General features: G+C 43.2%; 1 pseudogene; it reads left to right on the plus strand.

The window, feature by feature from the left end:
* Positions 1 to 14419: 14419 nt before the first annotated feature.
* Positions 14420 to 46263, plus strand: LOC122790627 (annotated as a pseudogene).
* The last annotated feature ends 25826 nt before the right edge of the window (positions 46264 to 72089 follow it).

Genomic DNA, 72089 nt, shown 5'->3' on the forward strand with positions numbered 1-72089 from the left:
AGGATCAGTAGACATTTTTTCATAACTTCCACTTTGGCCCAGAAGAGGAGGGAGTTGATTTTAGCTCTCACTTTGTCTATGTAGGAATGCAAGTTCAGTGACTGATCCAGCCACAGCTTGTCAGAGATTTGTGATGTGTGGCTAAACTTAAAAAGGGCCTTGTGGTAGTTTGAATAGTACACACCTATGAAGCCACAGTTCTAGGTATCTGAAGGTAGAGGATGTCTCTATGGAATGGTTGAGTAGGTCAGAGGACTCCCTGTTAAAATGTTGGCACTCGAAATGCCAACAGCCAGCAAGCTGAAAAAAAAAGGACCGAAAACAGAATAAGAGTGAATCTCAAAAATTGCCCTTCTCCTTTAAACTTCTTTTTTCAGGGGGTGGGGCAAGCCCACCTGCACTCCTCTCGAACTTATATATACCAACTCCAAAATCACCATACCTCAATGAAAAGGGAATATTTCTACAAATACATATACTAAGTCCAAGATGCTAAGTCCGTTCTTTCGGCCATTCAGTCTCCATATTTTGGGTCTTGGTCTAGCGGGTACCAACATTTCAAATGGTTGCAAGGTCAGAGATAGTTATTCAGTCAGGAGCTCGGTAAATTTTTTGCTTGGTTCCAAAAAGTATAGCTTTTGTAATGGTGGGGTTGCAAAGTAGTTTATGGTTTATGAGTCATCTGCGGAGCTAAATTCTAGTAGTTTGAAGCTGCTACAGAGTGGAGGGATAGCAGAAGATTACCTACCTCACGCTTTAATTAGATCACAGGCGGTTATTGGCTAATGGCCCTGGGGCCCTTACAAGCCTAGCCAAGAGTTTATCCTCAAAAAAGAAACTTCAGTCAGCACTTGTCACCCCTGTCAGTGAGGGGCACAGGTGGAAACCCTGGGACAAATTTGTGGTTTCCCATCCACTCATCAAGGTTGCGCTTGAAGATGGTCAGCAAGGTACTCTGATTTGTATGGGAAGTCTATTCCAGAGATGGGGCAGTCTCTGGGAGACAAACCTGCATCTCCAGCAGGTTTTGTTGTTGTCACATATTAGATTCAGGCCTTTTGAGTGAGTAATGCGTGAGGAGTTAGACTTATGAATATGGAGCATCTGTATTAAGGCAGGGTCCGAGATTGCCTTGTAGGCGAGACACAGATCACCTTTGAGCAATCTGTATGACACCGAGTAGAGTGATGGCAATTTGTGTCTGTCCACATAGGACAGGTGTTGGAGGCCATGGATTCTCTTTATGAGGTTTTTCTGTGGCCTTTCTAGTTGGTGCAGATGTTTGGAGAGGTACATACCAAACGGAGCGTTATACTCAATTACTGGTCTAATGAGGGAGGAGTACAGAGAGGTAATAACCTCCTTTTTTCTTAATGCAATCGCTTTATGTATGAGATAAACCAAGTAAAAGGCTTTTCTGACCACTGCCGCCACATGTTGGTTGAATGTGAGATTGTTCTCAACCCGAGTACCCAGGTCTCTCACCACAGGCTGTGTGTTTAGGGGGTTGCTGTTAATAAGGTAATCAGTAGGGGCCATGTTTCTGCCGAATGGTATGATGAGACAATCTGATATTGTTAATCCTCGTTCATTCCTTACACATGGGTATCGGTTCCGACCTCGGAACCGAGCCGGCCATTTTCCAAGCTCGCATCAGCTTCAAACTCTCGAGCTAAACTCTTACCCACAATCCCCCTCTCCCTGTTACCTCAGATTTCGTTTGCCATGTTGCCATTCGGTCATGCCAAGCTGCTTCTCTTGAGCTAAGTACAGTTATTTATTAGTCTTTCATATTACTTTTCTGTCAGAAAAGTTTCTATTTCATTGTCTCTTACCCTATTGCATCTAGCAACCACATTTTCTTCAGGTTTTTCTTCTCTTTTCTTTACCTTTTTACCGTGAGGTATTCTCCCCTTACCATCATTGGTAATGTTTCCCTTTTTCTCATATCAGTGCAGACACCCGTAGTCCAGTCTGTCTCGGCACAGTTGTTCTCGGTGCGGACAGGTGAGATGGGCACCAAATTTGCCTCTTCTGTGGACATGCCTGTTTCTCCCTTAGTCTCCGTGAGGTCCACTAGAAGCCTTTCCGAACACAATGTGTTGCATCTTGTGGATCAGGTGCTCTTAGCCAGAGGTATCCCACCCCCCAGGAACTATCCTTCCTTGGGAGGTGATCACTCATCTCCAAAGACCCCTTCTTATCCTTCTCCTCCATTTCCTTTGAAGTCCATGGATATAGCACAGTCTTCCCCTTCTGCAGTTCCCTTTATGGATCTCACTAAGGAACCGCAGTTGCCTCCATGGCAGGAAAGTTTTGCTACGACCCAGGATGTCAGTTGTGACACGCATAGTTTGCTGCTCTACAGCCATCCAGGGACTCCGAGTCAGCAGGCTGAGCCACTTAGGGGAGGGGTGTACCCTGTCCTAGACATTCACTCCTCTTTGGGTGGACCAGCCTTCCAACTGATGGAGAAGGCTTTCGCTGCTGCTGGAGATACTGGACTGTCTATCCCTCCACCCTCTTCTGGTACACTGATTTCATAAGTCGCACCGAGCGGACACCAGGTGCAAAAGCCTCAGGATATATTCCCACAGGAAACCCCTTTTCTGCTGTCTTCCCCAGCTTTTCTCCCACTGAGGAAGTCCACCGGAAAAGTTTGTGTAAGAGGAAGCACATGGACTCTACAGAGGAGTCTCTCACTGAAGACACAGATTTTGATGAGGGGGAAGGATCCCCTCGATCACCCTCTGAGGTATCCTTTGGGGAAATCCTCGAAATGCTGAAACAGAGAGGTGACTGGCAGTCCCCTAATCCGTCCACTAAGGAATCTGTGTTCCTGCAGGCCTTTCGCGCCTGGCCCTCTACCTCCTGCGTTACTCCATCTGCCGATGAACTTGTCCAGCTTATCGTGCAGCGTGCTTGGAAGGCTCCTGACACAGTCAAAGCTATTCTCCGGAGGCCAGATAAGATTTTGTCCCCTCCTGCTACGGATACCCATTGGTCAAAAGATCTTCCTGTGGATGCTTTGGTGGTGGCAGCCGCAACAAAAAAGGATCTGGCAGAAGAAGAAAGCCAAACTGTCCATCCACCTAACAGAGAGTCCCAGGCCCTGGACAGGATAGGGAAGTGCACCTTTGCATCAGCGACCTTTACTATCAGGTCCCTGAATTATATGGCACACTTTACCAGGCTTCAACGGGATCTGATTTCTGAGCTCTCTGAAACCTTGGCTGGTGCCGTGTCTGATGAGGTCCGTGACAAAGTGGCCTCTCAGCTGGCCACCACTGAGTCAATATCTAACTCCTCTATGCAACTGATATCTCACGCATCAGAAGGAGCAGTTACAGTAATGGGTTCAGCTGCGGTCTTGAGACGACACGCCTGGATGCGCTTGTGCAATTTCACGGAACCCTTTAAGGCTTCCTTTCTTAATGCTCCCATTCAGGCCTCCTCATTGTTTAGATGCAAAATTAAAAGCACACTGGCCAGATGTGAACAGGACGGTAAGACCTTTCTGCTGTGTCTGTTATTCTTCCCCTCAACATGCTTTCTCCAGAAACCAAAAGAGTGGGAAGATATGGTTCAAGAAATCTCAGGGTCCTTTCTGTGACACACAGGCCACATTCTCCCTTAGAGGCAGAGGGGGAAACTCACAGGGAAGACGCTCCTTTTGGGGCAGAGGGGGTCCATGTAACCAGGGTTCCAGGGATTCTTTCCCTGGCCAATCCTACCAGCGCTCCTGAAGAGCGGCCCAACTCCTTTCCTCTGGAGGTAGTTGGGGGATGTTTCACCTTGTACCCTTCTGCCTGGCTAACTATCACCACCGATTCTTAGGTACAAAGGATTATAACCAGAGGTTAACATATCCCCTTCAATCTTTGTTCTGTTCCTTCAAAAAAACTTCCCGATGTTCCACTCATTCAAAGGGAAGAAGCAGCACTAGAGACAGAAAAGCTGATAAGAAAGAGAGTCATCCAAATAGTCCCTCCAGACCAGATAGGATCCGGATTCTACTCAAGACTATTTTTGGTGCCAAAGAAAACCAGGGACTGGAGACCAATTTCGGATCTCAGTGTATTGAACAAGATTGTGAGAGTACAAAAATTCTGGACGGTCACAATACAGTCTATCCTCCCGCTTTTGGAAAAAGACTATTGGATGTGCTCGATAGATCTTCAAGATGTGTGCTACCACATAAAAGTGGACAGGCCATCAAGAAGATTTCTGTGCTTCCGTGTGGTAGCCAGTCACTACCAGTTCAGAGTACTGCCTTTCAGGCTCTCTACAGCCCCCAGAGTGTTCACAAAGTGCATGACAGTTGTCACAGCTCACTTGCGACTTCAAGGATTCCAGGTGTTTCCATACCTAGATGACTGGCCCCCACCAGACATCTACTGGAAAAATCCCTGGCATACTCTTTCCTTGCTGCACAAAGGCTACGCATAACCATAAACTGGCAAAAATCCAATCTCACCCCATCTCAGTTGACAGAATTCATAGGGGTTATCTTGGACATAAAGAACTGCAGAGCTGCTATTCCAGAGCACAGAATTTTAAGGATAAAGCAACAACTGATTCCAATCCTTTCAAGGCAGAAATCCACGGCTCACTCGGTTCTACAGCTGCTGGGTTCCATGGCAGCCTCCATCACCACTGTCCCCCTGGCCAGGTTTCACATGAGGCTTCTACAATGGCTACTGCTCGCCCAATGGTATCCCTTTCAGCATCCTCTTTCAGCCATGATTCGAGTAACCCACAGGTGCAAACAGGATTTAAATTGGTGGATGACACACAATCTGTCGCAATGGTCTCGCCCCTTCTCCCCCCAACAACCCAAGGCCACAGTGACCACGGACGACTCCCTGATGGGGTGGGGGGCTATGTCACGGACAGACAGTCCAAGGCACTTGGTCTGAACTGGAGGCTCATCTGCATATAAATGTTCTAGAGCTGAGGGTGGTGCTTCTGGCATGGCAAGCATTCCATCCCCTGCTGCCGCCTGGGACAATTGCGATTCAATCAGACAACATGGCAGTGGTCTGGTACATCAACAAGCAAGGTGGAACCAAATCTTACGCCCTTTGTCGAGAGGCCATGAGGATATGGCAATGGGCGATGGCTACCAACGGTTTTCTTCTAGCAATGCACATTCCCGGGATTTCCAACGTGATAGCAGACAGACTCAGCAGGTGCATTCTTCAACCTCATGATCCCCTTGATAGCGGCGGAGATCTTCCACCACTGGGGCCGTCCTTGCTGCAACCTCTTTGTATCCCCAACCAACTACAAATGCAGCAACTACTTCACCCGGATTCCCCCTCCGGGACAGTCACCCAGGGGCACTCTTGTCCACAATAGGTCCTCGGGTCTTCTTTATGCATTAAAAAATGAAAACACAACGACCAACCAAGTATTCCGAAACATTTTAATCCACACACTACGCAATTTCACCATCAAAACATGGCATCATCAGAGTGAATGGAATGAAATTGTTCCCTTGCTTTTATACATAATGTTAAAACAATACTCCAACTGGCCAACACCATAATTACCTTGTTCTTAAAGAAGCATGTGTCAAACAATTATATACAGCTCATGCCTTAATACAAACGATGTTAGTGAAACATATATATTTATAGGAAATACATACATATAAAAGTATATATATATATATATATATATATATATATATATATATATATATATATATATGTGTGTGCATATCATATTACAACATTTTATAAAACTGAATGCTAAAAATATACATTTTTTACCTATCTATATAACATTTGCCTTTTGTTTCAGTATTGGTTTTAAGGAGATGTGTTTAAGCAAGGTGGCATAAAGGCTTTTAACAAAATCTGCCATTTATATTCCAAAAGTTCCACCTTTAATTTTTCATCTCCTCCTCTTTCACTGAACAACACCCTATCTATAACAAAAAATACAAATCTCCTAAAATGAATACACTTTGTACTGTGTGCATATAAGGCATTGTGTATATCATGACTCTTGATAGCCCTAAGGTGTTCACCTGTCCTGTCTTTTAGTCTCCTAATAGTCTTACCTAACGTAGTAGGCACTACAATTGGTACACATGGCCAAATAAACCACCTTTGTTGTATTACAATTAACTCTACCTGGACAGGAAATAGTTCTGTTATACCCTTGTATACTAACATAAGGGCCATCGTTGATATACCTACACATCCGACAAGTACCACATCTACTCATTTTGAGACAATGTTTTTGGTATTATGCTGTTCTAAAAATTCTTTTATATTCCTTCCCCTTGAATAAACTATTCTAGGAAAGTACCAGGAAGATTTTTTGATTCACCACTGAAACAAAAATTCCATACTGTACGAACAACATTCTCTATTTCTTTTACCTGGCTATTGTAAGTTAATACTAAAGTTCTAGAGTTAGTTGAATCTTGTTTAGATATCATTGTATTATTGATATTCTTTGCCCCTAAAATAGGGGAAAATAAAGCATTTCTTTTATTTAAAACTTCCTTACGTATTTTGGTTAACAATTTCAGAGGATAACCTCTTTCCAAAAACATCCCAATCAAGGTGTATAGTTCTTCTTCCAAAATTTTGTCATTTATAATTCTGGACAACCTTACCATTTGTCCCTTTACAATACTCCTACATGGATGCAAGGGGTGACAACTACTGTAATGCAATAGTGAATTACTGTGTGTTTCTTTCCTGTATATTTTGCTTGTTATACCATCTAAACCCTTTACAAGAGTTATATCCAAGAAATCTATTTGCTTATCACTCCTTTTACTAGTGAATTTAAGAAAAGTAGTTGTATTTAAATACTCTACAAAACTTTTTGCTTCTTGTTCTTTACCTTTCCACAAAATCAGGACATCATCTAAGAACCGATTGTATAATAGTATTTTGTCTTTATATATAGAATTCAAAACACATTGTTCCTCCCAATGAAGTAAAACTAAATTTGCAAAACTGGGGGCACACTTTGCCCCCATTGCCACGCCTGAAATTTGATGGAAAATCTCACATTCAAATGTCAAATAATTATTCTTAAGTAATGTTTCCATACAGGACACAACAAAGTTCACATTGTCATTACTCAAACATTTACTTTTAACCAAACTTTCAGTAAAATAATCTATACCTTCCTCGTGGGGTATTACTGTGAACAGATTTATCACATCCACAGTTAAGAAGGACCATTCAATGTCCGTACCTTGGAAGTTGTTAAACCTTTGCAAACAATGCCAGGAATCTTTTAATATGTGTTGAGCCCCTTTTACAACCTGCTGTGTTTTCCTATCAACATAAGCTGCCAATGGTTCCGTTTTAGAACCCTTTGATGAAACTATGGCTCTAAACGGTGGACTGTATAAATCTTTATGTGTCTTTGGGATTCCAAACACAACTGGAGTAACTGGGTAATCAACTTTCAAGTAGTTGTAATCAGTTTTCAAGTGCCAAGGGCTACAGCCACAACCACAGCTTTCTTACGAGGAGTGGCAACCAAGGACATTATTGAGGCGGCTACTTGGACCTCCGTGCATACATTTGCCAAGCATTACAATTTACCTCTATACTCTAGATCCCGAGCAGGGTTTGCCACTGCTGTACTGCAAGGGATCCTAACTACACCATAATTCTTCTTCCTCCTCCCCTAGTTTGGCTATGGTATTCTACCCATTTGTTATGACTGCAGATGCATCCTTGAAGGACATAGTACAGTTTTGTACCTACCATAAATGTAGATGTCCGAACAGGATAGCATCTGCAGTCAGGATACCCACCCTCCTTCCCTCTGTGGTACTCCTAGGGTATTTACCTTCCTAATAGCTAGCTGGGGGGGAGTCTCTTATGGTGTATTTGTTTGTATATATGTACATACATGCTTATTTTTTGTGTTTGCCTTCTACTATTTTGGAAACATTGGCATTTATCCAAAATTTAGCTTTCCAAGAGGGCAATTGGCATCTGGGGCAAGAAACACTGAGGAAAATGGCGTCGGCTGATGCCTTCATACCCGAAGACCAGCAGAGATGACGTCGGGTGAAGTGCGACATCAGCCGAAGCCGGACCCAGACTTTGGAATCCGGCCGACCGAAGGGCTGCCTGACGACAGGACAACCCATTTGTTATGACTGCAGATGCATCCTTGAAGGACATCCACTTGTTACCATATCATTTGCTGAAATATTATTTGTCTCAGTGGAATCATTAAAAATATCGCCAAATTTAACTGTCTAGCATACAATCTAATGTTAGAATATGTTTTCACAACATTGACTTTATGTTCAGGTACAAAGGAAAAACCTTTGCTCAAAACATCATGATGGTGTTCATTTATATTAATGGCACTGTAATTATATACATTAAACCCAGATTTTTTATATATTTTAACCAAAGGTAATGCATTCACTTGTGTACATACAGAGTCATTGGTACTGTCCAACAAACTTTCATCATTGTTATTCGACACACTGTTGTAACTAAATATAGATGTACCCAAAATTGCATCTTCATATAATATCTCTTCCTGTTGTAGTTGTTGTTGGTCCACTGTCTCCTCATTGGATATCTGTTCGTCGTTTGTGGTAAATGTTCGTGTTGCCGCCCAGAATGGCAATGGTTCCATTCCACACCATCCCTCTTGTTTTGTAAACGTTCTGACCTCCTTAATTGTGGAGACCGGTCTAAAAAATCATTCTGACCTACATCATTGTCCGTTGTTGTTTCATGATATTCACTGTGTACATCTACATTAATATTTTCACTGTTGCTAACCCTATCTCTCCTCTGTTTGCTGTTATTACCCGGGGGATAGGCCACATTACTTTTATAATTGTACATATCTCTTGATAGTTTTCTAACATTGATTTTAACACTTTTCTCAACATATTGTTTCAAATTAGACAAAACAGACTGATGGTTCTTAATATACTGTGAAAAAAGTAAATTGTTCACAATGTTTTCGTTTAAAGATACAACCTCTTTTTCAAGTGCCACAACTTACTTTGATTGTTTTTAACAATGATGTCCATCATTTGTAAACCAGATTTGTTGAACAAGTCCACTAACTCCTTGTACACCTGTGAACCAACATCAATCCCATTCGGTAATTTCCATATCCTGAGTCCCTTCGGCACCTGCTTGAGTGCCATAGATTTGTTAAGAAATGCATTATTAAGCTGTAGGCCTCTGTATTTTCAACACACTCCCTCGAACTGTTCAATTTGCTTCTTCAAGGACAAGGTAATTCTTCCCTCCTCATTCGGGGCCGAGAAGTCCACTTCTGGTAGGTTTAGCCATTGTTGTATATCCCTTTCTTTTGGTCGACCACCTCAGACTTCATTAAAATTTAGTTAACCATCTCCAACTGAGTTGTTCACTGCCTCGAGGGCTGGTGGTGAATGCAAAGTGAACAATTCAGCTTGTGAATCAGTTAACGTCGCATGCAGATTACGTAAAACATTAGAACTAGTCAGCAATGCCGTCAACTGCTTAACGGAAGAGGTCAATTCGACCACAGCTGCTTCCATACTGAACGGAAAGCTGTGTAAAATTCAATATAAAACTACTACTTTATAAAAAACAACACTAATAGCCATTTCAGGAATCCTCTTAGATCGAAACACAACAACAAATAACGTAAAAAATACCCAATGGATATTGTACTTATAAAATGAAAACACAATGACCAAGTATTCTGAAACGTTTTAATCCACACACTAAGCGTTTTCACCATCAAAACATGGCATCAACAGAATGAATGGAATCAAATTGTTCCCTTGCTTTTATACATAATGTTAAAACAATACTCCAATTGGCCAACACCATAATTACCTTGTTCTTAAAGAAGCATTTGTCAAACAATTACATACAGCTCGTGCCTTAATACAATGTTTGTGAAACATGTATTTATAGGAAATGCATACATAGAAAAAGATATATATATATATATATATATATATATATATATATATGTGTGTGTGTGTGTGTGCATATCATATAACAACATTTTATAAAATTTATGCTAAAAATATACACTTTTTACCTATCTATATAACATTTGCCTTTTGTTTCAGTATTGGTTTTAAGGAGATGTGTTCGTTTAAGCCAGGTGGCATAAAGGCTTTTAACAAAATCTGCCATTTATATTCCAAAAGTTCCACCTTTAATTTTTCATCTCCTCCTCTTTCACTGAACAACACCCTATCTATAACAAAAAATACAAATCTCCTAAAATTAATACACTTTGTACTGCGTGCATATGTTATATCGATAGGTAAAAAATGTATATTTTTAGCATACAATTTTATAAAATGTTATTATATGATATGCACATATATATATATATATATATATATATATATATATATATATATATTTTTTTTTTTATATGTATGTATTCCTATAAATACATATGTTTCACAAACATTGTTTGTATTAAGGAACGAGCTGTATGTAATTGTTTGACACATGCTTCTTTAAGAACAAGGTAATTATGGTGTTGGCCAATTGGAGTATTGTTTTAACATTTTGTATAAAAGCAAGGGAACAATTTGATTCCATTCACTCTGATGATGCCGTGTTTTGATGGTGAAAGCGCTTAGTGTGTGGATTAAAACGTTTCGGAATACTTGGTTGGTCGTTGTGTTTTCATTTTATAAGTACAATATCCATTGGGTATTTTTTATGTTACTTCTTTACGTATTCCCACCCTTTCCCCTCATTCCTCAGTTTCTGAAGAAAGCCCGTCAGTTGAAGAGCGAGGTGATCCTCATAGCACCATATTGGCCTTGACAGATTTGGTTCCCCTTCCTTTGGCCTCACCTACTAGATCAACCATGGATTCTCCATCCAACCCCGGAGTTGATCTCACATCCACAGAACCTGAATCATCCCAATTTGAACAGCCTGAAGCTCACGGCTTGGCTACTCCAATTCCCCTGATTGCCAGGCAGAATGATCTTTCTTTACCAGTATGTGACATTCTCATTGCATCGCATAAGTTTTCCACTAGAATTACTTATCTGAGCAAGTGGAAAAGATTTACCTGTTGGCTGAAAGATAAACAAGTAGATCCCTTCTCAGCACCAGTGTCGGTAATACAGGACTATCTGGCCGACCTTTTCCAATCGGGTCTGTTGGCCTCTACCATCAGAGTTCATTTGGCTGCAATTTCTAATTTTCATGAGAGTGTCCAAGATTCCTCTTATGTCCCACAGATTTTGTGCAAGACCTTCATAAAAGGTGTGAATCATCTGAAGCCACCTTTTAGAGAACCTATTTAACCATGGGATTTATCATTAGTTCTACAAGCTCTGACAATGCCACCTTTCAAACCAGCCTCTTCTTGCGACCTCAAGCATTTGTCATGGAAAACCTTGTTTTTGGTCGCCATTACTTCTGCCAGACGTATTTCTGAGCTATCAAGAGTCCATACTAGATTTTTCATAAAGATAGTGTGTCTCTGAGAACTAAGCCATCACGTCTGCCAAAAGTGATCACTGAAATGTCCATTAATCAAACCATTGAATTGCCAGTTTTCTTTCCCAATCATTCAAACAGAGGAGAGTATTGCCTATATACCCTAGATATCCACAGGCATATCTGTTTTTACTTAAACAGGACTAAGTCCTTTCGTAAATCTGACCAGTCATTTTTGGCTTTTTCTGGACCTAGATTAGGATCTGCTGTAGCTAAGGTCACATTAGCTAGATGGTTGAAGGACTGTGTGAACTTTATTTATATACAACGTAATATCTCATTGCCTACTACCATGAAAGCTCATTCAACAAGGTTGGTGGCAACTTCTGCTGCCTTCCATGCCAGAGCTTCTTTACATGACATCTATGCAGCTGCAACTTGGGCTACGCCTCATACTTTCATCAATCATTACAAATTGGATTTGGCCTCCAGGGGAAGAGCATATTTCGGTTCTATGGTGCTCAGGAATGTCCTTCCATGAGAGACACCCAGGAATAGAGGTAGCTGGGGACTCTGTGCCATGCATAAGGAATGAACGAGGATTAATAATATCAGATAAAGAAGTTATGTCTTACCATAACGTTCCATTTGTATTGCTGATCCTCGTTCAGTCATTACAACCCTCCCTCTTTCCCCCTCCTGTAGTTTCTAGTGGATCTCACCATCCGGATCTCTTAAGTTATTTGACCAGAGGTAGCTTCTACCTTCTCTGACTTGCAAACTCAATCTGAGGTAACAGGGAGAGGGGGATTGTGGTTAACAGTTTAGCTCGAGAGTTTGAAGCTGACGCAAGCTTGGAAAATGGCCGGCCGAGGTCAGAACCGATACCCATGTGTAATGACTGAACGAGGATCAACAATACAGATGAAACGTTATGGTAAGACATAACTTCTTTTTTTTTTGCGTTTAGCATGAGGCCATGACTTTGGCACCAGTCATTAGTTGCTGTGAAACCAACTTGCAGTATGTTAATATCATTTATGGAGTCAATAACAGGACGTAACTTACAGTCCACAAACTTGGTCAGCAACAGGCCTTTTGTCTTTGCCTGGACCTCTGAGAAGTAGATGCCAAACAATAGGGGTCCCAGGACAGATCTCTGGGGAACTCCATTAGTGAAAAGTCTGCTATCAAAGGTGGAGGTGCCTATTTTGACATTGAGGATCCTGTCGGTGAGCCAGGCCACCCACCTGAGACAGGGATTTATGCCAAGTTGTGTTAGCTTTTTGATGAAGCCTGAGTGGGGGCTGTGTCAAAGCCCTTGGCCAAGTCAAGGTAAGCTGTATGTACTGACTTTCCCTCATCCTGGGCCTTGGTGATAGTTTCAAAGAAGTCAACCAGGTTCAACAGGCAAGATCTCCCCTTGATGAATCCCAACTGGGTGGGGTCAAGTGCTTGGAGATTTCCTATGTCCTTGTTTATGAGATCCATAATAATATACTCCATTGCTTTACAGATCAGACTTGTTAAGCTAATGGGGTGATAGTTTCCAGGGTCAGTAGTGGCACCACCTTTGTGCAAGGGGATGACAATGGCAGTTCTCCACTCTGCTGGACTGAAGTCTGTACTTGGGCTTTGGTTGAATAGGGTGCTCAATGGCAAAGCCAGTTCTTGTTGGAGATGGTGCAGAAAACAGCCTGGGATACTATCAGGTCCTATGGAAGCGGTGTTCTTTTGGAGATGATAGATTCTCCACTTCTTCTTGAAAAAAAATGGCAATTAAAAAGAGGGCAAGATTTTGATCATGAAGGAGAGGACCTACTTCCTCTCAAGGCACCCAAAGTCCAGACTCTGAAAGGCATGGAGAAGGCTTGAAAAAATTTACAGAATGCATCAGATAAGCCCAATCTAAGAGTATGACTTCAACCACATCATTCTGGAAGGCACATATTCAAGCCTTCAACAATAGCAACAGCATTCATACAATGCAAATTAGAGGGCTACTTACAACCCCACCTAAACAGCTGTAGACAGTGTCTGGTAGACATTTCTCTTTACAGAGACTCCAGATCATCAAGCTTTTCCACTGCTGACTTCACAAAGAAGGAATGGAACTTGGACAGCTAATATGCAAAGCTGAGGGCCCCAACTCCCATTTTGCAGAAGATTACACCCTCTTTTGGGATCTGTTCAAAGCTCTAGAGTCATCATCAGGCAGCAGATGGGAATGGACTGTGGTGTTTGGACCATTTGGTGGCTCACAGAAAACAGATGTCAGCTCATGCTTGGACAATAAATCAATCTAGCCAGCTTGGCTTCTATGCCAGACACAGATCTTCCTGGGGACATAACAGACTCTGCGTGGTGTATCTTGCTTCCAAGAAAACATGCGTAAAGTTTCACTTCAAGAGGAATGATCACATGATGATCAGGGCCAACAGTTCCTTACCATGGAGGCACATAGGGAAGGGGAGGGAAATGAGACTAATATATGTCAGATTTTATGAGTCATAAAGAAGCCAAAATGAGAGTATCCCAGGAATAGTTGAAAGAAGAGAATGATTCATTATTATGCATCTTATCAGAAACTGCACTGCCAAGACCCAAATGACTTTTGATAAGAAAGACGCAATGTGCATCCATTAACAATCACAAAAATATGGTACATGGGCCCACTTGAGCATAAACACACAAGTCTCAGGCACACTGAGGCATATATACACCCAAGCACACACTAGAGGTGACATGCAATGGGAGATGTTTGCGCTATGCCAGATCATGGCATCACAGCAAAATCTATATGGGTGAAATCCTGCATCCATGACTTAAGCCCCAACTAGTATCAAATAAGCCTGATTTCTTGATCCTGGGCCATAAACCCACGCAGGACAATGTGATGACCTGCCCTCATTTGGGACTGACCAACTATGATGGGCATAGAGAAAGTTCCAGGTAAGGGGTTAAAAACAAAATCAGCTAAGATGGCACCTGATCCACAAGCAGGTAACTCCAGGGACTGCTCCATGAGATCAAGCCAGCTGGACAAAGACCCAAGTAAGTGAGTTGGAAACTTGTGGAACAAGTACATCAGGATATACCCCAAACATGCAGCCAGCTGCAGACTTCACACAGGTGTTTGTGATCTGTCACAATGGTGGACTGGAATGTGATCACATCTCTGATAACCAGGGATAATTTCTATCCCTACCATAAAGCGGCCATGTAGGATGCTGTTGGATAGTCCTCAAAACTAATTTCTTATTAAATTCTAGCCCTTCCCCTGAAAAAAATTATCTTCTTCCATCAATCTTGTAAGAGCTGCCATCTCCATCTGGTACAGGATTCCGAAGCATCTCATAAAAAAAAAAAATCAAGAAGTTACAAGAAAAGGTCCGGTGAATGGAGAAACCTTTAATAATGACAGAACTGAGATGTGCACTATAAGGCTGAAAGAAGTGGTAGGCACAGGGGGCAATAACACACAGGTAACATTATAATAATGACATCTGTCATTAAGGGTTTGAGTTCACGTTCTGACTTCAGTACCTTCACAGAAAAAAAAAATGTTAAATTGCGACTGGTGCACAGGATGAATTCAGTCACAGGACCAATCAAGGAGGGTCCATGATGCAGGATTAGCATTTACTGAAATTACAGCATTTGAAATAGTAAACTAAATTTAGAAATAGGACAGTAGAGCTCCCTTGTTTCTAATAATAATGTCACCAAGAGTTTAGCCAAACATGATATTAAGATGCATATTTGTCATTTACTTAAATTCCATTGTTAACATGCATTAATCAATGGATAAAAAGTTTCATAATTTGCTGCTGTGAACATCAGAAGGCTGAAGGCCTTATCTCCTCAGGTGGCACCGAAATTCATTTGCACGTCTGTGGTGGCTTAGAAGAATGTTAAAGATCCTGTGTTATTTGGTGAAAACAGTAAGGGTTTTAATAACCATATCTAGCAGCCAAATGTGAGGTTTCACTTTCAGTAGACATTTTTGTTTCATAACTTCCACTACAAATTATATTCATATTTACATTTTTGACTGATTCTCTATATCTCAACATTATAATATCTTTCTTCCACAAATTTCTTAATTCATTAAACTGGTTTACTATTGTTTCTTCGAACGGAAAAACATTTTCCGTTCAGAAAAATGAATAGTAATACCGAAAAAAAAAAAAAGAATGATGACAATGTCAAACCATATGCTCAACACATTTGACTCGACATTGTTGTCGAAATCACCACGTGATAGTCATATAGGAGCTGATGTCCCCACATCCCCCTACTTATATATATTCTAACTCTGAAACTGCACTACAGTGGGGATGTGGATGAATTTCCACTCCCCACTGTACCGAGATCTCCATGCAGATAGTCGACTTACACTTATCCAAATGCAGTAGTGCATTCGCATAAGTGTAGTCGACTATCTGGTTCACAAATGTTGGTGTGCTTGACATTCTGATGTTCGGCACATTGCAGCCGACAGAATGTTGTTTGCACAATCGTATGTAAACCCATTAAACTAATGTCTTTCGGCTTTTCCCGGTTAGGGGTCGCCACAGCGGAACTCTGGTCTGCTAATGATTGGCAGTGGATTTTTACAGTGTCAAGGTGCCAGCTCAAAGCACAACCTTCAAAGAAGGCACACCCATTCACACACGCACCTACCTGCATGCCTTTAAACGTCACTCGACCGTAGGGAGGATTTCTTAATTCATTACAATGTAAAAATACATGCTCAATGGTTACTGTACTTCCTATCTTCTCTCCAACTGCATTCTTTCTTCAGTCTTCTTATAATTAATTTCAGCATTTACAGATGATTTTACATGAAATAACATCCATAGAAAAATCTCATGATCAAGATTCTCTTGGTATCTCTCTATACCTTGCTTAACTAGCCTTTCTTTTTTCAAATATAATTTTCCATTTGTATAAAACTTTCCATTATTTCACTATACAATTATTTTCTCTTCTTTTACTTAAGACCTTTCCATTTGGGTCTTCCAGCTTTTGATTTTTATAACATATTAGTTCTTCTTTACTACATCAATTTATTATTACTTTTTTTAGTGCCTCCTATTGGTCACTAAATTTTGTTATACAACGTAACTTAACAAAACTCACTTCTTATATTATTAGTATGTAATATCAAAATAAGCATAATACACAACTAACTTAGGTCCCTCTAATTCCTGTTTCTTCGACAAAGTTTTCTCCCAGTATATTGCTCTTTTTAAACTTGTTCCCATTTTTCTATATCCTGTAATGCTATCTCATTTTCTAAATCTGTTGCTTGATCCTGTGAGAGTTTCTGTTTCTTAATCAATTTATCTGTAAACATTTCCCACATATCATTTTACTACATTCGTTTAACTATATCCCCCTCTTTTCTTGTATTAACTACTATCTACTCCCCTTTCTTGAAGTTATAACTTAAAGATAGCATCTAATCTCTTATCTCCCAACCACAAACTTCCTTCCCCTAATACAGTCACTAATTCTCTCATTTCTCTAATAATCCTCGTCTTCAATTGTATTTTTCTTCCATGCTCATTCATCTAATTCACTAAATGCACTGGCTTGCACGGTTCTGGCTAAAATGTTACTAATAAATAATTAAATCATATAATTACAATGCAAGCTGCACAGCAGTTGAAAATTATTTGCATAAATTAATATACAAATTAGAATGCAAGCACATATTTCACGTTGCATGAACATTTATATTGTGTTTGTCTATTTTTCTGTGTGATAACTGTTTTACATTTTCTGATAAAATAGTACTACTGCATATGGTATTATCAACAGCCTATCAGCTGTTTAAGACATTTCTGTACAGAGCAGTACCATTACATATCTGTGTTGTCTGTTCACTGTGATTATATGACATCAGCTATTAATGTAACATTTGACATGTAATGAAAAATTATTCTGACTGTAATGCCTGTACTGTTCATGACCGAAAAGGATCATCTTATGTAAAAGTCAAATAAATGGAAATCAGTGAATTATTCATTATACTGCACTGTTCTTACTCCCCTACCTTTCTTACATCTGAATGTTGTATTTTATGTACATTTTCCTCTTTTATAACCCACAAATGAGCACAACTTTCATAAAGTATTCCCACATTATGAATTTTCCACAGTGCTATTGCTATAAAACTCATTTCACCACTCTCATTGCCTCAGCACTCATCCAGATTCCAGTAGTTTAGGTAATGCCCCTCTCCATTTCTCTTACAAGACTAAAGAAATAAATTCCTGCCTGTATCATTTGTAAACGTCTCTTACTATCCCTCGTGTGCTTCTTTAATATTCCCTGGTAACCCACATCACAATTACAATCATCCACATACTCTGTTTTTATCAATAAATAAAGCATTATTTTTTCAAATGATCTTATTTTTGTACAAGTGTATGCAATGGACAATCTCTAATGCTTTCCTCATCAAACACGTACCATATTTACTCTCTTTATTTCACTTACCACACTGTTCAGTATATTTTTACCTTTTTCTCTTTCTTGATTAAGATGGTTCCACAGCAGGGCTAGCCACCTGGTACTGTGAAAATTGACTCTGTGTGATGGTCACTGTTAACATGCCACCCAGACCCTTGCTACAAAAAAAGGAAAAAATTGGGCTGATGTTGATGGCTATTCTGGATCATCATCACTTCAGCCTTGCTTACACCTTACTTGTCCATTTCAACATTTCTTTCTCACTCTTTCATTAAAAAAGTTATATTTTTGTATTTTAATGTACTATATCATTATAACTCAGTTTTATACCATTAACACTTTATTATCCTAATCCTATTTTCAGATTCATACGTTTTCCTAGTCCTCCCATTTTCTTTTTTCTTAATAAATCCTTGCCCTAATGAATTAATTTCAACTGCAACTGAGCCTCCCTTATCTGATGCTTCCCTTTCATTCTGCTCCAATTATTCAAATGTTTCTGATGTTCTAGTCTGTCTTTTTCACCCTAATCTTTTTGTTTTCATCACTGTTTTATCCTCACTCTCACTGCCCTCTATTTTTCCATCTCTACATCTGTACACTGACTGAAGTCACACCAGTAATGGACCTCTTCTGTATAGTCTGTATCTCTTAACACTGCTCATCTTACTATGCTGTCCTTCCCTGGCACTTTATACCTTCTTTTATAACATACAGCAAGTGAGTGTTGTAATTCCCCACACAAGTAAAATTTGCTTATTTTCGGGAATGGATTGCAAACTTGCCATTAACATTCGATACATACAGAAATTTATTTCCATTTTTCAAATTTACAAAACCTTCTAACCCCAGTCCTTAATCTTAGTGCATCAAGAGTTTTCTTCACACCACGTACTTTTTCACAATTTCATTCCTGATTTATCGACCTCAGCATCTGTACATAGCTGTAAAATAACTTTCTTGCATGTTTGCAATGAGATGTTCACACAAAGGTTAGCTTATGAGCAAACGTCTTTCCTACTAATGCCATCCAGTTGTGATTCAACACAGTCTCACAATATCCTATTCACTTAAAATATTGCCACATAGGTCAAATGACTGACTTCCTTGTGGCTCTAGTCCATTTGCTAAACCAATCAGTAAATCATTTGCCTGCTTTCAGAAAATTCCACCACTTCTACCAAATCCTCCTGTACCTCCCCCATCCCATTTCAGATTGGTCAACATTTGTAGCCACTGCAAACAAGAAGATCCTAAACAGCATTTGCTTGACCCAAGGAGAGGAATTTGTTAATTTGGTAGGTGAGATTGTTTGAGGATCACTTTTAGTCAAAGCCTAGGCAGAAGGCTCATATAGTAGAAGACACTGAGGAGTATTACAACACACTCATTATAGTGCAATCAGTTGGTTTACAAAGATAAATAATTTAAGGGAGTTTTACATGAACAGAGTGCATGTATTTTTGAATGATTTCAGTTAATGCACTGAAGTTAGTACATTTAAAATTATTTACACAAATTAAATTGTATTTAAATATGTTTTTGTTCAGATATACTGAATATTCATGAGTATAAATAAACATATACTAGACAAATTTGAGGCTAAGAAAAGACTGGAGAGAGATTAGTAGAAAATGTAGTCACTGTCTGAAATGGAGGTCCACTTTAAGAGAATCTATCCATTTTATTATTTTTCCCCTGGATGTGGTATGTTAGCATTTCCTAGTTCCTGTGTAAGATGGATTGAGTTTGTACAACAAACTGTACTGAACCTTTTCCTCTATTGTTTGGTAGTACTAGAGATGCTGCAGTATGAAAAGTTTATCAATACTGTCCTTAAGGTGACAGAGGAGGATGTGATGTGCCTTTTAAGGTAAATTTCAAAAGTAAGAGAAATGTTTCATCTTTTACTGGCAGTAACTTTGCCTTTCTGAGGGCAGAACAGTGATATTCATACCCAGAAGAGAGGTTAATGACCCCATTTTACTGATGGCTGTAAAGTTAATGTTCTACACGTTTCTGAGTTTATATGGAAAACATATTAAATCTGAGAAATGAGGACATTAATGGCTAAAGCACATTCTGCTTTTTGGAAAAAAGATGACATCATATAGCAAGCTTTAAGTTGGCACCGACTTTATGTATTTATTATATTTAGTAAAAGAAAGTGATGGTTCTAACAGCGTGTGAACCTAGTTTTATTATTGAATTGGTCTGTTATGTTTTTTGGAGTTATGTTTAATTTGTTTTTATATTTGTTCAAAGGAGCATGCTGACCATTTTAGTATGGCTTGTTAAAAAAACATTCCCTGCTTTCACGGCTTGGCAAAATTTCATTCAGTTTGCATAAACTATCACCCAATTTGCTGCACTATTTAATATGGCTTATGCTAATATAAAGCACTATGAATGAAGAATAGTTACAGGAGCTAATCTGTTAAATTTAATTCAATATTTAAAATATCTATACACTGTTGTAGCATACTGTAACATACTGAATAAGATATTTCACTGGAATTTAATCACATGAATAGCAGTGAATAAGCCTTAGTAGAGGGTGTATGGAAGAACTTCTTATGTCACAGCAGAAACTGTCAAGGATTGTCTAGTTACTGGTGGAAGTTTATTATGGATACAAGTCAAGCAGTGAAGTTATAGCATTGTGAACACAATATATAAGAGGTGAATGCAATCTGTTAATGATGGAAAGTTTATGGCTAAGTCTTAGAGGATCAATAACAACCACAAAGAGATAAATGAGCACTGATGTATGGAATTAATAGAGACAGTATAAACAGTTATTTTAGAATAAAATAAACTAAGGTGAGATAAGAATCTTTTGGCACATACTACCTTAGAAACATGAAGTACAGCTAATGAAGTAGCTGCAGTCTGGGTCCATTTGAGTTAATTCAAGATCAGCAATGTACATCATACAGATATGTACATTTACTGAAAATGTTATCACTGTTCTCCAGAGAAACGGTGACTTTACTTACTTACGGTAAGTTAGTAAGTACGAACGGTACTTTAGTGAGTAAAGTTACTGTGAGTCCTGTGTGAAGGACAGTTATATGCACGGACTGTTGTATGCAAGTTAAATTAATAGTAGCTGTATATTTAATCTTGTATCTTCTTACTTCAGGATCATAAAGGAAGGCTGCATTATAATTATTATTAACATGGAATGCAATTCATCTTCTACAAATTTGAACTGAAATTGAATTACTGATGGCTGATGCATCTCCTGTTAGTTTCTCTAAAGGATAGACCTTGCAAATATTAGCACAATCATGCTACGGATATATATGATATAATGTAAGCTGGAAAAAGCTGGCAGAATAAATGTCATATATACATATTTGAGTTGCTTATGTGTGGATGTCTAAATAGTAGTTATAAGCATCTCCCCAGAAAGGGCATGTGAGGTGTGTTTGTTTAAATTGAAGGGTATTTGTATCTTAAAGGATTTTTTTTTTTTTAATTTTCTCCTTTTTATGTAACTATTAATTTTTTGGTGTAAATCGATCAAAAACTAATAATTACAGAAAGTTTAGCAGGATGAAAGTTACATAGGGTGGATTATTTCAGATGAGTGTTGATTTCATCAAGATGGAGTGATGGGAGAGACTAAGCTGTGGATTTCTACCACCAAACTGTTGTAACACAAAAGGTTGTACTTGCTTGTGAGCTGATAGAGGGTTTAACAGGATGGAGGGCAGGAAGCATCTACTACATTGTAAGAGAGATATAAAGGTCATGCATTGATTATGTTCAACATTAGTTTAACCCAGGATGATATTAGAAAGGGCTGTATGTTATAATAGTAAAACATGGTTAATGTATTAATAATGTATACTATGCATAGCTTTGGGTATGAGGACTAATGATGTTGGGTGTTAAGGGTTATATATCATTCTTTATGCAACATATGATGTTGGCAGCAGACTGACTGGAATTAGAAGACTGGTGTAGTCAGTTAAGGAAAAGGGAGTTTTACATAAACTGTATGCATGAAAAATTATTTAAGTTACGAAATAAGGAAATGTCCAAATAATTCAGACATTAAATGTATTATGTACATTACCCCAGTTTATGAGAAATGGCATGTGTGAAGATGTCAACAGATGTGGGTTGGGGTATAAAAGAAAATGTCTAACTTTGGCACCACTGTATTCAAGTCATTACTACTTAATAAGGTGAGGTTTCAAGATAAATGGTAAGAGGATTTTTTTCAGCAATGCAACATAATTATGGATTGCTTTCTTTTGTAGACTGGAGTCCATCTTGAGGAAGTTGATATATTTGACACTGCCAATGGATGCTCAATAAATGTTTGTTTAAAAATGGCAGCATAAATTTAAAGCAATGAATAAACAATGATTTTAGCCTGCTTCATTTCTTTAAACTATTTCCCTGTATGTATTGGTTAAATGACAAGTCCATAAGCAAATACAATTTGGGAGACAAACTGAAAGGTGAATATTTAATACAACACACAGTGATTGAAACTGTAGAGTGATTTAAGGACCTGGGTATAGGGACAAATCTAGCTTTGAGTTTTTCTCATCACAACAACCAACTAGTTAATGATAGTTATAGAAATACAGTTTGTATAAAAATATTTATAAAGTATGGGAAATCAGAAAAGATGAAGTCACTGTTTGTTAATTACATTAGACCCAAACTTTATTTATTTATTTCAGTTTGATGACCGGGGAAGTCCACTGGGCCAATAAGAGCCTGTTTTCAGTGGAGGTCCAGGGAAAAAAGCTACCCTAACAAATTATAAACATGTAAATTACAAAAGTATATATACAAAGCAGTATGTTCAGTTACATCAAGCGGAGAATACAGTGCAATACATATGAGGCATAATACTTGTAATACATTCAAGGAAATACAGATTATAGTGTAACTGAGACCTGGTTCAAGGCTCCAGAGAGCACCCCTGCAATACCAGGCTACAACTCTTACCACACTTTTCGGCCACCAAACCAGGACCGAAACACTAAAGATGGAGGAGTGTCAATATTCACACCACCAGGCTAGTTGCCCAACACAATGCATCTGAAATTCTCCAGGTGCAACTAACACTAGGTAAGACTGCAATCCAAACTGTAGCTTGCAACAGATCCCCCACCATACCCCAAGATTCTCACTACACCTTTCTAAACATACTGGAAAATATTAAGATAGAACCAAACACCCTAATACTGGGTGATTTTAACTACCCTGCCATTAACTGGGAAAACTACTCATGTGTCCCAAACACCCTAATACTGGGTGATTTTAACTACCCTGCCATTAACTGGGAAAACTACTCATGTGTCAACACCTTTGCCCAATGGCTCTTGGAATTCATAAATTCCAATGCCCTGGATCAACTAATCCATAGTCCCACCAGGGGCTCCAATATCCTAGACCTGGTCATTACCAACATGGGAAATCGATGCTCCACACCTATGGTCACCCCGTCAGTTCTGACCATAAGTTAATCACTCTTAACATCCACATCCCACCCCCACCCCCCAGTAAGGAAACCTCCAAAGCCAACTTCATGCTACTCAAGTCAGAAGTGACAAACATCATGACACCCATGCAGACAGGAACTGAAAGTTCAACTGCTGAATCCTACACTAGGGCACTGTACGAGCACATCCACTCATGCATGGATCGTGCCATCCCAAACAGAACCAAGATGCTCTCATCCAAAAAAAGGAAGCCAATCTGATGGTCCCCTGCCATAAACAAACTTTACAACAAAAGGAAGAAACTGTTGCAGAAAAGAGGAAAATCCCAGGATGCAAAAAACTCCCTTACCAGCCTCAGTAAGAAACTGAGATCCCTCATAAAATACTCCAAAGCTAGTTACAAAAATAAAAATGCCAAAGATTCCAAAGACAACCACAAGGCATTTATAACTATGTCAAGAATCTAAATGGCAATGCTCAGATCTGCTCTGAGCTAAAACAGAATGGCATTAAATATACTGATCCCAAGGATATTGCCAATATCCTGGCAGATCGATTCAGTGCCAACTTCACCCCACCTCTCACCCCATAAATGGCCCATCTCAATACCGGAAGATTGCCAAATTCCAGTAATAATGGCCACACAGGTAAAAAACGCACTCTCCAAAGCTAAGAATACAGCATCCATGGGACCAGATGGCATCCTGGGCTGTGTACTACATGAACTACAATATGAACTGGAACCTCACCTAAGTGTCATGTTTAATCATAGCCTCACCTCAGGTATCATGCCCATTGAGTGGCACAGAACTACAATTATACCACTCCACAAGGGGGGATCCACCTTGGATCCCAGAGACTACCATCCCATCAGTCTGACGAGCCTTATCTGCAAGGCCATGGAGTGTATTATCATGGAACTTATAAACAAAGACACTGGCAAAGTACAGTTGTGTACCTACCATAAATGTAGATGTTCGAATGTATTCACTGTTACAGTCATTACTCTTGGGTTATCCTGCGGGCAGGCTACCCGCAGTCGGCCAGAATTCCAAAGTCTAGGTCCGGCGTCAGTTGCTGTCGCCTCCTCCCTGACGTCAGTGCGCCAGGGGTATAAAAGATGCAGCCAACGCCTTTTTCTTCAGTTTTTCTTACCCCAGATGTCAGGTGCCCCCAAAAAGGTATGCTAAAAAATTATGCCAATAATTATGCATGCAGTAAAATAAACATTTCCTTCATCTATAAGCAAATACACCACATAGGTTGTATAAAATAGAGAAGTATAGGTAAGTCCCAGCAAAGAAAAGGGGGATGGTGGGTGGGTAACCTGGACTGCAACAGTGAATACACTCGAACATCTACATTTACGGTAGGTACACAACTGTACTATGTTCATCGTATTTCACTGTTGCAGTCACTACTCTTGGGTTGAATCCCAAAGCTGAGGTTGGGTGGCTGGGCCTAAATAGGATTAGGAGAGGCTATAAGGCCTTGCAGAATTGTAGTGGCGAAGCCTGCTCTGGATTTAGAGTAGAGAGGTAAATGGTAGTGCTTTGTAAAAGTGTGCACTGAACTCCAAGTTTCAGCCTCTAAAATGTCTTTAGTTGGCACTCCTCTGAGAAAGGCTGCTGAAGTGGCTGCTGCCCTGGTAGAATGAGGTCTAATGCCCTTGGGCACTGATTTGCCATGTTGTGACTAGCAGAAACGAAAGCAGTGGCATATCCATTTTGAAATGGTCTGTTTTGAGATTGGCTTTCCTTGAGATCCTGCAGCATATGCCACTAAAAGTTGCTCAGTTTTTCTGAAAGCCTTAGTTCTGTCTAAGTAGAAGCGTAGTTGTCTGTGTACGTCCAAGGAATGCAGAAGTCACTCACCCTTGTTCTGTGGGTTTGGATAAAAGGTAGGCAAATGAATGGTTTGGTTAAGGGCCACACTGGACACTACCTTAGGCATAAATGTTGGGTTCGTCCTTAGAGAAACCCTATCTGGATGGAAAATGATGAAAGGTTCAACAGCCATGAGTGCCTGTAACTCTAAAACTCGTCTTGCAGAGGTTATTGCTAGGAGCAGAGCTGTTTTCCAAGATAAAAAAACTTTATATCAGCTATACTGGCTGGCTCAAAAGGCGGCAGTGTGAGTTTTTCCAAGACATAATTGAGGTCCCATGCAGGTATTGGGGCTCTCCTTGGAGGCCTTATGTTTTTGGCCCCTCTGAGGTACTGCCTTAGTAATGGATGGGAATAAATAGGAAGTTCTGTATTGTAATGAGCTGAAATGGCAGAGGCATGAATTTTAATTGATGAAAAGGATAGGCCCTAGTCCAGCATCTGTTAGGTATTGTAAAATCTGAGGAATATTTGGAACAGATGTGTCAATTCCTTGTGCCTAGTTCCAAGCACAGAATCTTTTCCATTTTTCTGCATAATATTTTCTGGTACTGGGCCTCCTGGCCTCCAAAATAACATCCATCACTGCTTTAGAGAGAGATGTGTTTTGAATGATTACATTATCCGCCATGCTGCCATATTTAGGGTCCTGAGTTGGCTGTGCAAAATCTGATTGTTTCGCTGGGTCAGTAAGTGAGGAATTAGAGGCAATGTCCAGGCTGGGCCTTGAGACAAGCTTTTTAGGATTGGGTACCAGTGCTGGCGTGGCCAGTCTGGGGCAATCAGAATAATTCTTGGCTTCTCTTGTCTGACCTTTAGGAGTACCTTGGGGAGGAGAGGCAGAGGAGGAAAGGCATATACTGTTAGAGTTTCCAGCTGAATGACAGAGCATCCACTTTCCATGCTTGCTTGTGATAAGTCCTTGTGCAGAATTTCTGTAGTTGGCAGTTGTGAGGGGAGGCAAATAGATCTATGTCTGGGTATCCCCATTCCTTTGTTATCATGCTGAAGACTTGTGGATCCAGTTTCCACTCGTGGGGATCCGTGAGGTTTCTGCTTAGTTCGTCTGCCAGAGCACTGTTCTTTCCTGGCAGGAATTGTGCTTGCAGGTGTACTTGATAAGTCGATACTGTGTCCCACAAAGTCATGGCTTGTCTGCATAGGGAGTAGGAATGTGTGCCTCCCTGCTTGTTTATGTACCACATGACTGTAGTATTGTCCGTCCTTATCAGTAGTTGTCTGGGATGGAGTAGATCCTTGAAAGCTGTCAGGGCATTCTGAACAGCTAGCATCTCTTTTTGATTGATATGTAGATGCATTTGGCTTGTGGACCATGTGCCCTGAATAAATTTTCCTGCCATGTGTGCTCCCCAGGCATAATCTGATGCATCTGTTGTTATTGACTGCCTGGCTATGGGTAGAGTGAATGGCTGTCCCTTGTTGAGGTGACAGGCATGTGCCCACCATCGAAACTCCTAAGGAATGAGGGTAATTAATGCTTCCAGGCTTTGACAATGTTGAGTCCAGACACTTTTTAGGTACCACTGAGTTTCGGCATATGGAATTAGCAGAATGCAGGATGCCATGAAGCCCAAAGCCCGTAGAATTTTTCTTGCAGATAACTGGGTCTTTGTTGCCAACATTTTGAAGTAAGAAGTTAGTTGCCTTTGTTGGTCTGGTGTGAGATAAGCCATCTGGGCAATTGTATTGAGGCTTGCACCCGAGAAATATTATCTCTTGAGAGGGTACTAGTTTTGATTTCTTTTCGTTTACTGTGTACCCTAGGCAAATTCATAATGTTTTTACGAATGCCAGATGCTTTAGTAGAGTGTCCTTGTTCTCTGCTTGTATAAGGCAGTAGTCCAAGTAAGGATATATTTGAATTCCTCTTTGTCTGCAAAATGCAATTACTGGTGCCAGGCATTTTGTGAAGACCCTGGACGCAGTAGATAAGCCAAAGGGCAGAGCAGAGAATTGATAGTGCACTGAGCCAGCTATGAATCTGAGGTATCTTCTGCAAGATTGTCTGATTGGGATATGCAGGTATGCCTCTTTTAGGTCCAAAGTTACAAGCCAAGCCTTCTTGCCCAGCATGGGCAGAAGCTGCTGCAGAGTTAACATTTTGAATTTTGGAATGTCCAGAAATGTGTTTAGAAAAGACATGTCCAGTATTGGTCTCCAGGCTTTGTCCTTTCTGGGTACCAAGAAAAGTCTTGAATAAAATCCTTGTCTCTGCTCTTGTTGTGGTACTTGCTGAATGGCCCTCATGTTCATAAGGGACAAAACTTGTTTTTGTGCCTCTGCCCATTGATTGTGTGGCAGGTTTGGCATACCTCTTGCCTTTGGCAGGGTGTGAAAGTGGAACATGTAGCCCTGGGACACTATATTCAATACTCATTTGTCCTGGGCGATCATTTGCCAATTTTGAAAGAAAAGTGCTAGATGTTATGTGATCCTATCTCGCCTACATTCAGTACTGATGGGCTCGGAGCCGATCCCTCGGCTCCGACTCGGCACGCTATGCTATAGAGCGAGGCCTCTTATTGGCTGAGCTATTTCTTATCCCAGGATGCACCACCACTAATCCCCCAGATCTCATTTACCGCTTACAAGCTAGGACGTGGTCTCAAACTTGGCTGGGCTAAGTACTGTTTTATTCAAAGTTTCCTGTCAGAAATTTTGCTATTTTGAACCCAAAAGCTGTTTTAACAGCTATTGTTGTTGTACGAGTGTGTTTGGAAAATTTTGTTGAGAAAAATTGTGTTTTGGTTAAGGGAAGGTTTCCCGTTTAAGTTAGAGGGGCCTTCCCCTATTCTTATCTAGAGTTTTTGTTTTTCCAGGAGGTCAAGTACCTGCTTAAGTTAGAGGGTCTTGACCCTCATTTTCAGTGATTGTTGTACTGATTTGTGTATTTTTTTTTCTGACATTGTGTTTTGTCTTAAAAAAAAAAAAAAAAAAAAAAACTTAGTTTCACTTTCTTTGTGGTAAAATCTTGTTTCTTAGTGTTAGTCAGCATGTCTAAGGAACATAGACCCTCTGGGTTTAAAAAGTGCGCGAGGTGTGGTTACAAAATGTCCATAACGGATGACCACTCCTCGTGCGTTTATTGTTTAGGCGCCAAGCACCTACAGGAGTCCTGTAGTGTGTGTCACGCCTTTTCTTCTAGAGTCCTCCAGGAGAGGAAGAATAAATTAATATTAAAAGGACTGATTAAGCCCTCCTTCGAGGAGGCCTTATCTTCCTCTTCCTCTCCTACGAAGAAGAAAAAAGCGTCGGCTCCGACCAGTCTGTCGGAACCGACTGCCAAAAAACCTAGGCAGGCTTCTCCATCGGCTCCACGGACTTCGGAGCCGAGGGCGGAACGGTCTGCCTCGATGCCTCCAGTCTCGACCCCTCTGGTTTCAGAGCCGAGGACTGGGGCATCGAGAGGCGGGTCACCTTCATAGGCTCCACTGATTTTGGAGCCGATGAGGGTTGCCGGCTCAGACTCTTCCCCTTCGGCGCTGAAGTCCTCCTCGGCACCGAGGGAAATTGTTTTGAGGTCTCCCTCGGAACCGATAGTAGTTGAATCCATTCGGAGCCGGTCCCCTAGTCCTATGGAGCCGATGGAGAAGTCGGTTCGGACCCGATCGGTGTCATCTAGATCCTCCAAAATGTCTGATTCGGACATCGACAGGGTGCTCCTAAGACTTTTCCAGTCTCCGGTGTTTCAAAAGTTAGTTTCGGCTCCAGCCCATTCGCCGGAGCCGATGGTCCACCCTGCTATTATGGTTCCTCCTCCAACAGCCTCGGCACCGTTGGAGCCGGTGCTGGTGGAGCCGATGGAGGTTTTCGGGTCGGGCCCGACCCTTACTCCAACTCCGGCTCTTGAGTCAGAGTTCGGTACACGGACTTCTTCTGTCGGCCCCGGGGGGACGCTTCGGGACTGATGTTTTCGGTCCCAAGCCTTCCTCTCGGTGCATCGGCTGCGGGGGTGCCGTCTACCGTTGTGGCCACGGAGGTGGGACCTTCCCAGGATTCTGGTGGTCCCGCCTTCAGGGCCATGAGGAGTGCGTTCGCCAAATCTTCTTTGGCTACCTCCACGGTCTCCCCAGCTCCTTCCCTGCATACTGAGACTGGGTCTTTGGCAGTCCCCCTGTCCTTAGACAGCGGAGCCCCGGGGCCTGAGGTTACCCCCACTGGGGGTTCCCCTCCTGGAGGTCCCTCTGAAGCTTCTTCGAGGAACCCCCAGGAAAAGATCGTGCAAGAGGAAGCACGTTGACTCCCCTGATGAGTCTCTCACATCAGACACTGATCTTGATGATGCAGAGGGGTCCCCTAAGTCGTCCTCACATGATGTCTCCTTTGCAGACATCCTGGAAGCCCTTAAACAACGAGGCAGCTGGCAATCCAAACCCCCTTCTGCTGATGAGTCGGTGTTCCTTAAGGCCTTCGGGGCTCAGCCCTCCGCCTCCTGGGTGTCTCCGCCCTTCGACAAGCTCCTGGATTTGATCTGTCGAAGGGCGTGGGAACACCCAGACTTTGTGGAACCGGTGCCTGCTCGTCCTAATAAGTTCCTGTCAGCATCCCCGGAAAAGGAGTTTCTGACGAAAGGTGTGGCTGTAGATGCCTTGGTGGTGGCATCTGCTACCCAGCAAGATGTAGCAGAGGCTTTGACGTCCGTCCATCCTCCTAATAAGGAGTCTAGGAGCATGGATCGGTACGGTAAGCGCACCCTAAGTTCAGCGGCCTTTACTTTAAGGTCCCTGAACTATCTCACGCACTTTACCAGATTTCAGAGGGATCTGATTAAAGAACTTTCAGATACCCTCTTGGGTAACCTGCCTGAGCAGCTGACCCAGACGGTTGGCTCTCAACTGGCTACACTGTCGTCCATATCAAACTCGTCCATGAGGCTCATTTCTTATGCGGCAGAAGGGGCGAGTAGAGCGGCGGGTACAGGCATTGCTCTACGGAGACAAGCCTGGCTCCGCCTGTGTCATTTTGCGGAGGCCTTTAAGTCTTCCTTTGCCGACGTCCCCTTTGATGGGTCCTCTTTGTTTGGACCCAAGGTAAAGGACACACTAACCCACTGTGAACAGGAGGGTAAGACTCTGACTGCCGTAGGGGCACGATTTTCCACTCCCTTTCGGCCTTATCCCAAGGCTAAAAGAGGAGGGAAAATGTGGTTCCGTAGATCTCAGAAGTCTTACCCCTCACAGCAGGACGATCCCCCTTCTAGAGGCAGGGGAGGGGGACATTCTTCTGGAAGATGCCGTCCCAGAGGGGGCAGAGGCCCTCGCAACACTGGAGACCGCGAGTCCTTTCGTGGCTCTTCAGCCTTTCACAGTCCCTGAGGGATTGCCCGACTGTGCAGTTCCGGAGCCAGTTGGGGGTCATTTTTCGAGGCACCTAAAAGCCTGGGAAGGTATCACTCAGGACCGATGGGTGCTTTGAATTATCGCCGGAGGTTACGCCATCCCTTTTTCTCACTCTCCACCTCAGTCCAAAAAAATCCCGGACCCACCACCCAGTCAACGGGAAACTGCAGCCTCAGAAGTTTCAAAGCTGCTGCAAAAAGGAGTCATCCAACCGGTCCCCGCAGACCACATCGGATTAGGGACTTACTCAAGATTCTTTTTGGTGCCAAAAAAGACCGGGGACTTGAGGTCCATTTTGGATCTCAGCATTCTAAACCATTCAGTCAAAAAGTCCAAGTTCCGAATGGTCACCCTACAATCCATTCTCCCACTGCTGGAGAAAGGTGTTTGGATGTGCTCCATAGATCTCAAGGACGCTTATTACCATATCATGGTACATCAAGCGTCCAGGAGACATCTGCGCTTCAGCCTAGGAGGCAGTCATTTTCAGTTCAGCGCTGCCCTTTGGTCTCACCACAGCCCCAGGGTGTTCACCAAATGTTTGGCGGTCGTGACTGCTCACCTGAGAAGTCTAGGATTCCAGGTGTTTCCGTATCTAGACGACTGGCTCCTAACTGCCACCTCCAAGCATCTACTATTGGAGCCTACAAGCCACGATATCACTGGGCAATTCCCTTGGAATCACCTTCAATTGGCCAAAGTCTGTGTTGCTGCCATCTCAACGCATAAGATTCATCGGAGTAGAGATAGACTCAAACCGAATGCGGGTCTATCTACCTACAGACAGGATACAAACCATACAGGCTCAAGTTCGAGCCTTACTTCCCAGATCCAAAGCCCCAGCCAGAATGGTCCTGCAGCTATTGGGATCCATGTCCGCCACGGTTCTTCTAGTTCCCCTAGCAAGGTTGCACATGAGAATTCTCCAGTGGCTTCTTTCAACTCAGTGGTCCTTTCAGGATCTCCCTCTCAGTCACCTCATATGGATCACGGAAACCTGCAAACGGGACCTTCGCTGGTGGCTGGTGCCCTCCAATCTGGATCAGGGACGACCCTTTGTTCCACCTCCTCCTGTGGCCACTTTGACTACGGATGTCTCCCAGATGGGGTGGGGGGGCATTCCCTGGGCAGGTCAGTCCAAGGCAAATGGCATTCGGAAGAGACCCTACTTCATATCAACATCCTAGAAATGAGGGCGGTGCTTCTGTCCCTTCAAGCCCTTCACAATTACCTCCCTCAGGGCGTAATTGCCATTCACTCCGACAACATGTCAGTTGTCTGGTACCTGAACAAACAGGGAGGGACCAGATCCTACCCCCTTTGCAGAGAGGCCATGAGAGTTTGGGAATGGGCAGTGTCGACCAAACGCTTTCTAGTGGCGACTCATATCCAGGGCAAGTCCAATGTGATAGCCGACAGACTGAGCCGAACTATCCTCTCTCTCCACACGAGTGGTCTCTGAACATTACAGTTGCAAATCAGATTTTCAGCAAATGGGGAGTTCCGTGTTGCGACCTCTTCGCGACTCCGCTAAATGCGAAGTGCAAAAAGTTCTTCTCCCTCACCCCGACTCCGGGGAAGAGCCCTATGGACGCACTAGCCCGTCCGTGGCCCACCGGCTTGCTATATGCTTTTCCTCCAGTTCCTCTCTTTCCCAGGGTGATCCAAAAGGCGTCTCTCTTGGGGAGCAAAATGATCTTAGTTGCTCCTTACTGGCCTCGTCAGGTATGGTTCCCCTATCTTCGGAAATATGCACTGGAAGGTCCATGGTTCCTGGATCAGATCCCAGACCTATTGGTTCATCAGTCGGGACTATTCCACCAGTCCCTACACACCTTAAAATTGACGGCTTGGCTCCTCCTCTTCCGACTATAGTCAGGAATCATACCTTGGATCCGGAAGTTGTACACATTTTATCCTCAGCCCACAAGTCTGCTACAAAGAAATTGTATTCTAGCAAATGGAAAAGATTTGCTATTTGGGCTCAACTCCGGGGTCTGGATCCCATCACTATTCCCGTATCAGAAGTACTGAAATTTCTAACTTCCCTTTTCAATCAAGGCTCTTCAGTCTCAACCATCAAGGTTCAATTGGCAGCTATTTCCAATTTTCACGAATCTATAAACCCACCTTTAATGAGCAACAGATTGTGTAAGACCTTCTTGAAAGGTGCTGCGCTTTTACGACCTTTGATTTCTCATCCTGCTCCTCCATGGGATCTCGATGTGGTGTTACGCGCCTTAACTTCCTCCCCCTTCGAACCGGCAGCAACATGTGATTTAAAATTTCTATCATGGAAAACTGCCTTTCTGGTGGCGATTACTTCTGCCAGAAGGGTTTCAGAGCTTCAAGCTTTGTCTGTAAAACCTCCGTACTTGGTTTTTCACAAAGACAGAGTATCTCTCAGGCCAAATCCATCATTTGTCCCTAAAGTTTGTTCCAGTTTCTGCCTACAACAGTCATTAGAACTTCCAGTCTTCTTTCCGAAGTATTCTAACAAAGCGGAATACATATTCCACACATTAGATGTCCACAGGCAATTGCATTTTTATTTAGATAGGACCAAACAAACAAGGAAAACAGATCAGTTGTTTGTATCCTTTTCAGACAATAAATTGGGCAAAGCCGTCACAAAGGTCACTATTGCCAAATGAATCAGGGACTGTATTACTCAAGCTTATTCTTCTTCTAATATAGAGCTTACCTCCTCTGTCAAAGCTCATTCTACAAGAGCTATGGCTACTTCAATAGCATTCCATTCTAAGCTTGCCATTAGTGACATTTGTGCTGCGGCTACGTGGTCCTCCCCGCACACTTTAATTTCTCACTACAAATTGGATGTGGCATCTAGAGGACGAGCTTCATTTGGTTCCACAGTGCTCAGGAGTGTTTTCCAGTGAGCCACCCAGGATTTAGGTGCTAGGGACGCTGTCCCATCAGTACTGAATGTAGGCGAGATAGGATCACATAACATCTTTTAGTTATGTACTTGCCATAACTTTAGATGTTTGGGATCCATCTCACCGACATTCCCAATAACCCACCCTCCTTCCCCCTTCCTTGGAGATCAGAGGATATCAGAAGGTCCGAATCCTGTTGTTTCATCTTGAAACATCTGGCAATGTTATATAAACAAGTTGTGCATGTGTGCATGAATGCGGACAAACAAGATCTGGGGGATTAGTGGTGGTGCATACTGGGATAAGAAATAGCTCAGCCAATAAGAGGCCTCGCTCTATAGCATAGCGTGCCGAGTCGGAGCCGAGGGATCGGCTCCGAGCCCATCAGTACTGAATGTAGGCAAGATGGATCCCAAATATCTAAAGTTATGGTAAGTACATAACTAAAAGTTTTCCCCCTAAGGGGGCTGCAAGAAGATAAATGCTTGGTGCTGGCAGAGGCAAGTCATTGGGACTGTTTCGTGTATGGCTGTGCTTTGTCTTCTCCACTTTTGGAGGTAGAACCGTCCCACTGTTTAGGCCTGTATAAGCCCTTGGGCTGGGATCTGCCTCTGGGACGTCTGTATCTGCCTCTTTGTGGCCTGTCCGACACTGGAATGGACCAATTATTTGTAGGCCAGTTCCTGCTAAATCTTGGTGGCTGAACCTGCAAAGATTCCTTTACTGTTTTCATAGATTTCGCTTTGTCCTCCATTTTCTTCAAAACCTCCTCTGCTTTAACACCAAATAAAGTATCATGCTGTAATGGAGCATCTAATAATTTTGCTTTAACATGATCAGGCAGATTTTGTTCCTTTAACCAAGCATGCCTCCTAATGACAGAACCCGTAACTGCGGCCCTGCAGGAGGCCTCCAGAGAATCAAAACCACATTGCAAAGTATGCTTTCCCACTTATTCAGTTGCATGCAATAAATCCTGCATTTTCTTATTTTCTGCACAATCAGGATTGGCCAACATTTTCTGTTTTAACAGTGACATTAAGTACTGCTGATATTTAATCATATGAAATTGACAATTTAAAGCCCTCACAGCCAAAGTAGCAGAAGTGTAAACCTTTTTCCCCCATCTGTCTAGTGCCCTTGAATCCCTGTCAGAAGGGATAGGGTTTTTTTGCAGTAGCGGCCTTAACCCCTTTGGGACCCTGAGAAATAGTTTCTGGGTCAGCAGCAGGGTTTTTGTAAAGAAATTTATGTGAATCTGGAACCCTGTAGTATCTGTCTGATTTAACAGGAGCTGGAGGTAAGGAGTCTGGAGATAGGCCGGACTCTGAAAATACATCTTCTACAATGTCTAGCACAGGGGGAATAGCAAGAGGCCTGTGCTGAGGAAGTAAAAGAAAATCTCCAAGCCTTTTCTTTGATTATGAGTAATCTTGACTCTCCCAGTGGAAGTGCTCCCTCATGGTATGCAGGGTTTCCCCAAAAGAATAATCCTCAGGAGGAGAGGCTGAAGGAATGGATTCTTCAGCATCAGAATCCTCATAAGGAGGAACAGAGTATTTCTGTACAGAAGAGGAGTCAGAGGAAATGGAAACCTGATCTGAAGAGTCAGAGTCTGTCTCTTGCCTAGGCCTCTTATCAGGAGTGGGATGGGAACCCCTGATCAAGGTAACAAGGTATTCGGCCATATTGAGCATCTATTTCTTAGGCATGGAAGTTTGTCCTGGAGAATGCTGTACTTGTTTCTTTGTCTTTAAAGCTGCTTTAGTCTTTGCTTTAGAAGCTGAAGTAGGCTTTACATATAGCTGTGTAGGTCTGAAAACACCCTCAGAAGCCAATGCCTGCTCAGCGGCTCTGGACCCATCTGAGGGAATGATTTCCGAGTGTCCAATACCTTGAGTATCCAGAGGCCTAGCTGGCTCCACGTGGGAGTCTTCAGCGGCCTGTGGCTCTGAGGTAGTGGGCGTCAGGGGCTGCGAAAGCACTTCACTGAGAACCGGCGACTGGCTTAGCGGAAGCCTCGTCATTGGTTTTGGATCTCGGATGCCTGTCCTTCTCTTTTTCCTTGCGTTTTTTAGAAACTCCGGTCGCCGGCTGTTCCGACGGCATTATATAATTTAATTTTTGGCCAAAGTAATGAAAAGCAAAATCAAACCGATGCTTAATAGTGCGTTGGTTGAATCTAGCACAAAACTGACAGCTAGCAATGTTATGATCAGGGCCTAGGCAAGGAATACAGTAAGAATGAAAATCCTTATGAGGTATATGCTTCCCACAAGAAATACAATTGTTAACTTTTTCTGACATCGGTCTGGAGCAAGAAAAATTTTCCCCAACGGGGTACTTGGCATTAATGAAGATTTCGGATCTGAAATTCGTCTGTGAAAATCTCAGGAGTCGGCCGACCGGCACTTGCAAACTGCTTTTGCTTCGGGCACCGCGTGGCAAGAAAGACTGAAGAAAATGGCGTCGGCTGCATCTTTTATACCCTGGCGCACTGACGTCAGGGAGGAGGCGACAGCAACCGACGCCGGACGTAGACTTTGGAATTCTGGCCGACTGTGGGTAGCCTGCCAGCAGGATAACTCAAGAGTAATGACTGCAACAGTGAAACATGATGAACATCCTTCAAACACTGGACCCCACCCAGTTTGGGTTCTTGAAGGGCCGATCTTGTCTCCTGAACCTGATTGACTTCTTCGAATCAATCTCCAGAGCCAAGGACACGGGTAAGGTGGTCCACACAGCCTATCTAGACCTTGCCAAGGCCTTTGACACCATCCCTCACTCTGGAATCATAGATAAACTTACTAAGCTGGGCATTAATCCCTACATCACCCAATGGGTTGCTTACTGATAGAACCCACACTGTAAAAGTAGCCGACTCCAAATCCAGCTCCAGACAAGTGGAGTACCTCAGGGTTCAGTCCTGGGACTGCTCTTGTTTGGCATCTACTTCTCTGAAGTACAGGACAACACTAAGGGACACTGACTAACAAAGTTTGCAGATGACTGCAAACTGGGAGCCATTATTGAATCCCCAAATGATGTGTATACTCTACAAAATGGCCTTACAGAAACAAATGCTTAGTGCCAGAGCCATGGGCTCAAGCTCAATGCCAAGAAATGTATAGTTATCCCCTTTGGGAAAAAACATGTACCCATGAATTACCATATAGGTGGCAGTACACTATACATTGTAAGTGTGATAAGAGACTTAGGGACACAGGTGGACAGTGGTCTCACCTTCGATAACCACATTGCCACAACAGTCAGGAAATCCTTCTATGTGGCACACCTCGTCACTAAGGGCTTTTCATCCAGAAAAAAAGAGGTCATTGTTCCACTGTACTCATCCTTCATTAGACCCATTATAGAATACAACGCCCCGTTTGGTATGTACCTCTCAAGACATCTGCAACAACTGGAAAGGCCGCAGAAATACCTCACTAAAAGAATCACAGGCCTAAAGCAGATGCCCTACGCTGACCGCCTTAAAAAACTCCAGCTATACTCTGTCGCATATCGTCTACTCAAAAGCAACCTCTGCTTAACATACAAGGCCATGTCAAACCCAGAGCTGTTGGACATGCTACACTTAAAGAAATCCCAATCCCTCAGAGCCACACGCTCCAGGGATCTAAACCTTGTCATCACAATAAACAAAACATGCTGGAGGGATAGGTTCCTGACCCAGAGACTCCCCAGACTCTGGAATAGATTGCCCATCCATGTTAAGCAGAGTGCCTCTTTGACCCTCTTCAAATGGAACCTTGACGATTGGATGGGAGAAAGGAAATTCACCTCAGGGATCACGTCAGGGGTCCAGGGAAGTAAATAGTGTGGGAAGAAATAGCCAGGGAATTGTTATGGCTAGGCTTGTATAGGCCCTAGGGCTGATAGCCTAGTATCAACCTATGAACCTATAGGACAGTGGTGGAAAATAAGTGCACACAATAAATGATGCAATAAAACCACAATTTTAGATAAAAGAAGATTCAACAGAGTTAGCCACAGTGCAACAGGAAACAGTCCTGTGTAGGTAATGGAATGTAGTAGTAGGCAAAGTAGTGGTATGAGAATTGGGTGGGGTGGGAGTCAGAATAGACTGGGGGTGATTTATGTAGGAGAGTAGCATGGGCATGTCCATTTTGAAACAAGATATGAGAACAGGAGAAACTTGAAGCTGTTGTGTTTGGGGGTGTTACGTAGGGAGGGAGAGAGTTCCATAGTTTAGGTATGGAGCAAGACATCAGGACGTGATCAGGAGGTCATGAGGGTTTGTGAATTTGTAGGAGGTTTTGGTTTTCTGATCCGAGTGAGCAATTAGGAATGAAGGGTGTTAGGATGGCAGCGAGAGAGGGACAACTGGCAGGATTTAAGATGAACTTGTGGGCAGTGGCAGGTTTAAGAAAGCTTAGGTAATTGGGTATTTTGAGCCATTGCAGGCTATGGAGAGAGTGGCAATGGCAGGATGAGTTTTTTGAGTTGGTAGCAAATTTGCTAATTGTATTGTAGCAGGATTCAAGTTTGGATTCTAGGCCAAGTTGGAGATTAGTTAGTACAGGAGCGCCATACATAAGAGAGGGGAGAAGGTAGGAGGAGGCAAGGGTTTTTCTTGTGGAGGGGGTGAGGTAGCGGTTGTGTCTGTTGTGTCTGTACAGGAGTCCTAGTTTTTGGTGTTTTTTTTTTATGGAGGTTTGGATAAGAGTGTCAAATTTTAGATGTTAATCAATGATAACACTGAGCAGTTTAGTACTGGATACAATTTCAATGGGGACATTGTTCTGGCTAAGTACAGAGAATGAGTTTTTGTTGATAGCAGAGTTTCTCGAAGGGGAGAAAATTATCAGTTTAGTTTTTATTCGTGTTTAGGGCCAGGTGATTGTTTTGCATCCAGGTTTCTGTTTTAGAGAAGGCTAATTTGGTTTTTAGAACAGGTCGGAGGGGGAGTATGAGGAAACTTAAGTATGGAATAACAATATGAAAACCTTATAAGAAAATAAGCATGAGCAAACAGGAAAGATTATGGTGGAAATATACCAATGGCATCCATGGATGAGAAAAATGTATTATTATGAAAGACTACAATATCTGAACTTGTACAGTGTCTCATATACATATTTGAGTATATAGGACATTTACAGACAACTACCTCTAAAAATGTTTGGGGTTATCAAAAAGTACTAGAGAATCATAAAAAAAAAAAAAAACTATGTAAAAGATTCTATAGGAATGAGAGGTGTACTAATTGGTTCTCTGAGAGAGCAGCCGATGCACTAGTTTAGATATTTTTAAAAACAGCCTGGACACTTAGTATGGGAAAAACTATTTTAGGATATTGGCAGGCTAGAAGGGCATTTATGCCCATGCTTGAAATATTTATACAGGTCAAATCTGTTTATAATGAATACCGAAGTAAAATTTTCAGAATAACAAACATATTTTTTATTGGACCGAACATTCATACATCATGCATAAAGAATTTCATTTTAACAAAATGAAATTTCAGTATAACAAATCTGCTTTTCAAGTAGAAATGGCCACAGAAGATAATAATTTGATGCAAAAAATACTTAATGCCACAACTACACTTTCGCCAAATCTTGAGAACCCTACAATAGGCCATCTCTTTCTTGTTAAACCAAAAGAAAGATACAGTCTTGTTGCGTAATTCTGGTCTCAGGTAGCGAACATTCATACATTATGCATAAAGAATTTCATTTTAACAAAATGAAATTTCAGTATAACATCTTTTTTCAAGCAGAAATGGCCACAGAATATAATGCGATGCAAAAAATACTTAACGCCACACCTACACTTTCACCAAGTCTTGAGAACCCTGTAATAGGCTGTCTTCTTTCTTGTTAGACCAAAACAAAGAGACAGCCTGTTGTGTAATTCTGGCTTCAGGTAGCCTCAGGGAGGCTTGGCAAATCAAAAAGCATAGCCAATTCTAAGTCAGTGCTCCAGTGAATGCGTGGGTACTAAAATACAATTGTTAGAATTTCATTGCGCTTCTCAACCTTTTATTTGTGATGAACAAAAACGTGAGAAATGTCAGTTTATGCTGAAAGAGAATTTAACATGAATGAAGTAAAATGACGTGGCGACAGCATTCAGAATTGCACCTTCAATGCTGTCCACAATTTTGAAGGATCGAACAAAAAAAAAAAAAAAAAAGACAAAATTAAAGAGTGGGTGTTGGGACCGCAATGAAAAAATTACAAACGGGTTATATGATGACATCGACAAAGCTACATTTTCATGGCAGCAAGTTGTGAGAGCACAGAATATCCCAATTAGTGGACCAGTAAAGTACAGTTGTGTACACTTACCATAAATGTAGATGTTCGAGTGTATTCACTGTTGCAGTCATTGCATTTAGGGTTATCTGCTTGCAGGTAGCCCTCAGTCGGCCTGATTAACAAAGTCTTGGGCCCTGCATCGGTTGCTGTCCATTCTTCCATGACGTCAGGTCGTCAGGGGTATAAAATATACAGCCAACGCCATTACATCAGTTTTTCTTGCCCCAGATGTCAGGTTTCCCCCTAATGGGAAGCAATTAAATACAAAAGCGCAATGATATACCTCCAACAAAAAAAGCAAATACACCAAAAAGGGTTTTAAACATAGTAAAGGAAAGTAGAGGTATAGCCAAAAAGAAGTTAGGGGGCTGGAGGGAGGGTAACCAGGACTGCAACAGTAAATACACTTGACCATCTACATTTATGGTAAGTGTACACAACTGTACTTTGTTCTTCGTGTTTCACTGTTACAGTCATTACATTTGGGTAGATTCTCAAAGCTATGGTTGGGAGGAAGAATTTAGATAGCATTAGGACCAGCTAGAAGGCCCTGCAAGACTGCAGTGGCTAAGCCAGCTCTGGATTTAGAGAAAATTGGCAAATGATCATGCTTGGTGAAAGTATGTACAGAACTCCAGGTAGCAGCTTCTAGGATGTCCCTGGTAGGGACTCCTCTGAGAAAGGCTGTAGAGGTAGATGCAGCCCTGGTGGAGTGAGGTCTGATCCCCTGGGGGATAGGTTTTCCATGGTACTTATAGCAGAAATTAATGCAATGGCCTATCCATTTAGAAATGGTTTGCTTTGAAATAGCCTTCCCCCTCTACCCCTGCAGCAAATGCCACCAGCAGCTGTTCAGATTCCCTTTGAGGTTTAGTCCTGTCCAAGTAGAATCTAAGTTGTCTGTGCACATCTAAGGAATGTAGTATCCATTCCCCTTTGTTCTGTGGATTGGAAAAGAAGGTTGGCAAATGAATGGACTGGTTAAGAGCCACACTGGATGCCACCTTGGGCATGAAGGATGGATTGGTTCTGAGGGACACCCTGTCCGCATGAAAGATGATGAAAGGCTTCACTGCCATGAGGGCCTGCAATTCAGATACCCTTCTAGCTGAAATGATTGCTAAAAGGAAAGCTGTTTTCCAAGAAAGAAATTTTAAGTCTGCAGTAGCAGCTGGCTCGAAAGGAGGTAGAGTGAGTTTCTCCAAAACAAAGCTAAGGGACCCAGGCTGGGGTTGGAGCTTTCCTGGGTGGTCTCAAATTTTTGGCCCCTCTGAGGAACTGCTTGAGCAATGGATGAGAGAAGAGGGGAGGTTCTTTGTTATAATGAGCTGAAATGGCGGAGGCATGGATTTTAATGAACGAAAAAGTCAGGCCCTTGTGGTGCATCTCAGTTAAGTATTGTAAAATCTGAGGTAAACTGGGCGCTGCTGTGCTCATCCCTTGAGATTGGTTCCAGACACAGAATCTTTTCCATTTTTCAGCATAAGATTTTCTATTAATAGGCCTCCTTGCCTCTAAAATGATAACCATCACAGGTTTACTGAGGGATGGTAAAGGAGAGATTATGTAATTAGCCAGGCTGCAAGGTTCAGTGTTAGAAGCTGAGGGTGCAGAATCTGGTTCTCCTGCTGAAACAACAGGGAAGGAGTCTGAGGCAGGTGCCATGGGAAAACAGTGACACACTGCGCAGGAGGGGGTACCAGTGTTGGCGCGGCCAATCTGGAGCAATCAAAATAATCCTTGGTTTGTCCTGTTTGATTTTTAGTAGTACTTTGGAGAGCAGAGGCAGTGGGGGGAAGGCATAGACTGATAGGTTTTTCCAGCTGAAGGACAGGGCATCCACTTTCCAGACTTGTTTGTGGGGAGTCCTTGTGCAAAATTTGTCCAATTGGCAGTTTTGGGGAGAGGTAAACAGGTCTATATCTAGGCTCCCCCATTTGCTTGTCAACATGCTAAAAATCCATGGCTCCAGTTTCCACTTGTGTGGGTCCATGAGGTTTCTGCTTAGTCCATCTGCCAGTGTATTTAATTTTCCTGGCAGGAATTGAGCTTATAGGTGCACATGGTAGCTCAAGGCTGTGTTCAACAATGCTATGGCTAGTCTGCAGAGGGGGTAAGAATGTGTACCCCCCTGCTTGTTTATGTACCACACAACAGTGGTGTTGTCCGTCTTTACCATTAGTTGTCCTTGAAGGCTGTCAGAGCATTCTGCACAGCTAACATTTCTTTTTGACTGACATGCAGGTGCATTTGACTTAGGTTCCATTTGCCCTGAATGCACTTCCCTGCCAGGTGAGCCCCCCCATACATAGTCTGATGCATCTGTTGTTAGGGTTTGGGCGGCAGGGGGTGGTGTGAAAGTTCATCTCTTGTTTTGGTGGCAGGCCTCTGCCCACCAAAGGAACTCCAGGAGTAGGCAAGGTATGATAGGAATCATTGCTTCTAGACCCTGAGAATGTTGACACCATAGACTTTTTAGATACCACTGTAATTTCCTCATATGCAGTCTTGCATATGGAATTAGAAGAATGCAGGAGGCCATGAACCCCAAGGCTTGCAGTATTTGTCTTGCAGATAGTAGGGTTTTTGTGGCCACTTGTTTGACTTAGGTTGTCAAATGAATTTGTTTCTCTGGCATGAGGTAAGCCATCTTGGAAGTTGTATTCAAGCTTGCTCCCAGGAATATAATTTGTTGACAGGGTACCAGGTGTGATTTCTTTTCATTTATGGTGTACCCCAGACAAGTTAGAACCCTTTGTACAAAGGCTAGATGATTCAAAAGTATGTTGTGGCTTTCTGCCTGAATTAGACAATCGTTCAGGTATGGGTATATTTGAATATTTCTTTGTCTGCAAAATGCAATAACTGGAGCTAGGCACTTTGTGAATACCCTGGATGCAGAAGATAAGCCAAAGGGCAGTGCAGAGAACTGATAGTACGTGTAGCCTGCTTTGAAGTGTAGGTATCTTCTGCAAGATTCCCTGATTGGGATGTGCAGGTATGCTTCTTTTAAATCTAGTGTTGCCAATCAGACATCTTTGCCTAGCATATGAAGTAATTGGTGAAGAGTTAGCATCTTGAATTTTGGAATCTCCAAAAAGGTGTTTAGAGTAGACAGGTCCAGGATAAGACGCCATGAACTGTCTTTTCTGGGTACCAGGAAAAGTCTCGAGTAGAAACCTTGTCCCTTTTCCTCTTCTGGTACCAGCTGAACAGCCCACATGCTTAAGAGAGAAAGTACTTGTTTTTGGGCCTCTGCCCACTGATTTGGGGTTAGGTCCAGCCACCCGCTTGGTGTTGGCAACATGTGGAAGTGAAATCTGTATCCCTGGGACACTATATTTAAAACCCATTTGTCCTGGGTAAGATTGCTCTTTGCATTGAGAAGAGCAATCTTTCCCCCCAAAGGGGCAGTCAGTTGATAAGTGCTTGGAAATTGTAAAAGGAAGTCATTGAGACAGTTTACCATGGGGGGAGTCTTATTATTCACAGATTTGGAAGTGGAGGCCCCCCACTGCTTAGTTCTGTGTGTCCCCTGGGACTGAAACCTGGGTTTTTTGCTGTGTCTGGGTTTGGCTTGAGAAGACCTGGAAGGGGCTGGAAAGGACTGATTCTTAGAGGGCCAGTGCCTACTAAATCTAGGAGGCTGAACTTGTAAGAAATCTTTAACAGTTTGCATAGATTTAGTTTTATCTTCCATCTTTTTAAGAATTTCCTCGGCCTTGTTGCCAAACAGTCGGTCTTGATTTAAGGGAGCATCCAACTATTTAGCTTTAACATGATCAGGCAAAGATTGCTCCTTAAGCCAAGCATGCCTTCTGAGCATAGACCCAGTAACAGCAGCCCTTGAAAAGGCCTCTAATGAATCAAAACCACATTGCACAGTATGTTTTCCAACTTGTTCAGCAGAGTGCATTAAATCCTGTAATTCTTTATTTTCCACACATTCAGGAATCAACATCATTTTCTGTTTAAGTAGTCCAATAACATGTTGCTGATACTTTAACATATGAAACTGGCAGTTTAAAGCCCTAATGGCCAAGGTTGCAGAAGTGTAAACCTTCTTACCCCATCTATTCAGTGCCCTGGAGTCTCTATCAGAAGGGGTAGGATTTTTAGCAGTAGAAGCCTTAATGCCCTTGGGCCCTTGTAGTATCTGTCAGGTTTTCTGGGAGCAGGAATTAAGGAATCAGGGGCCAAACTAAATTCCGAAAAAGCATCATCAACAATGTCTAGTAAAGGAGGAATAGCTAAAGGCCTATGCTGAGGTAGGAAAAGGAAATCCCTAAGCCTCTTTTTTGAATCAGAAAAATCCTGGCTTTCCCAGTGGAAATGCTCCCTTAGAGTATGTAAGGTTTCCCCAAAAGAAAAATCCTCAGGAGGGGAAGCAGAGGGAATGGAGTCCTCTGCATCAGAATCTTCACAAATAGATAAGGGCAAATCCAGATCATCAGAAGAATCAGAAAAACAGAATACTGGTCAGAAGATTCATAATCAACTTCAGTCCTAGGCCTCTTAGAAGTGGGGGGGTTGGCTATCCCAGATTAGAGTTATTAGATCTTCAGCCATTCTTATAATTTGTTTTTTTGGGCATAGAGGCCTGAGCATGTGGCCTGGGCGTCGTTTTGTTAGGCATGGTTCGAGATTTAGGCCTAAGTAAAGAAGGGGGCATCAGTTTAATATGCAAGTCCGTTGGCCTGAATACACCCTCTGAAGCCGGTGCCTGCACAGCGGCTCCAAAACTTTTCAAGGTAGAGACATCCATGGGTTCCATAGTTAAAGCATTTTGCCGCATACCAGTACCTCAGTAGAGGCCCGCAAATCAGAAGTAGCGGGTATCAGGGGCTGGGAAAGCTCCTCACTGAGTACTGGCTTAGGAGAAGTGTCGTCGCCAGTTTTGGACCTTGGCGGCCTATCTCTGTCTTTATCTTTGCGTTTTTTTCAGAATCCCAGTAGTCGGATGGCTAACCGACGACATTTCTGGATAATTAAACAGAGAACCGAAATATTTAGAGGTGAAAATATACCGACGACGGATAGTGCCTTGACTAAATAAGGCACAAAACCGACAGCAAGGTACGTCGTGGTCAGGGCCTAGGCAAGGAATACAGTACGAATGAAAATATTTATGAGGCATTTGCTTACCACAAGTAATGCAATTATTAACTTTTACTGACATCGGTAAGGAGCAAGAAAACGTTTCCCCAACGGGATTCTTAGCTTTAGTTGAAGACTTCGGTTCTGAAACTTGAAAACGAAAATTTCAGGAGTCAGCCGACCGGCACTTGTGAACTGCTTCTGCTTCAGGCACCGCACGGCAAGAAAGACTGATGTAATGGCGTCGACTGCATGTTTTATACCCCTGATGACCTGACGTCATGGAAGAAGGGACAGCAACCGACGCAGGACCCAAGACCTTGTTAATCAGGCTGACGGACTACCTGCAAGCAGATAACCCTAAATGTAATGACTGCAACAGTGAAACATGAAGAGCATCATGGGAAAAGGCTTTAAAATTCACAAAACTGATACACTTCAAGTATCAGATATCTTAACTGGTTTAAAGAATGCTACACAATAACTTCCAGGGTAATTTGTGGAGAAGAAAACAGTACACCATAGGAATGAGTTATTGAATGGCGTATTGGTGAAATAAAAGAAAATAGTGGAGGAATACAATAGTAATGGCATACTGAACGCAGAACAGACTGGGTTATTTTATCAATTACTTCTTCATTGTACCCTGTTAAAGGAGATCCATGCAAAAGAGGGAAGAAATCAAAACCTCGTTTAACCGCTCTGTTTTGCTGCAATGCATCTGGTACAGGAAAGCTGAATCCATTTGTTAGAAGATATCAGAATCCACAATGCTATATGAATATACAATCACTTCCGTGTAATTATCAAGCAAACCAACAAGCTTGGATGACACAAGGAATATTTAATGAATGGCTGAAGAATCTGGATGCTCAAAGGAAAAGGCAAGAAAAATTCTTATTTTGAATGAAAACTGTTCGGTGCATAAATCAGCATGCAAATAAGAACACATTAGAGTTGAATTTTTACCACCACACTGTACAGCAGTCCTGCAACCTTTCGATCACGGCATTATCTGTGCAGTAAAAATGCATTACAGCAATTTATTAAAAAATATTGTTGAACCTAGTTTTGGAGGACAACAAAAAAATTGATGTCAAAGAAACCTGTGATATGGTTTGTGCAGCTTGTTGGTCAGTACAAGCATCAACAGTTGTTAAATGTTGCAATAAGGCTTCAATTATTGGAATCAATGATGAAATCCAGATGACTGGAATGGATCCAGGTGAAGTGGAAAATGAAGTGAGAGAAATGTGGAGCTCCATAGTTGCTGATGGTGTAATTATGAGGAGTACATTGATGCAGGTAATGATTTAATGATGGCGAGTGAGCTAACCAATCAGGACATTAATGATAATTTACGGTCATCTGCACTGAACGTCTTAACTCTAGTAAGCAAGGAAAAAGATGATGAAAATAATATGCCACCTGTTACAAAGTTTTCCTTTTCTGAAGCAATGGATAGACTAAAATGATCATGCAGCACTGATGTCCGGGAAAGTGTTTTGAAAAAATTATATGATGTAGAAAATGTGAACATAAATACTGCTATAAAAGTTCTGTGCAGTCAAAAATTACTTAATTTTTTTTGAAAAAAAAGTTTTCTGTATTCATATTTCTATAAAAAGTTACATCTAATGTCTCATTGTCAAAGTTTAAGAAGCACTGCTTTTTGTGTATGTACTTTCCTAATTTGATGCAATGACATTTTAATATAACAAAATAGTTTTTCTGGTCCCACTCATTTCGTTTCAACAAGATTCGACCTGTATGTACGTAACTCCATTACATAAACTTAAATTGTGTGTATTGGAATAGTACAGTTGTGTACACTTACCACAATTGTAGATGTTGGAGTGTATTCACTGTTGCAGTCATCACACTTGGGTTATCCTGCCAGGGGTAGCCCTCAGTCGGCCCGAATACCAGAGGCTTAGTACTTCTACATCGTTTGCTGTCACTGTAGGACTGATATCAGGTGATCAGTGGTATAACATCTGGCAGCTGACGCCATTACATCAGTTTTTCTTGCCCCACCTGTCAGGAGAACACCACCAGTAGAAAGTAAATACCAAACGTTCCCTGTAGGGGAGGGAGGGAGAGAGAGAGAGAGAGAGAGGGGGGGGGGAGAGGGGGGGGGAGAGAGAGAGAGAGAGACAGAGAGAAGGGGGGGTGAAAGGTGGGAAACCAGGACTGCAACAGTGAATACACTCGAACATCTACATTTATGGTAAGTGTACACAACTGTACTATGTACTATGTTCTTCGTGTTTCACTGTTGAAGTCATCACACTTGGGTCAATTCCCGAAGCTGAAGAAAAGGGTGGAAGCAGTCAAGAAGATTGGAGGCTGGCTAGGATGCCCTGCAAGATTGCGCATGCAAAGCCTGCCCTGGATTTGGAGAAGATAGGCAGGTGGTAATGCTTGGTGAAGGTATGAACAGAAGTCCATGTTGCAGCCTTCAGGATGTCCCTGGTGGGGACCCCTCTGAGAAAAACTGCACAGGTGGAGGTTGCCCTGTTGGCATAGCCGACCTTAGGCATAGGCCCACTAGGCTACCGCCTAGGGTGCCGATCTAGCAGGGGCACTTTTCCAGTATTTATTTGGTGTATGTAGACCAGGATGGGGGCACAAGGTAGTGTGGTGGGGGGGGAGCAGTGGAGCCCTTTTGCCTAGGGCACCAGTTGACCTAGGGCCGCACCTGCCTGTTGGAATGCGTCCTGACACCTTAGGGGGTATTTTCCCGTGGTGTTTGTAGCAGAAATGGATGTAGTGTGCTATCCATTTGGAGATTGTTTGGATATGGCCTTGCCCTCTGCCCCTCCTGCAAAACTGACTAGCAATTGGTCAGTTTTTCTAAAAGATTTAGTCCTATCCAGGTAGAATCTGAGCTGTTTGTGCCCATTTAGAGAATGCAGAATTCTTTCTCCCTTGTTTTGTGGGTTAGGGAAAAGGTGGGCAAATTAACTGATTGGTTGAGAGCCACACTGGACACCACTTTGGGCATCAAAGCTGGGTTAGTCCTGAGAGAGACCCTGTCAGCATGGAAAATGATAAAGGGTTCTACAGCCATGAGTGCTTGTAGCTCTGAAGCTCTTCTAGCTGAAGTGATGGCCAGAAGCAAGGCTGTTTTCCAAGAGAGGAATTTTAACTCTGCTGAAGCTGCAGGCTCAAAGTGGGGTATGGGGTGAGTTTTTCCAACACAAAGTTAAGGTCCCAAGCTGGGGTAGGAGCTCTTCTGGGTGGCCTTAAATTGTTAGACCCTCTTAGGAACTGTTTGATGAGAGGGTGTGAGAAGAGAGGTGGCTCTGTACTGTAATAAGCAGATTTGGCAGAGGCATGAATTTTAATAGAAGAGAAGGATAGGCCCCTGTGTTGTAGGTCTGCTAAGTAATCCAGGATGAGAGGTAGGGAGGTCTGTGCTGTTTCAGCTCCTTTAGCCTGGATCCAGGTGCAAACCCGTTTCCACTTGTCAGCATAGGATTTTCTAGTGCTGGGGTATCTGGCCTCACACATAACATCCAGGGCTTGTTTGCTTAAGCTGGCAGCTGGAGAAGTGGTTAGGGAATAAGCCAGGCTGCCAGGTTCAGGGTCTGCAATTGTGGCTGCATGAATTCTCCACTCTTCTGGGTTAGGAGTGTTGGGATCTGAGGTAGGTGCCATGGTGGCAGGGGTGACAGGCTGCACAACAGTGGATATCAGTGCTGGCGTGGCCAGTCTTGGGCAATCAAGATTGCCCTTGGTTTTTCCTCCCTTATTTTGAGCAGTACCCTTGAAATTAGTGGTAGAGGGGGAAATGCATACATCGAGAGGTTTACCAATTGGAAGGATAGAGCATCCACTTTCCAGGCCTTGGGAGGCAAATAGGTCCACCTTCGCAGTGCCCCATTTCTGGGTTACAAGGTTGAAGGTTCTGTGGTCTAGCTGCCACTCGTGTGGGTCTAGCAGGTTTCTGCTCATGTTGTCTGCCAGAGAGTTTAGGGAGCCTGGCAGGAATTGTGCTAGCAGGTGAATTTGCATGGCTGAAGCTGTGTGCCAAAGGGTCATGGTGAGCCTGCAGAGAGGATAACAGTGAGTTCCTGCCTGCTTGTTGATATACCGCATCACTGTGGTGTTGTCTGTTTTGATCACTCGAGGCCCTGGGGAGAGTAAGGGTCTGAAAGCTGTCAGAGTGTGCAGAACAGCTATCATCTCTTTTTGGTTGATGTGGGCTCCAATGGCACTGAATGTACCTGCCATCCAGGTGTGCACCCCAGGCATAATCTGATGCATCAGTGGTGAGGGTCTGGGCGGCATGGGGTTGTAAGAAGGGAAGACTCTTGTTGTGGTTGCATGCTGCTGCCCACCAAAGAAAATCTTTCCTTAGACAGGGTATCATAGGTATGACAGTTTCCAGGTCTTGAGAGTGTTGCCACCAATGGCTTTTTAGGTACCATTGTAGTTTTCCTCATATGCAGTCTGGCATATGGAATGAGTAGAATGCAGAAGGCGATGAACCCTAGAGCTTGCAGGATTTTCCTTGCAGATAACTGGGTTCTGGTGGCTAGTTGAGAGAAGTAGCTTGTCAAGTAGGCTTGTTTTTCTGGAGTAGGGAATGCCATCAGGGATGCTGTGTCCAGGCTTACTCCCAGGAATATAATTTTTTGCGTGGGGACTAGTTTTGATTTCTTTTCATTTATAGTATAGCCCAGGGAGGTCAGTAGGTCCTTTACAAAGGTCAGGTGCTGTAACAGCTTTTCCCTGACTTTCTGCCTGAATAAGGCAGTCATCTAAGTAGGGGTAAATTTGAATTTTTCTTTGTCTGCAAAAAGCAATGGCTGGAGCCAGGCATTTTGTAAGCCAAACGGAAGAACAGAGAACTGAAAATGCATAGATCCTGCCCTGAAATGTAGATATTTCCTGCAAGATTCCCTGATTGGGCTGTGTAGGTAGGCCTCTTTTAGGTCTAAGGTGGCAAACCAAGCATCCTTAGATAACATAGGAAGAAGCTGCTGGAGGGTTAGCATTTTGAATTTTGGTATCACCAGGAAAGTGTTTAAAATTGATAGATCGAGGATTGGGCGCCAGGTCCCCTCTTTTCTGGGTACCAGGAAAAGCCCGGAATAGAAACCTTGGCCTATCTGATCTGCAGGAACAGGCTGTATTGCCCTCATGGAGAGCAGGGAATGGACTTTTTTTGGCCTCTGCCCACTGGTTTGGAGGAATATCTGGGAACCCTTTTGGGGTTGGCAGAGTGTAGAAATAAAATTTGTATCCCTGGGACACTATGTTGAGGACCCATCGGTTGTTGGTAATAGAGGCCCAGTTGTTTGCATGGGCTGAGAGCTTTCCTCCCAGGGGCACAAGTAGTTGGGCAGAGGTAAGGGGTGGAGGTGTAGAGTCATTGTGAGTTCTTTCCATAAAGGGGTGGCTTAGCACTCCCTATTTTTGAAGTGGAGGAACTCCATTGCTTAGTTCTCTGCATTCCCTGGGAATGCTGTCTGGGGGTTCTGCTTGCCCTAGGTCTTGGCTGAGCTGGCCTGGGGGGGGCCGGAAAGGACCAGTACTTGGAGGGGCAATGCCTACTGAACCTCAGAGGCCAGACCTGTAAGAAGTCTTTAACTGTCTGCATAGATTTATCTTTGTCTTCCATCTTTTTTAAGACCTCTTCTGCCTTGGTGCCAAACAAATTGTCTTTGTTCAATGGTGCGTCCAATAGTTTTGATTTGACATGGTCTGGCAAGGTCTGTTCCTTAAGCCAAGCATGCCTTCTAAGTACAGAACCTGTGACTGCTGCCCTGCAAGATGCTTCTAGGGCGTCAAAGCCACATTGCAAGGTGTGTTTAGTAACTTTCTTCTTTCTTTATTTTCTGCACAAGCAGGAAAGGTAGATATTTTTTGTTTGAGGAGTTCCATGGCATGTTGCTGGTATTTCAGCATGTGGAACTGAAAATTTAGTGCTCTAACATCAAGAGTTGCAGAGGTGTATACTTTTTTACCCCGTCTGTCTAAAGCTCGGGCATTCCTCTCCTAGGGGGTGGAATTCTTAACTGTGGTTGGTTTAATTCCTTTAAGTCCTTGGGAGATGACCTCTGGGTCAGCAGTAGGATTTTTGAAAAGAAATTTCTGAGAGTCAGGGACTCTAATACCTGTCAGGTTTCCTGGGAGCAGGAGGAAGGGGGTCAGGAGTCTAAACGGATTCCATAAAGACATCATCCACAACATCCAAGACAGGAGGAATGGCTAAAGGTCTGTGCTGTGGTAAATCTAAGAATTTCCTGAGTCTCTTTTTGGATTGAGGATAGTCCTGACATTCCCATTGGAAATGCTCCCTTAAAGTATTTAGGGTTTCACCAAATGAAAAACCCTCTGGAGGAGAGGCAGAAGGAATGGATTCCTCTGCATCTAAATCCTCATAAGCAGATAGGGATTGCATGTCTTCATATTCAGAAACTTCAGTCATCAGACTCCTGGTCAGATAAAACTGCTGGGGACAAGTCTCTTTTTCTTTTGGAAGAGGTAGGCTGGCTTCCCCTAATAAGCATGATAAGGTCTTCTGCCATTTTAAGCATTTGAGATTGAGGCATGGAAGTAGGTGCATGCACTTGGGTCATCGTGTTTTAAGGTGTAGTTCGTACCCTGGGCCTTAGAAACTCAGTAGTTTTAGAAAGAACTGAAGACGCGAAAGAAGCCTGTCTGTGTTGAGTATCGGTAGTGTGAAGCATTTCCTCAGAAGTCGGTGCCTGTTCAGCGGCTCCGGACCCATCCAAGGCAGAGACATCCGCAGGATCCTTAGTCAAAGAAGAGTCTCACTGCATACTGGACTCCAAATGGGTTTCGGTAGCGGCCTGCGAATCCACAGAAGCAGGCATCAGGGGCTGCGAAAGCACCTCACTGAGGAACGCAGAACTGACGACTAGCTTACCGGAAGCATCGTCGGCAGTTTTGGACCTGTGCGGCCTATCTCAGTTTTTATCCTTACATTTTTTTGGAAGACCGGTAGTCAAACGCTTTACCGAAGCCATATTGGAATACAGCAACCGTGAGCAAAAATATTTAGCTACAATAAGGGCCCAACAATGTACAGTTCTGGCATTGAACAAAACTATTAGTTATGTACTCACCATAACTTCAGATGTTTGGGATCCATCTCGCCTACATTCTGACTGATGGGTTCGGAGCCGATCCCTCGGCTCCGACTCGGCACGCTTATGCCAAAGAGCGAAGTCTCTTATTGGCTGAGCTTACTATATCCCAGGATGCACCACTACCAGTCCCCCAGATCTAGTTTGTCCGCATACATGCACACATGCACGCCCTGCTTATATAACATCGTCAGATGAAACAAGATAAAACAGTAGAACTCAAAACCGTTCAATCTCTTCTGATCTCCAAGGCAGGGGGAAGGAGGGTGGGTATTAGGAATGTAGGCGAGATGGATCCCAAACATCTGAAGTTATGGTGAGTACATAACTAAAAGATGTTATGTGATCCTATCTCGCCTACATTCTGACTGATGGGACAGCGTCCTAGCACCTGAATCCTGGGTGGCTCACTGGAAAACACTCCTGAGTACCGTGGAACCAAATGAAGCTTGTCCTTTAGATGCCACATCCAATTTGTAGTGGGAAATGAAAGTGTGCGGATTGGACCAAGTAGCCGCAGCACAAATTTCCGATATAGCGAGCTTGGAATGAAAAGCTATAGAAGTAGCCATAGCTCTGGTAGAATGAGCTTTGATAGATGTTGTAAGTTGCTTATTCAAGAAGAATAAGCCTGAGTTATGCAATCTCTGATCCATTTGGAGATAGTAGCTTTTGTGATGGTTTGGCCCAATTTATTATCTGAGAAGGACACAAACAACTGGTCTGACTTACGAAGTTGCTGAGTCCTGTCTAAATAGAAGCGTAATTGCCTGTGAACATCCAATTTATGGAGAGTGTATTCTGCTTCATTGGAGAATTTTGGGAAGAAAACTGGTAGCTCTAGAGATTGTTGGAGACAGAAACTAGAACAGACCTTTGGGACAAAGGATGGATTAGGCCTAAGTGATACTCTATCCTTGTGGAAAATCAAGTACGGTGGCTTAATGGACAGGGCTTGAAGCTCTGAAACTCTTCTTGCAGAAGTAATCGCAACTAAGAAGGCAGTTTTCCAAGACAGATATCTTAACTCACATGTAGCAGCCGGTTCGAAAGGGGAAGATGTTAATGCGCGAAGCACCAAATCAAGATCCCACGGAGGTGCAGGATGAAAAATTGGGGGTCTTAATAGGCTCGCACCTTTAATGAAAGTTTTGCATAGTCTGCTGCTCATCAAAGGAGGATCCATGGATTCATGGAATTTAGAGATAGCCGCTAGTTGGACTTTAATAGTTGAGACAGAAGATCCTTGATTAAACAGGGATGTTAAGAATTTCAAAACCTCTGGGACAGGAGCAGTGATAGGGTCTAAGCCCTTGAGTTGAGCCCAGATAGCAAACCTCTTCCACTTACTGAGGTACAATTTGTTAGTGGTGGGTTTGTGGGCGAAGATAAAATGTGAACAACTTCCGGTCTAGTGTGTGCCTTCTGACTAAAGTCGGAAGTGGAGGAGCCAAGCTGTCAATTTCAAAGATTGAAGGGACTGATGCCGATGTCCCGACTGATGGATTAGCAAGTCCGAATTAGGTCTAAAGTCCACGGATCGCCCACGCATGCTTCTTCAGGTAAGGAAACCATACCTGACGAGGCCAGTATGGGGCAATCAGTATCATTGAGGACCCCAATTGAGAAGTTTTGAATAACTTTGGGGAGAAGTGGAATTGGAGGAAAGGCATAAAGTAGCCCTGTTGGCCAAGGTTGTGCTAGAGCATCCATAGCTGGTACTCCTGATGTGGGATCAAGGAGAAGAACCTTTGGCACTTGGTGTTTTGTGGAGTTGCAAATAGGTCGCAGCACGGCGTCCCCATCTCCTGAAAACCTGAGCTGCTACTGTGTGGTTTAGAGACCACTCGTGAGGAGAGAGAATTGTCCTGCTCAATTTGTCTGCCAATATATTTGACCTTCCCGGGATGTGGGTCGCTACCAAGAAGCGGTTGGTAGCTACAGCCCATTCCCACACTCTCATGGCCTCTCTGCAAAGGGGGTACGATCTGGTCCCTCCTTGTTTGTTCAGATACCAGACCACCGACATGTTGTCTGTGTGTATGGCGATGATGCCCTGAGGAAGAAACTTGTGTAAGGCCTGTAGGGATAGAAGTACAGCCCTCATCTCCAACACGTTGATGTGGAGAAGAGCTTCGTCTGGAAGCCAGAAGCCCTGAACTAGCCTGCCCAGACAATGCCCCCCCCCACCCTATCTGGGAGGCATCTGTCGTCAGGGTAACCACTGGAGAGGGAAGAACAAAGGGGTTTCCTTGATTCAAATTGGATGTCTGAAGCCACCAGCGAAGGTCCCTTTTGCATATTTCCGTAATCATGATGTGATGATTGAGGGGAAGATCCTGAAAGGACCATTGAGTTGACAATAGCCACTGAAGAATCCTCATGTGCAATCTTGCCAGAGGAACTAAAAGAACCGTGGCAGACATTGAGCCTAAAACTTGTAGAACCATCCTGGCTGGGGCTTTGGATCTCGAGATCAGAGCTTGAACTTGGCCCTGTAAAGTTTGGATCCTTTCGGCAGGAAGAAAGACGCCAAGATCAATCTTGAGTCTATCTCTGCTCCTATGAACTTTATGCGTTGAGAGGGCAGCAAGACAGACTTTGACCAATTGAATGTAATCCCCAGGGTAATACCCAGGGAGATGGTGGCTTTGAGGTTGTCCATTAGTAGATGCCTGGTGGCGGCAGTCAGGAGCCAGTCGTCCAGATAGGGAAACACTTGGAATCCAAGACCTCTCAGGTGAGCCGTCACTACTGCCAAACACTTGGTGAACACCCTGGGGGCTGTGGTGAGACCAAAGGGCAGAGCGGAAAATTGGTAATGACTGACTCCCAGGCTGAAGCGCAGATACCTCCTGGACGCCTGATGTATCGGTATGTGATAATAGGCGTCCTTGAGGTCTATGGAGCACATCCAAACATCCTTCTCCAACAATGGGAGAATGGATTGTAACGTGACCATTCGGAATTTGGATTTCGTGACGGATTGGTTCAGTCTGCTGAGATCCAATATTGGTCTCAGGTCCCCTGTCTTTGTTGGCACTAAAAAGAACCTGGAGTAATTTCCTGATCCGATCTGGTCTGTGGGGACCGGTTGGATGACTCCTTTTTCTAGCAGCTTTAAAGCTTCTGCGGTTGCCATTTCCCTTTGACTGGGTGGTGGGTTCGGGATTCTTTTGGACGGTGGGGGCGAGTATGTGAATGGGATGGTGTAACCTCCGGCAATGATCCGAAGCACCCATCTGTCCTGAGTGATTGACTCCCAGGCTTTTAGATGCTTGGCAACGACACCCGACTGGCTCGAGCAGCACAGCCGGGCAATCCCTCATGACGTGTGGGAGGCTGAAGAGCCACGAAAGGACTCGCGGTCTCCAGAATTGCGGGGCCCTCTGCCGCCTCTGGGACGGCGTCTCCCTGAAAAGTTTCCCCGTCCTCTGCCTCTGGAAGGGGAATCTTCCTGCTGTTGGGAGAAAAACTTACGAGATTTGCGGAACCACATTTTCCACCCTCCTTAGCCTTGGGGTAAGGCCGAAGGGAGTGGAATAACGGGCACCTACGGCAGATAAAGTTTTTCCCTCTTGCTCACAGCGGGTAAGGGTGTCTTTAACCTTGGGTCCAAACAAGGAGGACCCATCAAAGAGAGCGTCAGCGAAGGAAGACTTGAAGGCCTCCGCAAACTGACACAAGCGGAGCCAGGCTTGTCTCCGTAGAGCCACGCCTGTGCCTGCCTCTACCCGCCCCTTCGGCCGCATAGGAAATGAGCCTCATGGACGAGTTAGAAACTGACATAAGGATAGCCAACTGAGAGCTAACCGACTGGGCTAGCTGCTCAGGTAGGTTACCCGAGAGGGAATCTGACAACTCCTTGACCAGATCCCTCTGAAGCCTGGTAAAATGTGCCAAATAATTCAGAGACCTTAAAGTAAAGGCCGCTGAAGTCAGGGTGCGCTTCCCGTACCCATCCATACTCCTAGACTCCTTATTAGGAGGATGGATGGACGTTGAAGCCTCTGCCACGCCCTGTTGTGTAGCAGATGCCACCACCATGGCATCTACAGCCACGCCTTTGGTGAGGAACTCCTTCTCGGGGAGCAGACAAAAATTTATTTGGACGAGAAGGGACTGGTTCCACGGTATCTGGTGTTCCCACGCCTTCGACAAACTAAATCCAGAAGCTCGTCGAAGGGCGGAGACACCCAGGAGGCGGAGGGCTGAGCCCCAAAGGCCTTGAGGAGCACTGACTCATCAGCAGAGGGGGTTTGGATATCCAGCCGCCTCGTTGTTTGAGGATCTCTAAGATGTCTGCAAATGAGACATCATCCGAGGACGACTTCGGGACCCCTCTGCATCATCAAGATCAGTGTCTGATGTAATAGACTCGGGAGTCCACGTGCTTCCTCTTGCACGATCTCTTCCTTGGGGTTCCTCCAAGACAACTCGAAGAACCCTCAGGAGGAGGGGAACCCCAATGGGGTAACCTCAGGCCCCGGGGCTCCGCTGACTACGGACAGGGGAACTGCCAAAGACCCAGTCTCCACGCCCAGGGAAGGTGCCGGTAAAGCCGGAGAGATGACCGAAGAGGACTTGGCCAAGGCACTCCTCATGGCTCTGAAAGCCGGACCCCCAGAATCCTGGGAGTGTCCGGTCCCCGGAGCCGTGATGGCCGACGGAAGTCCCGCAGCCGAAGCACCGAGGGGGAGGCTCGGCACCGAAAGCATAGGTCCCGAAACATCACCCCCGGGTCCAGCCAAAGTCCAGCGTACCAAACTCGGACCCGAGGCCGGGTTGGAGTAAGGGTCGGAGCCGACCCTAAGATCTCCACCGGCTCCAACAGCACCTGCTCCGACGGAGCCGAAGCAGTCGGAGGAGGAATGGCAATGGGGTGGGCCAAGGTCATCGGCTCCGAAGCCAACTGGGTCGGAACCGAAACAAATTTTTGGAAGACTGGGGACTGGAACAGTCTTTGGAGCACCCTGTCTATATCAGAATCTGACATCCTCCAAGACCGAGAGGAAACAGAACGGGTTCGAGACGGCCTCTCCAACGGCCCCAAGGGACTAGGGGACCGGCTCCGAGGTGACTCGATGACTATCGGCGCCGAAGGAATACACACACCAGATTCCATCGGTGCCAAGGAGGACTTCGGCGCCGAGGAGGAAGTGTCTGAGCGGGCGACCCTTGTCGGCTCCGAGACCAGTGGAGCCGACGAAGGTGACTCGCCTCTCGATGCCCCAGCCATCGGCTCCGAAGCCAGAGGAGTCGATACTGGTGGCATCGAGGCAGACCGTTCCGACCTCGGCTCCGAAGTCCTTGGAGCCGAAGGAGAGGCCTGCCTATGTCTCTTGGCGGTCGGATCCGACGGACTGGTCGGAACCGACGCCCTTTTCTTTTTAACCGGAGAAGGAGAGGATGCCAAGGCTTCTTCAAAGGAAGGTTTAATTAATCCCTTAAGAATCAATTTATTTTTCCTCTCCTGGAGGACCCTTGAGGAAAAAGCGTGACATACACTGCATGACTCCTGTAAGTGTTTTGCACCCAAACAATACACACAGAGCGAGTGATCGTCTGTGATAGACATTTTGAAACTACATTTTGTACATTTTTTAAAACCCGAAGGCCTAGGAGTCTGAGACATTATGATAGACAATTTCAGTAACTTTGACAGGAAAATATACAATTACTGACTTACTGATAGACAAACCTAAATATAGGCTTACAGTTATCGAATGACAGGGAACTTTGAAAACCCTGTAAGGTTTTAGAAGGGTTGACTGACCGAAGGCCCTAGATGAAGGGGGGGCCGAAACCAACTCAACCCAATCACACAACAAGTCTTTCAACAATCCAAACACACACAATGAGAGCGTTAGCCGTTAAAACAGCTTTTGAGACAAAAAACAGCAAAAAACTGACAGAAAAAGTTAGTTAAAATAACTACTCAGCCCAGCCAGCTCGAGACCACGTCTTCGCAGGGAAGCGGCAAACGAGATCTGGGGGACTGGTAGTGGTGCATCCTGGGATATAGTAAGCTCAGCCAATAAGAGACTTCGCTCTTTGGCATAAGCGTGCCGAGTCAGAGCCGAGGGATCGGCTCCGAACCCATCAGTCAGAATGTAGGCGAGATAGGATCACATAACATCACAAAAGCGACAGCAAGGTATGTCATGGTCTGGGCCTAAACAGGTGATGCAGTAAGAATGGTAGTCTCGGTGTGGTATTTGCTTTCCACAGGCGAGACAATTGTTAACTTTTTCTGACATTGATCAGAGCAAGAAAAAAGAATCCCCAACGGGGTACTTAGCTTTAGAAGACTTCAACTTCAATTCGGAAACAAACCTCAGGTAGCAGCCGACTGGCACTTGTGCGAACTACTTCTGCTTCGGGCTCCTCAGCAAGAAAGACTGTTGTAATGGCATCTGGTACCTGATTTTATACCCCTGACAACCTGACATCAGTCCTGGAGTGACAGCAACCGACATAGAAGTACTAAGCCTCTGGTATTCGGGCCGACTGAGGGCTACCCCTGGCAGGATAACCCAAGTGTGATGACTGCAACAGTGAAACACGAAGAACATGTTTTGGTTACCTTTACGTTCAGTGCTGCTTAAATGATAAAAAGGTGAATACTAGAAATGTAGGATTTAGTGGAATAAATGTGGAATATGTGAGTATGACATGTAGCACATGAAATATTCTGTACTGTAGGCTTAGATGAGGTTTATAATAAGTGGTGAAGCCACTAGTCATTAAATGATTTTCCTGTTCTAATAGTACAAGATATTTCATAAAGCACATAAAGGAGATCTCAGTGTATCCTATTTATCCATTTTCTATGGTTTACATCCATCAATTACTTACGTTGTTTTGTTTGTTTGCAGTTAACAGAGCTGCAAGTAGTTTTGCATGTCTTTATGAATCAAGAGCTTCATGGACTATGTTAATTGCCCATGTTTTTAACTGCTTAAGACTTTATAAAGTTTGCAGAGGCCTTCAAGAATGAAGTGTCTTGGTGAGAGGCTTTGTACTTTAGTTCTAAGGTAAATTTAACTTCTTTTAATAACGGTTCATTTATTCAACATATTGTAGTAGTTGAATGATGGTTATGCTATGGTTTGCTAGATTGTGGTTTAACTATGTTTTCAGTGAGTTTAGATTAGTGGCCCCAAACTGACAGCCCAAGTATTAGATGCGGTCCTGGAAAAAGATGGAACTGACGTGAATATACTTTTAAATTTTGTTCCACCATGTGGTATCTGTGTCTTAAAAGTTAATACAGGAGTTCCTGGTCAGCTGTGCATCAGTAAGTGTCGGTACAAACTCAGGAAATTAAAAAGAAAATATAGTAGCTCCAGGATCCTTTCTCATTCTGGCACTGGCATTTGGAGTTTGCAGTTCACAGTTCTTCTTGGTTAAGTATCACTGTGTGTGTGTGTGTGTGTGTGTGTGTGAGTGAGTGATACAGACACATTCATACCACCCAAATGTCCCAAATTTGCAGTGGTCTCTGTAATCTGACAATGTGTATTATAGGAATTTGAGTGTTAAGTCACCAGGACAGTGTGAAGGAATTTTTTTGTTATAGAGCGTGTGGCTGAAAGGTAACCTGGTTTCCTAGTATCTTCCAAAGCTGGATGGTATTAATATGGCAAGTTAAAGGTTAAGGCTGCACACGTTTGACTCATGCAACCATTTATCTGTAAAATCCATGACAGAGTAAAAATTATTATGCCAGGCTACTATTTCTTATGGCAAGAGAAGGTGCTAATCTTAGCATTATTTCCTTTTAGTGACAGTAATGAAGAGACAGCCTGAACAAGAAAGAGAGGTTCACAGTGGTACAGTCGATGTGAGGGCAACAAAATAAAAAGCGATCTACTTTACAGCCAAAATACAAACTTGTACACATTAAAACCCAACTTTGCAAGTGTTCAAATATGTCTCAAATGCCTGTACATTATGACGTCCTTTTTTATGCAGAGTGAGTTCATATTGGATATATATCTGTTTCATTGATTTGGGGAATACAAAAATAAGCTTTTTTGTGGTAATGAGCAGCTGGGGACCTTTGGTTTTAATTTGATAAGGACCTGCTACACACCAGTGATAGACTGAATCTTAACAAGGGCTCTGTTTTTCACAGAAAAAATGCTATCCTATCAACTTTCTAAATAATATAAGAGCATTATAAGTTTGTTTGCCAGAAAGTCTGTGATTTTCTGGCAATTTATTGAGGTTTGCAGTTATTGAACAATGACAAATGTGTGAGAGCAGTTTTGTTCAGTTTGTTAAATAAATTGATACTGTTGGGGGACTTCAAGCTTTTTTTTTTTGGTCATCTGGCCTGAGCTGGCCCATAAGCTACTTAGGTTCATAGGTAGGTACTAGGCTATCTGCCCGAAGGCATTTATAAGCCTACCCAGAATGTGTTGGCTTTCACCGCCCCCTTAGATTAGTTCCCTGTGCCTCTGTCCAGCACAGCCACTGAAGTGATCCCCAAGGTAAACTTTCTGTATCCCATCCACTCGTCAAGGATTCTTTTGAAGTGTGTTAGCGAGGAGCTCTGTCTAATGTAGATTGGGATCTTGCTCCAAAGCATGGGAAGTCTCTGGGACAGGAATCTATCCCTCCAGCACGTCCTATTTATTGTTGTGGTGAGGTTTAGATCCCTAGAGCGTGTGGCTCGAGGGGATAAGGTTTTCTTTAGGTGGAGCATGTCCATCAATTTTGGGTTGGACATGGCCTTGTATGTCAGGCAGATATCACCTCTGAGTAGACGGTATGCAACCGAGTACAGCTGTAGTTTCTTCAGTCGAGCGGCATCTGCTTGAGGCCAGTGATCCTCTTGGTGAGGTACTTCTGTGGTCTTTCCAGCTGTTGCAGGTGTCTTGTAAGGTACATCCCAAATGGGGTGTTGTACTCTGTGATGGGTCTGATGAGTAGAGGGGCACAATGACCTCTTTTGATCTGGATGTAAACCCTTTTGTGATTAGGTGGGCCACGTAGAAGGATTTTCTAACCACTTTGGCAATGTGATTATCAAAGGTGAGATTACTATCTACTTGGGTCCCCAGATACCTTATTACATCTTCCATATTTAGGGGACTACCGCCTATGTTTTAGCTTTGGGTACTTTGTTTTTTCCAAAGGGGATGACTATGCACTTTTTGGCACTTAGCTTGAGGCCATGATTTTGACACCAGGTATCCGTCTCAGTGAGACCCTTTTGGAGGATGTCTGTGTCAGCCGGAGAGTCAATTATAGCCCCTAGTTTGCAGTCGTCTGTGAACTTGGACAGCCATAGTCCTCCTGTGCTTGCCTGTACCTCTGAGAAGTACATGCCGAACAGGAGGGGTCCTAGGACTGAGCCCTGGGGAACGTCACTTGTAACCGGTTTAGAGTCGGACCTAGCTCCGGCAACTTTCACCATGTGGGTTCTGTCCATGAGCCAGTTGGCAACCTATCTTGTGACGTAGGGGTTTATGTTCAGGCTGGTGAGCTTGTCTATAATATCAGAATGGGGAATGGTGCTGAAGGCCTTAGCGAGGTCTAGGTAGGCTGTGTGTACCACCTTTTCCTCGTCTATAGCCTTGGTAACTGTCTCAAAGAAGTCCACCAGGTTTAGGAGGCATGACCTGATCTTAACAAAGCCGAACTGGGTAGGGTCCAGTCTTTGGAGGTTCCCAATGTCTCTGTTAATGAGTTCCATGATGATGCCTAAACCTCAAAGTCAAAACTCAAAATGCACTCTCTCGAGGCACTCCTTAAAATGGAGAACATCGACATCTGTGCAGTGACAGAGACCTGATTCAAGGCTCCAGAGAGTACCCCTGCATTACCAGGCTATAATTCATACCACACCTTTCGGCTACCTAACCTGGACCGAAACACTAAAGGCGGAGGCGTGTCCATATTCATTACGGATATCCACACCTCCAGGCTAGTTGCTCAGCATAATGCATCCGAGATTATCCAAGTGCAACTAACTCTGGGCAAGACCGCAATCCAAATTGTAGCTTGCTACAGATCCCCCACCATGCCCCAGGATTCCCACTCCTCATTTCTTAATACACTGGAAAATATTACGGTACAACCTAACACCCTAATAATGGGCGATTTCAACTACCCTACCATTAAATGGGAAAACTACTCATGTACCAACTCTTGTGCTCAACGTTTTCTGGAATTCATAAATTCCAATGCCATGGATCAACTTATCCACACCCCCACCAGGGGCAGCAATATTCTAGACCTGGTTATTACCAACATGGGCAACCGGTGCTCCACACCAGAGGTCAATTCCTCGATGGTCAGATCCGACCATAAGCTAATCACCCTAGACATCCACATCCCTCTTCCACCCCCCATTAGGGAAACCACAGTAAAAAATTTCTCCAAAGCCAACTTCACGCTTCTTAAGACAGAAGTGGCAAACTTCACAACACCCATGCTGACGGACAATAGAGGTATGACTGCTGAATCCTACACAAATGCACTTTATAAGCACTTACATGAGTGCATGGATCGTGCAATCCCTAATGGAACCAAGATGCTATCCTCCAAAAAGAGGAAGCCAATCTGGTGGTCCCCTGCCATAAACAAACTCTACAACAGAAGAAAGAAACTGTTGCAAAAAAGAGTAAAATCCTATGATTGGAGAAACTCCCTGGTCAACTTCAGTAAGAAGCTGAGATCCCTCATAAAATCCTCCAAAGCTAGTTATGAAAACAAAATTGCCACTGACTCTAAAGACAACCACAAAGCATTCTATAGCTATGTCAAGAATCTCAATGGCAACACTCAGATCTGCTCTGAGTTACACCACAATGGCACTAAATATACAGAACCAACGGATATTGCCAACATCCTGGCAGATAGGTTCAGTGCTAACTTTACCCCTCTGTCATCCCCTAAAGGGCCCATCTCTATACCAGAAGAATGCAAAGTTCCTGTAATCACGACTGCACAGGTAAAAAAACACACTATCCAAAGCCAAGAACACAGCATCCATGGGACCTGACGACATCCCAGGCTGTGTTCTACATGAACTACAGAACGAACTGGCACCCCACCTAAGTACCATGTTCAATCATAGCCTCACCTCAGGCTATGTGCCCACTGAATGGCGCACAGCGACAGTTATCCCACTCCTCAAAGGGGGAGCCACCACAGACCCCGGAAACTACTGCCCCATTAGCCTAACGAGCCTGGTCTGCAAGGCTATGGAGCATATCATCATGGAACTTATAAACAATGACATTGGTAATCTCCAAACTCAGGACCCCACCCAGTTTGGGTTTGTAAAAGGCAGATCATGTCTCCTAAACCTGATAGACTTCTTTGAAGCAGTCACCAAAGCCATAGATGAGGGTAAGGTGGTTCACACAGCCTATCTAGATCTCGCCAAGGCTTTTGACACCATCCCCCACTCTGGAATTACAGATAAACTCACTAAACTAGGTATAAATCCCTATGTCACAAGATGGGTTGCCAACTGGCTCACTGACAGAACCCACACTGTGAAAGTAGCAGACTCCAAATCCAGCTTCAGACCAGTGACAAGTGGAGTACCACAGGGTTCAGTCCTGGGTCCTCTCCTGTTTGGTCTCTACTTCTCTGAAGTACAAGCCAACACAGAAGGTCTTTGGCTAACGAAGTTTGCAGATGACTGCAAACTAGGAGCCATAATCAAAACTCCAAAAGATGTGGACATCCTACAAAAGGGCCTTGCTGAGACAGATGCCTGGTGTCAAAGCCATGGCCTCAAGCTCAATACCAAAAAGTGCACTGTCATTCCTTTTGGTAAAAACTCAGTACTCATGAACTACCACATAGGTGGTAGTCTACTTAACACCGAAAGTGTGATAAGAGACCTTGGGACACAGGTGGACAGTAGTCTCTCCTTTGATAATCACATCGCCACAGTAGTCAGGAAATCCTTATATGCGGCACACCTCATCACAAAAGGTTTCTCATCGAGGAAAAAAGAGGTCATTGTTCCCCCTCTACTCGTCACTCATTAGACCCATTATAGAGTACAATGCCCCTTTTGGTATGTACCTCACAAGACATCTACAACAACTGGAAAGGCCAAAGAAATACCTCACAAAGAGGATTACTGGCCTCAAAGAGATGCCCTATGCAGACCGTCTCAAAAAAACGCAGCTTTACTCCATTGCATATCGCCTACTCAGAGGCGATCTCTGCCTAACACACAAAGCTATGTCAAACCCAGAGCTTTTAGACATGCTCCACTTAAAGAAATCTCAAGCCCTACGAGCTACACGCTCTAGGGACCTAAACCTCGTCACCACAATAAACAGAACATGCTGGAGGGATAGATTCCTGTCCCAGACACTTCCCATACTCTGGAACAAACTACCTATCTATATCAAACAAAGCTCATTAGCACTGTTCAAGAAAAATCTTGATGATTAGATGGGAAATAGGAAATTCACCACGGGGATCACTTCTGTGGCTCTGCTCAACAGTGGCACAGGAAAATAATTTTCTTTGGTGGCGAATGCCAGGGTACCTTTGGCTAGGCTTATATAGGCCCTAGGGCCAATAGCCTAATACCTACCTATGAACTTATGTGCTCCATAGCCTTGTAGACCAAGCTAGTCAGGCTTATAGGGCGCTAGTTCCCAGGGTCTGTTGTGGCTCCACCTTTGTGGAGCAGAAAAGCCATTGCTGTGCATCACTCTATGGGTACGTAGCCTGTGGAGAGGCTGAGTTTGAACAGTGTGTTTAGGTGAGGGGTTAGTTCGTCTTTGAGCTCGTGTAGGACGCAGCCTGGGACACCGTCCGATCCCATTGATGCTGTGTTTTTGGCTTTGGAGAGGGCTGTTTTAACCTGAGTGTCTGTGATTTCAGGGACTCTACATTCTTCTGGTATGGCTATTGGCCCTTTTGGGGGTGAGAGGGGGGTGGGTGAAGTTTGCGCTGAACCTGTCTGCCAGGATGTTGGCAATATCGGTCGGTTCAGTGTATTTTGTGCCATTCTGCACTAACGCCGAGCAGATCTGAGCATTGCCACTTAGATTCCTGACATAGCTAAAGAATGCCTTGTGGTTATCTTTGGAGTCTTTTTTTTTCTTTCAAAGCTCGCCTTGGATGATTTTATGAGGGATCATAGTTTCTGGCTGATACTGATCAGGGATGTCTTCCCTTCTTGGGATTTTACTCTTTTCTGTACTAGTTTCCTCCTTCTATTGTATAGCTTGTTTAATGCAGGAGTCCACCAGACTGGTTTCCTTTTCTTGGAGGAGTGAGTCTTGGTTTTGCTTGGGATAGCATGATCCATGCATTCTTGTAGGTGCCCATAGAATGCTTTAGTAAAGGATTTTGCAGCTTGGACAGCATTATCCTTCAGCATGGGGGCTTTGAAACTTTCCACCTCGGTCTTAAATAACGTGAAGTTTGCTTTTGAAAAGTTTTTCACTGTGGTTTTCTTGTCCGGGGATGGGGGCAGAATGTGGATATCCAAAATGATTTGTTTATGGTCAGATCTAACCAGCGAGGGGTTGACCTTCAGTGTGGAACACTGGTCGCCCATGTTGGTGATGACCAGATCCAATATGTTGTCACCTCTGGTGGGAGTGTTGACCAGTTGAACCAGGGTGTTTGAGTTTATAAATTCTACTTCAGATTGCAACCACTGGTTTTGCTTAGTAACAATCCCACCTTAATTTTGCCAGTAATGTCACTGGCTAGTTGGAGTTGACCTTTTTGCTTGTATTCCTTTTTTTTTTTAAATATAAATACATTTAATTTCTAGAGAGTTTACTTAGTTGGGCAGTGCTGTTTATGGAAAATGTGTGTGGATTTTGTGGGTGTGGTGCATAAAGTTACATTTTTTCCAGTTGTACTGAATGGGAAATATAGTCAGTATTTTAACTTCTATTGTTTTTATCTATTTTTTTTTCATTCTAATAAGAACAAATTTCATTCCCAGGAGGTGATTTATGTAAGTACTGTTACACTGCGTCATATGTTTTTGTATGTGTGTGCATGCGTGCAATGTGTAAAGTTATTTTTTTAAGGCAGTTAATTACAAAGAAACCCGTGTTTAAGATTTTATAGTTATTTTAGTTTACTTTGCTATACTATGCATAGCTTTGAGTATGAGGAGTTTTCTTAGGTGGGCTATAGTGCTTTTACTGGATGGGAGGGCGCAATCTATTTTTGTGTATGCAATACATAAACATTCAGTTTAAGTTTTTATATATATATATATATATATATATATATATATATATATATATATACATACACACACAAATATAAATGCATATGTATATGGGAGCTCTTCATTTGATCGAAATTTCAAATGTTCGACACCCATATGGCCGATACCATATGACCGAACATTTGAAAGGCCAACAAATGATAGCGGAGATCCCGCTACAGTGCAGAACTGGGAGATTCCCCTTTCCTGCATTGTAGTGCGATCTCGGAGTGAGAATATTTAAGTAACGGGGTGTGGGCGCAGGGGCTTGCCCCCCTGCCCAATGCTGTTTTTAATAGTCTGCACTATTTCAGGTTGTCAGCGTTTCAAACTGTTGGCCATATGGTTGTCGGCATTTTGAAATGTCGGCAATCTGAAGTAGACCCATATATATATATATATATATATATATATATATATATATATATATATCTCCATATACACACACACACACACATGCAAATACACACACACACATATATATATATATATATATATATATATATATATATATATATATATATATATATCCACACACGCACACACACACACACACACTATTTTTTACTGCATAATATAAACATTGTTACATTGTTTTGTTTTTTTTTTATCAATATGTGTGGCACACTGACCTGATGCAGATGTTTTTACTATCTATCCCAAAAAATATAAACCATACAATCACAAGTGATGGACAATTCTATATCAGTTTATTCAAATCAGCATCACTGATAAAAATATTGCTAAATATTTGTGTATGAAAACTTTACAGTCTGTTTCAATATGTTTTGCTGGTCACTGAAATAAACTACGGCTTTGCACGATCAGGCACATCCATGCTGGATATCACACTCCTTATAAACTCAACCTTGTTTTATCTGTATCTTTTGAGTAAAAATCTGAAATGTGATCAGTTTCCTTCCACTTTGAATGTTTTACTTCACTGAGGAGTGCCGATTGTTTTACTATGTGGTTTTCATTTCATATAGGTTCATAGTTTGGTACTGGGCTATCTGCCCGAAGGCATATATTAGCCCGGCCACATTGTGCGGTATTCACCGCCCCTTTAGTAGTTCCCTAGACCCTTGTACTAGCAGTTAGTACCCTTGGCCCCTAACTAGTAGTGCTGTTGGTGTGATCCCCGGTGTGAACTTTCTGTTACCCATCCACTCATCAAGGTTCCTCTTGAAGAGTGATAGTGAGGGGCTCTGTCTTATATAGATCAGGACCCTGTTCCATAGTAAGGGAAGTCTCTGCGAAGGGAATCTATCCCTCCAGCATGTTCTATTCATCATTGTGTTGAGGATTATATCCCTAGAGCGTGTAGCTCGAGTAGATTTGGTTTTGCTAAGATGGAACATGTTCAACAATTCTGGGCTGGACATGGCTCTGTACGTTAGACAGAGATCGCCTCTGAGAAAGTGGTATGCAACAGAGAACAGTCTTAGCTTTTTCAATCGTGTTGCATAGGGCAACTGTTTGAGGCCAGTAATCCTCTTGGTTAGGTACCTCTGTGGTCTCTCCAGCTGCTGGAGATGTCTAGCCAGGTACATTCCAATTGGTGCATTGTACTCAATAATGGGTCTGATGAGGGAAGAGTAGAGGGGCATCATTACATTATATGAACAATGTTTTTCGTTTTTCCCCGTACTAAGCTTTCTAATCAGTCAAGCTTTTGCAAACATAATACTTGTTTTAAGTATTACTAAAAAACAATCACATGTAACTGGCAATGAAGATGCAATAGAACTGAATTCTATATTTTTACAGAAAATGGACAGGTGCAGCCCATTTGATCAAAAATACTCATGTCATTTACATTTTATTTTAAATGGTTACAGTTGATGACAAAGGGAACAATAAGCATAGCCGATCTGTCCATTGTGCATTTAATTAGATTTGTCTCTCTTCCATTCACACTGATAAGTGCAGCCCATGTGTCTCAAAACCATTCACATCATTTCTGCTTGATCAGAAATGCTTATATTACCTTACAACTGCCTGGTGGCAGACAAAAGCCTACTTGATGTGAACCTTAAGTGCATCTGAGAGTCTGCCTCCCTTCAAAACATGCCTTCCCACTTACCCTTTTCCAACTGAATCATGTCTTCTCGAATGCTTCTAGAATTTCCTTTCTAGAACACATTATGTTAATCCCTGTCATGGGCTCACAATCCTCCTTGTAAAGAAGTCTACTGGGCCTATATTCTAATGAATGAGCTCCCCCTCCTGCCTCTGTCCTTGTTGTTCAGGATGGTCCACATTTCTCTCACATGCATTACCCCCCATGTTTATGCTGATGTCAAGTGAGACAAGATCAAGTTTCTCAATTTCTGGTTATACTCTTTCCTCTCGATCCCACTCATCCTTTTTTTTCTGCACTGCTGGCATCATGCTTAAAAGTGTGATCTAATTAGGGACCAGAAGACATGAAGTATTACCTCTTTACAAGTGAAGTGTATCCCCCTGAGGTAAATTCTAGCATTCTATTTGCCACTGTTACTGGCCTGTAGCCCAGATTGCATCTGGTAGTCCAGTCCTCTGATGAACATCTCCAGATCTGTTTCTTGTTGTTACTTTAAGTTCCACTACCACAGCTGATAATTTACAGAAGGGCCATAGCTTTCACCAAATCAGGAAGAAATCTTAACAGAATTAAGAGACAGACAAATCCAGAAATAATCAGGGTAGTATTACTGTGAGACATTTACAGAATAACTGAATGTGAACTGACATAAATTTCCAAAGTAAAAGAAGTCTATAAGTCTAATCATTGTCATTGTTCATTAAGTGTAATTCACCAACTCTTCTCCTAAAATCACCAGTTTTAGGAGGGATTAAAAGTGAAAGAGCTAAAATTTGAGTCAAAATCAGGGATGTCCATGAAAATCAGGGGCAGCTGAGAGGTATGACCATGGCTGCTGTGGCCCACATGAAGTACTTTGCATCTATTACCTTTCTACAAACCTGGTCTGCCTCTCCACCTCTTTGCCTAGACCTTTTACACATCCTCCAGCACTGTGTCTGTTTTTGTATTATCAGCATCATAAATCTTTCAGTGCTGTATCTATCTTTGAGTTTACTGATAAACAGGTTAATCAGCTATATTTGAAACAAGGATGCTAAACAGTAGAACCCTGTACCAAACCCTATGGTACTCCACAAGCCACTTTTGTTATTCCTGCCACTGATTCTCTCACCATCATTTTCACGGTCTTACTTTTGAATAATAAAACAATCCAGTTACTCAGTTTCGCACCAACCTCCATTTTACTATACTTTGCTTAAGGGCTGCCATTGCAGGACAGAGCAAAAACCTTGACAAAGTCCATGTATGTGTTCCTACTGTTAGTCTAACATGACTCTATTCTCTACCCCATTTGTATAATGGTACCACTTCTGTCGACATCTAATCCAGAAGTACTATTATACCGGCAAGTGATTTGTTTACAGTTGCTAGTAATTTGCTGCAAATCTTCCTTCAGGGGTTTATCAGCACGATGTCAACATTCCTGAGGACATACTGAGAGGCAGATTGTATGGTGTTTGCGGCTACACCTAAGGTAACGAGCATTTTCTCCAATTATTCCTTCCCTATCCTGGTATTTGCCAAAGATTGTCCCCACTATGTCTTCCCTTTTTTAATACCATAACACCCTCCTCTCCTTTTCCTTTATGAACACAAATGTTAATTTTTCATTTATTACCTCTGCATTTTCTCCAGGTTTTGTGATTTTCCTCTTATTCTTGCTCATGCTGTCCAGGTCCATCCCTTACTTCTTCCTGTTATACTCCTAAAAAGCACTTTGTTGGTCATTCCGGTGATGCAGAGGGGATAAAACCTTGACTAGGCCCCAGGCAACCCAAGGTTCAATTAGTGGCTTTGGAATCAGATATAGGAGCAGGTAGGACTGGGCATTGGTATGCCCTTCCTGGGGTGGGAGGTAGCAATATGTGCATACTCCTTGACATCTCCGGTGGAGGCTGGGTTTTTGCAAGGGACGGATTAGTCTAAGAGGGGAGTATGGTAGGATCATAGCCAAGCTTCCTTGGGGGTTGGGTGAGATGCTGCACACTGCTATTGCATGCTCGCCCCATGATGCAAAGAAAGGGATGGAGGGGAAACCAAGGGCAAGCCTTAAGAGAAAAAAAAAACAACAGATGTAGGACAGCACCCCCCCCCCCCCCAACACTTTTAAGATCCATGCTGGCCAAGGTTGAAAAAAAAAAAGCTATGTACTCACCATATGTTCCATCTGAGTTGTTGCTTTTCATTTGTCTTCAACCTGCGGGAATACGGATCCAGCACGGATCTGACTCGGCTGCATTCTCCAGCATCAGATGCAAGCTCCAAGCTCCTCTCCTACCCATAAAACTCATGTCTCCCTCCTCCCTTCAGATCGAGTTTGCTGCAGACAGTAGCAACCCAAGCTAATCATATGCCTAATACGCTGGCATTAACACCCATTAGAACCATAAGGAAGACAAAGGCTCACCAGAGTAGGACTATGCCACTTCCATCCAGTCCACTGCACAGCCCACATAAGGCAGGGGGATGGTTGAAGACAAATATAAAGCAACAACTCAGATGGAATGTTATCTGAAGCTTTTGTTTTCATTTGCTCTTCAGCCTGTGGGACAGAGTCCTCAGCTACCAAATAACCCTAGGAGGTCCTCATGAAAGGATGTTCCGGAACATGGCAGAGCCAAAGGATGCTCTGCCTCTGGAAAGGAGATCCAATTTGTAATGAGAAATCAACGTGTGTGATGATGCCCAAGCAGCTGCTGAGCAAATGTCATCTAAGGAAACTCTAGACTAAAAGGCAACGGATGTAGCTACAGACGTAGAAGAATGCGCCCTGCCATGACCTGGTGAAGATAATCCTTTGGCTCGACAGACCAACACAATACACTGAGAAATCCAATGAGCAACAGTTACTTTTGAAACCGGTTTCCCTAAGAAAGGCTTAGAAAAGGAAACAAACAGCTAATCAGATTTACAAAACAACTGTGTACTATGCAAATAGAAGTGCAGTTGTCTATGAACATCAAGTAAATGTAATTTATACTTTTCCTTATTCTGGCAGTTCGGAAAAAAAACAGGTAGACTGATGACCTGGTTAATGTTAAACTGTGAGGCTACTTTCAGAAGGAATGAAGGGTCGGTCCTTAAGGAAACCCTGTCTTTATGAAACAACACATAGGGTGGCTTGACAGATGAGGCCTGAATCTCCGATACTCTCTTGGCTGAAGTAATGGCGGTCAGAAAAGCCATCTTCCAAGACAGGAATTGCAAGTCCACTGTAGCTGCTGGTTCAAAAGGGGGAGAAACCAAAGCTTGTAGCACTACGGTAAGATCCCAAGGGAAAGTTGGGTCCTTTACTGGAGGCCTGAGTAAAATGTACCTTTCAAAAAGGCTTTACAAAGCTTGGAAGAAGCCAAGGAAGCAGAATTCTTTCCCATGGGAAAATTGGAGATTGCAGCCAAGTGTACCTTTACTGCAGAAAAACTAGCACTACGATTAAAGATATCTGTCAAAAACTCCAAAATGGTGGGGACTGGAGCTGTAAATGGGTCCAAATCATGTCAAGAAGCCCATATAGAGAAACATTTCCACTTACTGGAGTAAACCTTCCTAGTGGAAAATTTATAAGCCACTACCAAAATCTTCTTAACAGGAGAAGACAGCCCAGGAGTCCTAGCTATCAATGGAATTGGAATTGGAGCAGCCAAGCCATAAGCTTCAGACTGACGTGATCTGGGTGTGAGATCCCTGAGGGATGCGTGATCAT

Source organism: Protopterus annectens, chromosome 16.part0, assembly GCF_019279795.1.
Source record: "Protopterus annectens isolate FY-2018-M chromosome 16.part0, PAN1.0, whole genome shotgun sequence".
Classification (NCBI taxonomy): Eukaryota; Metazoa; Chordata; order Ceratodontiformes; family Protopteridae; genus Protopterus; species Protopterus annectens.